Genomic DNA, 72,089 nt, shown 5'->3' on the forward strand with positions numbered 1-72,089 from the left:
TAGCCATTCTTTTTAGTTCTTAGTGTTTTATTTGAACAGCTTAACGGTTATCACAAGCATATCTCAACCTGATCTTTCCTTGGACTTTACAGCAAGTATTGGGAAATTAACACTGCTATTCCATCACTTAACTTAACAAGTAACACAGCTTTCCACCTGTCAGTGAACTTCCAGCTCTTATCAGAGAAGTCAGTATTGTTACCAAGCCTGCACAAAGATCCAAAACTGTGCATAGGAATAGTGATGTGTTGCCTTAGTTACTCCAAACTTATGAATGCACCAAAGGACATGCTAATAGCAAACCAGTCGAAAGGGCTTAGACAGAGACAGTTAACATAATTCAGAGAGCTCCAGGGGTGTAAATATGAAAAAGTGTCTACAACAATGCTATGAATTTCATGAGGAACTAATATGGAGAGCCAATTATCCCACTTTTGAAAATAAAATTAAACTGCTTCACAATAAATTATCCAAGTATCACAAACTGCAATTGGAAAATGCATATTTTTATGAATATATAAGGGCAGGAAGAGTTTCCAAGGGTATGGGAACATGGACATTTCCCAATGGACTACATTCAGGTACTGAATATTATAAACAATCTCATATTTGACAAACCAGGGTGTGAATTGATGGAATTCATGATGAAATTCAATCTTCAGGAAATGGAGACTTTGTTACAGGACATTGATGAGCTTGATAATAGACGAAGAAGTGAGATGTTGTTTGAGGTATGCATGCATAAATATGATAAAGTGTTTTCAGATATTAATAAAATGGTGAACACAATTAAGACCAGGAAAGAAAAAAGTTAATAAGGGATAACATTGATTATGACATTGGTAAGGCTTACCCTGTGCCCCATTTTGGTAATGGTATTGAAGTACTACTCTGATACTAAAGATGGTGAGTTTTTTAGAAATTATGTTGATTATGGACATAATGATTTCCCCCATGAGAACACCCCTTTAGGATAACCGAATATGGAGATCGGAACAAATAAGGAAACAGAATCAGTATGTGGTGAATATTCAAAGCAACTATCTGAATTACGTACAACAGAAGCAGGGTAACGGGATGGGGAATCATGTTTGGCATCTGTACAAGAGATAAGTGGCCCTACTATTGTGTACAATGAAAGTAATGATTTTTTTCTTTATTTGTAATTATAGCATTGCTACTTTTGAGAAAAAGCATGCTAATTTATTTGAAAAAGGACTAGAAGGAAAGCTATGTGGCTAATCACCTCATAGATCTAAAATTATATATGAGGAAATTAAACTTGAACTCTTGGTTTAGAAATAACAAGCCCCAAGATGAACAATATTTCCACCAGTCTAGTGTATTTAACCCCCATGAGTCTGCAGATTTCACTGTTTGAGAAAATGTGTAGAATTGAGATTATAAAGGTGATGACCAACAAAAATACAACAATGAGTTATAATTTAAATGGGGAAGTGCTAAATTTATTACATCAAATTTGTAATAACAAGAGTATCAGAGTAATGCAACATGATAAAGGTGAGGGTCTAGTGGTGTGGAATACCATTGATTATACAAATAATATGGGGAATTTGCATAGTGATGAGGAGTACCAGGAAGTATCCATTAATGAAGTAAATGTATAATATGCTAACATTCATCACCATTTGTTTGGATTATTGATGCATGGGATAATAGATGGGGATTTCTATAAGGTCTGTTAAATACACAACACAAGATTCCTGGAATTTTTGGAATACCTTAAGTCCATAAGGTTCTTAATGATGCATTTTTAAGACACATAGACAATGCCAGCATTTCTAAAATGTACCTCCTGGCTAAATATATCAATCTTTTGTTGAAAGATGTTTTAAAAAATGTCTGCATGTGGTAAATGATTCCTGATGCAAATTACACCATCCTTTTACATGGATAATCTTATTTCTGTAACAGTGTATGTCAAAGATTTGCTTACTGTGATTCCCCATAATTTAGGTACCCAATAGTTAGGAGAATATTTGAACAAGCATTCCAAATGTGATAATCAAGTGATTTACAAAATAGTAGTTCCATTAGAGATGGTGTTATACAATAATTTTATATATTTTGAAGGTTTATTTTATCAGCAGAAGACTGGTGTGGCAATGGGTGCTGCATACACCCCAGCCTGTACCAATATAGTAATGCCATATTGTGAAGTACATTTTGTACTACAGTCGGATTTTAAAACAAAACTGAACTTGTATTGCAGGTTCCTTGATGATATATATATATATATATATATATATATATATATATATATATATATATATATATATATATATATATATTCAAAAGGAAGTACTGAAGACCTACAAGGCTACAAGATTTTGTAATTTTTCTGGATAACATTATTGAATTGTTAAAATTTACATCCACTCCATCATTATAGAAGATCCATTACTTGGATGTTTAATTGGTCAAAGATAGAATTAGAAAAGAAGTTTGTGTCTAGCATTTTTAGGCAAGGCCACATATTCAAATACTACATTATATATTTCTAGCTACCACCTGTACCATCAGAAAAAAGCTATAGTGAACGGACAGATGGTGAGAACAGCTAGGATGGCTTCTGATTTGGAGATTTTTTAGATGAAATACAAAAGTTGAAAAGTATGTTTTTGTCCAGAGGTTATCCATGTGAGTTGATAGCTTCTATAATGATGGAAGTTGTGAGAAAAAGAAAAGAGGGTCAATATAGGCCACTTCTTGGGTGTATGCAAAATGTTCAGAGTTTTGGTAGTGGAAAAGATTTAAGGAAATATTTTATTACTACTTACAGTGCTAATGGGAATAGACTAGCAACACTTTGTTTCAGAAATGGAATGTTTTTAGAATGGATTAAGAGTGGTACAAACTATTGAGAATTATCTAAAAATTGTATATAAAAGGGATAGGAAATGAAAAGACATGTTGGAATCCAATTGCTTAAAGAAATTGGGTAATAATAGGGGTTTGAATAAAGATATCTGGAAATATGGTGCATGTGTAGCAGGCAGACACATTTTAGAAGGAGACAACACTTTCCTGAATGAAACAGAATTTGTCAATAAGAATTTGTATTATAATTGCACTTCCAAAAAATTGATTTATGTTGCTAAGTGTCAGGTCTTCCAAAAGGGTGATTTATGTTGCTAAGTGTCAACTATGTGCAGGTTATTATATAGGAAAACATGAGATGAAAATTAAAGAATGGATCTATGAGCACATATATGACATTAATTAAAGAAATGGAAAAAAGTGCATTGAGAAGGCATGTTAGTGAAAGCTCTGAACATTTGTTTTCAAATTCTGGGTGGTTGATTCATTACAATTGGATTTGGGGGGCAGAAATTGAAACTAGTCATTCTTAAACTCAAATGGCAGTTGACAATGGCTGGTGATAGGGCTCAATGAAATTATTAGTATAGACAGTGTATTAAAACTGAAACAATTTTAATTGTAGACACCATTTAGGTAGTTGTATATTATATTATTGGCAATTCTTTTTTTAAGATTTTTGTATAAGTGAATGTATGTATGTCTGTTTAATATCGCTTTAAAAGATGGCTAATTAACTAATTGTTGTGAGGATGTCACAGTGTACTTGTTATTTAAACCATTGGTAATGCAGTTGGTTTTGTTCTGAAGAAGTCCATGAATGTCTTGGATGAAAGCACTTAACCTTTTTTTTTATTAAAGTATACTATTTTTAATCTGACAATGCTGTGGCGTATTGTGTTTTTTTAGTTTCATTTTCAAGGGAATCATTTATGTGCCTTGTGGTCCATTAGTAAGAGGTGGTCTGTGGTTTATAGTTTTTATTTTATAGTTCCTGTATCTATTATTTTTGGTTCTTTATACTTTTTTCTTTTGTAGAAAAAGTTTTTATTGCATTTTAACTAATTTATCATTACAATAATTGCATTTAGACATTTGTGAGCACAAAAAAGAACAATATGAACAAGAACAAAGAAGAACAACTATTTATGAGTGTCTGCTAACAATGAAGAATCTCAGAAAATTTGTATACATTACAATTGATATGAGTATAGCTAATTTTATCAGGCAGTTCCTTGAAATTTATCAGCATATTTTAGTAGGAAGTGATTCTAGTAGATCTTGATTTATGGTGATAATTTACAGATGACATACTTCAACTGCAATATTTGTAAATTCTTTGAAAGAGGGTGTAGCTTCATTCTTCCAATTCTTGGTTATAACCTTCCTCGCAATTGATAAAATGGATCATATAAAGGGTACCTCATACTTTTAACACAAACAGGAATAAGGATATTAAAAAGAATACATGATTTAATTAAACAAAATTGTTCCCAAATAAAGCCTGTAAAAAAGATTGTTATTCCAATAAGGTGTAAGTAAAACACAATCAAAGAACGTGTGTTGCCAATCTGCTTTAAGATCCTGCTCACATCTCCAAAAACATGCTACTTTTTAAACATTAATTTAATTTTATGAGGTGTGAAGAAATATGTATGCAAGAATTTCCAAGTAGAAAGTTTCCATCTAAAAGAAGATGTTGTCTGTTTAGAAGATAATAAAAATGATTTTTATCCTCTTCATCTGGAGGTCTTTTATTAATGTGATAAAACAGTTCCCATAATTTGTCATTTCAACTGTTTCTTTCTTTCCTCACCACTCTATATAATTTGGATAAGGGACCCTCTCTCAGTGTGTTTTGTTGTGTTAATAATATTAAAAATTAAATTCATTTTAGGATAAGATCTCCTACTGTCGGTTGCATTAACTTAATTTTACCTTCAACATATTGTCTGCAAGATGGTACATCCAATGACATATCTTTGCTTAAATCATATTTACCTATGATGCAATCAACAAAATGCAGTTTTTCACTATTCATTAATTGAAAACAATATATCAGATTTTTCTTTAAATGTAATCACTGTGTTGATCTTTGAAGTGAAAATATTATTTTGCGTGTATGATATAGGGAAAATCAGAAAAATCAATGCCTTATATGTTGGATTTTTATAAATTAAGTTTCTAATGGTATTTAATATAGTAGAAACTAAATAAAATTCAGTTGTCTGGTGACTCCATTCTGAAAAGTAATCTTTCAACAACCAATGTAAATGATTGTGTAATATAAGATTATCATTAGAATTTATGTTATATTTAAAGTTTATGAAATGTTATCATAGAGACTCTTCACCACTTGGCTGTGTAAATATTAATTATCCAAACAGCTAATGTTTTATAATTTACGATAAAGAATATAATTCTAGATCTGGTAGTCCAATACCTCATGCCGCCCAGTCCCTTATATGATGATGTAAGGCAATTCTTGGTTTGTTGGGGAACCAAATAAATTTTAAAATTAATGTAATAAACTCTTTAATACTTGTTTTAGATGGAGGTAAAGATAATGACTGAGTATCATATAAGATTTTTGGTAAAATAATTTTTTGATTATAGATAGTCTCTCTTCCATTGTGAAAAAAAATATGTTCCATTTATTTATTAGATTCTTTATACTGCTTATGCTCTTAGTATAATTGTAATGTATTATATTATTACTTTTATCTGTTATAATTATTCCTAAATAGTTCATTTTTCTCTCTCTTTAATGTATTTCATAAATTTAGCATTTATCCTATCAATATTGGCATTTATATGTAGTATTTTTGTTTTATTATGATTAAAGGAGATACCAGATGTTTTGGAGCACATCAAGTGTCTTAAATACAGCAGAAAGGGATTTTCACTGTCACTGAATATCAGAAGAAAACCATCAGCAAATAATTGGATATTAGAACCCAAATTCAAATTTATGTTAATGACTTTTGTCTAAATTTGACCTAAAAATTTAGAAAAAGGTTCTGTAGTTAGAATGAAAAGCAGGGGTGAAAGAGTACATCATTATTTAGTTCCCTTCAAAATTTGTATTGAATCAGAAGCAAACGTACCTATTTTAACATATGCAAAACAATTGTCATAAAGAAGATTATAAAATGTGTAAAATTACTTGAAAAATTGCATTCCTCTAAGACTAACAAAATATATTTCCAGTTCACGGAGTCAAAAGTGCTATTAATATCTTGACTCATTAATTTTAGATACTCTTTTGTTTTGTTTACATAGTAAATTACTGTGGTTATTCTTTTGCTATTGCAATAAGTATTTCTATTTAAAATAACACCAGTTTGATCCTCATTAATCATGGAAGGTAGAATACATTTTACTCTATTAGCATGAATTGCCATGAATAATTTTTAGTCTACATTTAACAGTGAAATCGGTCTGTACAAACAGCATTCAGCTGGATCTTTGTTACATTTTAAAAATGGGGAGATAAGAGTATATTTCCAGGAGGGAGGAACTTTTGTTAAGCCTTTAACTTTGCATAATATGTTTAAGACTTCTTTAGGTAGTAACTTGTAGAGTTCTGGTATAATTCCATCATTATCTGGTGATTTCTTAGGTTTAAATTTCTTAATATGAGTTATAATTTCAGTCATTGAGACAGATTTCTCTGTTAATTTCACATGGTAATCAGATAATTTTTTTATAAAAGTTTTGATTATCCCTTCTGAGTCTATTGTTACATTACATTGATTAATTTTATTGTAATAATTTTTTAAATTCCTTCAGAATATATTCTAATTCCATCATTTTTCCTTTTCTCTAATGTGAATAAATCTCCTTTGTATGGTTAGACTCAGTAAGTAGTTTTGTTCGGTTAGCTAAATTATGCATAGCATTTTGGTTAATAAAGAAATTCTTTGTCTTAAACTTTTTCTAGAGTAATCCTAGTGTTATGATTTAAAAATTTCAAATACTCTTTATTAGATTATTAATCTCTTCTGTGTTATGTTTGTTACTTCTCTGTTTTTTCAGTTTTAATTTGTCAAGTTTTTCTTGTATATCATACAGTTCTTTATTCCATTGTTTTTTCTTTATTGATAGTCAATTGGTGACTTTACCAAAAAGATATGCTTTTAGTGCATCCCATAGATAGAGATTTGAAATATCTCCTGTATTGTTAATTTCTATAAAGGAAATAATTTATTTAATAAAAAAAATCCTTAAAATCCTTTAAGCAAGTTGTATATGTTGGTATCCTCCTGATCTTAATGTTATTGTTAGATTTTAAAAACAGCTGAAACATGATTGCATTATGATCTGAATGTGGACAAGATATCACTTTAACTTCACTTAGTTTATTTATCAACTCATTGGAGACATATACTCTATATATTCTGGAATATGTTCTATGTCTATGTGAGCAATGAGTAAAGACAAGTGATTCTGGATCTAATAAATCATTTCTGTCCCTATGGTGAAATTGTTTGGTTTACTTTAACAGTGCCTTAGCTGATGCCTGTATTTTCCATTTACCTGTTGTATTAGTATCCTCTGGTGACAATATACAATTAAAATCACCTGTTAGTATGATGCTGCCTTTTGAAAATGTAATTACTTGCTCTAGAAGTTGTTCATTGGTTTTAATTCCTATTCCAGGAATCCAGAATAAGTTAATAGGGGTTAATATTCTCTTATTATATTCTAGCATAATAGAACAAAGCATATGTTTATCATCGGTATATGTGTCAATGAGTTTAGACATAGGCAAAGAATTTTTCGGAATATTGCAACTCCTTTATTTTATTATATTGTGAACTAGATAATATAGAGTAATACTTAATATTAAGTCTGTCTTTATCTTCTGTCAATAGGAGTGTTTCTTGTAAAAACAAACTTGAGAGTTAAATAACTTAAAATATTTGATTAGACTACTCCTCATTCAACCATTATTCAATCAATTAACGTGCTCTACTCTTGCCACAAATATTTTACTGTTACAGAACCTTTCTATTTTGTATTTCTATAACTACAACTTAATTGTTTTCTCTACAGGGTATGTATGTAGAATTCTGTAATTTAGTCTTGAATCATGTTTAACCTGCTACTTATTTTTTCTTTTTATGTATAACGTAACTGTGTTTTGTCTCTATGTGGAGCTTTTCTCCCCGGGCCTCTGCTGAAAATGGAAATATATCCAGTCAGACCAGCCCGGTAAACAAATGTAAAATAAAAAAATAAAATAAAAATTAACATTTATGGAAATACAATTAATAAATTTAATTTGTCATACAGGTCAACAGTACAGATGTAACTCTCTTAAAATTAACTATATTGACCTGGCATAATATGTCTTCCTTGTTAAAGAACTACTTATTAATACTCATGCTGGCATTAATACTTAAACCTTTAATTAGATACATGATAACTGTCATTGTAGATACCCACAAAAACAAACTTTTAATTTAACTAAACAATTACTTTTAAAATCCTTGAAACCTCTCATGGAGTCTAATACTCTCTGCTTGAATAGTTTAAACATACAAGCAAACTCACCCAGCTACTATTCTAAAAAGCCCAAAACCCTCTGCTTCAATTAAACAAAATTGTCATTAACAGCAAAGTGAACACAAGTCTGCACCCTTTGAAACTGGCATATATGTGTGAAAAATAAGAGAAGTATTATATGTCCCAAAGTTGATGTTTAACATACATATTCCTTATTTTATATATTCATTAAAACTCTAAGAGATAAATACAATTCATAGGTTCATAGGTTCATAGGTTCATACTAGGCTATCTGCCCTAGGGCATTTATAAGCCTAGCCAGAATGTGTTTGGCTATCGCCACCCATTTTAAATTTATTTTGCTATGCCCTTTTTCGAGGTTAGTAAACTGTGCCTCTGTCTAACAGTGACACAGAAGTGATACCCGGGGTAAACCTACGATCTCCCATCCACTCATCAAGATTCCTCTTGAAGAGAGTCAATGAGGGACTCTGCCTAACCTGGACTGGGATTTTATTCCAGAGTGAAGGGAGCCTCTAGGTTATGAATCTGTCCCTCCAGCATGTCCTATTTATTTCAGCGCTGAGGTTCAAGTCTCTCGAGCGCGTAGCTCGATGGGATTTAGATTTTCTGAGGTGCAGCATGTCCATTAATTCCGGGTTGGACATGGCTTTATACGTCAGGCACAGATCGCCTCTGAACTGGCGGTATGCCACTGAGTAGAGCTGGAGTTTCTTTAACCGGGCAGCATATGGCATCTGTTTGAGCCCTTTGATCCTCTTGGTGAGGTACTTTTGGGGTCTTTCCAGTTGCTGCAGGTGTCTGGTAAGGTACATCCCAAAAGGGGCATTGTACTCAATTATGGGCCTGATGAGGGATGAGTAAAGAGGCACGATGACATCCCCTGATCTAGATGTGAATCCCTTCATGATTAGGTGGGCTATAGAAAATGTTTTTCTAAACATTTTGGCCACGTGGTTGTCAAATGAGAGATTGCTATCAACTTGGGTCCCCAGGTCCCTAATTACTTCTTCTGTACTTAATGGATTACCACCTATGTGGTAATTTGTGGGCACTTTGTTTTTGCCAAAGGGGATGACTATACACTTTTTGGCATTTAGCTTGAGGCCATGGCTCTGGCACCAGTTGTCTGTTTCTATGAGGCCCTTTTGGAGGATGCTCGTGTCAGCTGGAGAGTCGATTATGGCGCCCAGTTTGCAGTCATCTGCGAACTTGGTCAGCCACAGTCCTTCCGCGTTGGCCTGTACCTCCGAGAAATATATACCGAACAAGAGAGGTCCCAGGATTGAGCCTTGTGGGACACCACCTGTAACTGGTTTGGAGTCTGACATGGCTCCAGCAATTCTAACCATGTGGGTTCTGTCCTTGAGCCAGTTTGCAATCCATCTAGTGACATAGGGGTTTATATTTAAGCTGGTGAGCTTATCTATAATGCCCGAGTGGGGTATTGTATCGAAGGCTTTTGCGAGGTCCAGGTAGGCTGTGTGGACCACCTTCCCCTCGTCAATGGCCTTGGTGACTGTTTCAAAGAAATCAACCAGGTTTAAGAGGCAGGATCTGCCCTTAACAAAGCCAAACTGGGTAGGATCCAGTGTCTGTAGGTCCCCAATATCTTTATTTATGAGGTCCATGATGATCCTTTCCATAGCTTTGCAGACCAAGCTAGTCAGGCTTATGGGCGATGGTTTCCAGGATCCGTTGAGGCACCACCTTTATGGAGAGGGACCACTGTTGCTGTACGCCACTCTTTGGGCACATATCCTGTAGTAAGGCTGAGATTGAACAGTAGTTTTATGTTTGGGTTTAGCTCTTCTTGGAGTTCATGTAGGATGCAGCCCGGGACACTGTCTGGTCCCATTGATGCTGTGTTTTTTGCTTTGGAGAGGGCGGCTCTTACCTGAGCATCTGAGATGTCAGGGGGGCAGCACTCTGCTGGTATAGATATTTGCCCTTTTGGTGGGGAGGGGGGGGGAGTTTGCACTGAACCTGTCAGCTAGGATCCTGGCAATGTCTGTGCGTTCAGTGTATTTTTTGTCATTTTGGACTAATTCTGAGCATATCTGGGAATTACCACCCAGGTTCCTAACATAACTAAAGAAAGCCTTGTGATTATCCTTAGTGCCCTGTGCAATTTTTCTCTCGAAGCTGGCCTTAGACAATTTTATGAGTGCCCGTAGTTTTTTGCTAATACTGATCAGTGATGCCTTCCCTTTTTGGGATTTTGCTCTATCATTTAGTAGCTTCCTCCTTCTATTGTATAGTTTGTTTATGGCTGGGGTCCACCAGACAGGACGTCTGCCTTTGGAGGATTGGGTCTTGGTTTTATTTGGGATCGCATGATCCATGCATTCGTGAAGTTGTTCATAGAATGTGTTTATAAAGGATTCTGCGGTCTGGGCCGTATTTTCCACAGGCTCGGGGGCTTTGAAGGATTCCACCTCGATTTTGAGGAGTGTGAAATTTGCTTTAGAGAAGTTTTTCACTGTGGTTTTCTGGGCAGGGGGTGGGGTCGGGATGTGAATATCCAGTGAGATTAGTTTATGGTCTGATCTTACCAGTGAGGGATACATTTCTGGTCTGTAGCATAGAGTCCCCATGTTGACTCCACACAGAAGGCACACCAACCAAGATAGAAACCAGACAACCTGTAGCTGTCAGGCAACAATGCTACCACTGCACCACTGCACTGCTGTGTTAAGTAACAAAAATACAGAAACCACAGATTTTATGAGGAACAGAACAACTATGAGGCAAAAATCTGCAAATGTTTTACAAATGGTGGTAGGTAGGGAATTCAGGCTCTTGTCACTTGGGCCCAAGGTACAGAGTTCAAGCCTTATTCTCTACCCACCACCATGTAGCAACTGGGGCATTACACACACACACACACACACACACACACACACACACACACACACACACACACACACACACACACACCCTACCTGTCTCTGTCCGCCATAAATACCCTACCTGTCTCTGTCCTCCATAAACACCCTACCTGTCTCTGTCCTCCATAAACACCCTACCTGTCTCTGTCCTCCATAAACACCCTACCTGTCTCTATCCTCCATAAACACCCTACCTATCCCTGTCCTCCATAAACACCCTACCTGTCCCTGTCCTCCATAAACACCCCTACCTGTCCCTGTCCTCCATGCAATCCTATACTCTGCAGCAGGTAAGTTCTCCATAGCGATCCTGCTGCTCGATCACCTGTCTCTCCATAAACACCCTACCTGTCTCTGTCCTCCATGTGATCCTGTACTTCTGTACTGTATTTCTTATTATTGTCCGATAACTATATACGATCTTGAATCTCATTTACTGTCATCTTGAAAAGGTGAGAAATTGCTGTACTGCAGTTAAACATTCCTATTATGTGCCTCGCAAAACAATAAATTTCCTTCCCAAATCATCGATTTTCATTCAGTGAAAATGTAATAATAATAGAGAAATAGATGTCATGAAACATTTGTATAATAATGTATTGCTATTTGTGCTCATTGGTTACTATAATAAACTAACACATCTTATGTCATCCCTATTAAACATAAAGGTTGTTTCTTTGTTTTGTATATGATAACTTCAAGTGTAGTGATAGCATACTGATGACATTAACATCAAGCATCTAAGAAAAATGTTGCCAATGTCATATATATGTTCACATCACTATTATTATAATGCTTCTATGAAACATCTTAATATTTACATTCAAATATTGCCTTCAAGAAATGTACTCAAGAATATGTAACAGTACATACAGCATTATTTTGTTTCCTTATTAAATTTTAAAGAGCAACACTTCTAACAGATCGTAATGTCAATATAACATTCATCAAATCTTTGGTTTACATGCTTTCCATCACTTTCTTATTGTTTGTTTTATGTAACAAACTATACTGCTTTATATAACAGACATGATACGTCCATATGCTTATTTTTCATCCAAAAAAGATATCAAAACTAATGATCTAGAATTAGGAAAAAATAAACTTTTAGTAACCTATTATAGCATAGTGAATTATATTATTAAGTTACAATGTCTTACTAGTACAATATAAGTTATATTTTAATTTAAGTTAACCAGCAATCAAAGTTTAAGTGCCCTATTGTATTCTCTGTTGAATCTTATAGTTTCATTGACTTTGTTCAACTGAAAATATAGTGGCATTTGAGCTAATGCATTATTCATAGCTTCTACCTATTATTTAACTTAACCTTCTAAAGCTGCCCACCAATCAAAAAATAAGTTAACAACCCTGATTCTTTGGATGGGTGGGAAACTTTACAACATTAAAGCTGTTTACCAGAGAACGCTTCAGGTGTTTAAGTAAGATGAGAAAGCTCAAACAAGAGAGAGAGAGAGAAAAAAAAAAACTTTACTTCTAATCTCTAACCAGACAACAATTTCCTCTAATTCCCTGACAGTGTTTCATCTCATTATCAAAACTAAGGAGCACATTTAACAAATTTACAAGAAGAGATTATTTAAAATTTATTATGAGCATCACAGCTCCTTTATTTGCAAACTATAACATGAAATATATCCACAGAGAATGGAATTATCCCCCTCCCCCCAAAACAAGCACATCACAATTAATCTAGTAAGGCACAACAGCTACATAGTATCAAACCCCTTGCACTAATAAAGTAAATACTTTTCAAGTTATACTATTAGTAATAGTAAAACAACTCCTTAAATGTTATACTGAATTACAGTCAGGCAGGGCCATATATATGTTTATAAATTATGTTTGTCTATTTATCCCCCTGTAAAGCATTTTTCACATTTATGAGAATAAGACAATTTAGAGACTTAGATATGCAAACTAAGGCAATCAAACTCAGTGCAACTGCAACTGGCACACAGAGACAAAGCAAGCATTAGCTTAAAGGTAACCAACTGTGAATGCAATACCATGTTGTAAATTTTGGTATAGGGGCTATATGTTTTTTTAAATAAAGATTGAGTCTAAAAAAAATAAAACTAATAATAATGTGTTATAACATATCAAGAATGTATCGGTTGTTAATAAATGGGCAATTATAACACCAAAAGATTAGGTTACCTTGTAATAGCCAATTTCTTGTTGATTTTCTAACTCCTGTTTATGTTATGGATGAGTATGAGTTATTTTCCAGTATTGTTTTAAAAAATATATGAAGGTAAAGAATAGACATATTTATATTAGGAGAAAAAGAATATTTAGCATTTTTTTAATTTTCTTTATATATATATATATATATATATATATATATATATATATATATATATATATATATCTAAAGTCAGAAACCAGTCATTTGTCTCTTAATTTCTTCTTTTCATTTACCTCCCATCCATTTTTCTCTGCTTTTCTCTTCAAGTACATACTGGACCAATCCATATCTTCTGTTTGTTTTAATATTTTATTAGTTTTTAGATTGACAATGCAGGGTCCAAATCTTTAAAGAGTTTAGTTTTGTCTGAAAGGAAAATATTTAATCTGACAGGAAACAGTAGATGTACTTTTCCTTGTTTTTTCTTAAGTTCTCTATTGAGAGGATGAAATATTTTTTTCTTGGATATTACTGCTGCAGAATAGTGATTGTCAAAATGAATATTACATCCTGCCATTCTGAGAGGTGATTTAGCCCAGGCAATCTTAAGAACAAGTTCTTTATCTTGAGAGGAAGAAAATTAACAATATTAAACCTTGGAGAAGTGTTGTTTTTATATGCAGTAGTAACTAAGGGTGTGTGTGCTCTGTCTATTCCGAATGAGAGTATTTCTGGTAAGTCTAACATTTTAGGGAGCCAGGAAGATAAAACATTAATCATATTGTTGCCTTCAGTTCTTTCAGTTAATCCAAATATATGGATGTGATTCCTGAGAAATCTCTTTTCAAGGTCATCAATTTTGGCTAGGAGAAGAGTATTTTGTTTTAACAGGAAGTCTATATTGTTTTCATCTTCATTCAGCTTTCCTTCTATGTCATTTAATTAATCTTCAATGCCTGATATCTGCACCTGCAGATCTTCGTTGATTTGTTCCATTTGTTTGGAACCATTCTGTTTAAAATCCTCAATTTTGGTGTCCAACTTATCTATCTTAATTGATAATTCTTGAATGTTAGTACTGAATGAATCACTTTTCTAAGTACAAAATCTTGTGAAGTTATCTTTGCATGACTCATTATAAAGTTGGATACAATGATGACTATTTCCCATGAAGAACTTGACAGAAAAATAATGGAATATGTAAAAACAATTCTTTGATACAATCCTCAAGCACTGCATGATTATCAAAATACGCTCAATTAAGTTGTTTAGAATTGTTTAGAAATATAATTTCCTGTCATAAATATATGTAGAAGCAGAGCAGGAGAAAAGTGTTGCTACCCTAGTCACATCCTGGCCATAGCCCCCGGGTTTTTTATGCTTTTGAGTTCCATGACATTACTTATTTGCATTAGGCTACTTTTTTCAAACAGTACTACAGTTATAGCAATATCTTTTCCCCTTAGGCTATAGGCAGTGCCATACTTCTGGAGTGTTTTGTCATGTGTAACATCTCTTAAGTCACTGTTATGTAATGCCATCACTTTTTAGTCTAGGGCTGTTTTTTCCAGTTACCTGCAAACTGTTGTGCAGTTGGTGACACCTAATGCTAACAGCATGAAACTGATGTCAGTGTGACATGTGGCTATTTCTTCATTTATTTTTAGAATTTATTACTGTTTGTGTGAATTTCTGTGTGGCTGCAATATTTGTGGTTTATACGTTTTACACTGTTTAATTATTATGAGAACAAGGGAGTTCAGTTCAAGACCTTTTCTTATATTTCTGCTTCCCTGCTGTGCAGTGTCATCTACATGTGTTAGATGTTTTGCTATCTCCACCGATGGGTCTATGTCACGTAATCAAACTTTCAAAAGTTCGAACACTAGAAGTTTGAACTTGGAAGTTCGAAAGTTGAAAATGTCAAAGCCGCAGAAATCCGAATTCTTTACCAGGGAAAGAATTTGGTTGGCCATTTCTGCAGCTTCGACATTTTCTCCACTGTGGTGCGAAAGTTATGGAACGAGTTAAGGTAAGGGTGTGATTGTGACGGACATTGGGGTTAGGGTGCAGGTAAGGTAAGTGTGAGATAGTGACGGACTTTAAGGTTAGGGTGCAGGTAAGGTATGTGTGCGATAGTGACGGACTTTAGGGTTAGGGTGCGGGTAAGGTAAGTGTGTGATAGTGATGGACCTCAGCGTTAGGGTTTGGGTTAAGGTTAGTGCATAGATAGTTGTGTATTTAAGGTGTAGTGCAGGTTACAAGGTTTTTGGTGTGCTTGTGTTGTGTGTGTGTTTTTCAGAACAGCAAATATTTTCCCTGGGAAAAAATTTGTTGTTTTGAAGTATCAATGTTATCACATTTCGATCTTCCAAGTTTGAACTTATGGTCTTCGAAATTTTGGAAGTTCAGTTTTGTGACATAGACTGTCCACTGACATGTCTAATTAGTGCATCCATTGACGAGAATCCATTCATGAAGTACATGCTTTTACTCAATGCACTTTATGGACTGTTGTGTATGAAACTATTTAATCTTCAATAGGGTATCCTAACTTATGCATGATTCCTCTTGCATAACACTCGATTCACATCTGTGTCATGCACAAACTGACATGGTGTGTAAGGGATATAGTTACCACTGGAGGCAAACTTCTCACATGAACTCACTTCAAAGGGTGCGGGAATGAAATAGGTGCAATTCTGCCTCTATTAGGATCTTCTTTAATAGCAGAATGGCACCAGAATTTATTGAAAACCACAAAAGGAATGGCCTCTCCTGGTTCCATGAAAAGGTGGATTGCCTCTGTCAAAAGATGTGAAATCTATACAAGAGCCAAGTGAAACCTTAGTGTTAAAAGCCATCAAACATTCAGTTTGAATGCATCCAGATCTTTAGTACCACAAAAAGGATGTCTTGTCTGGTCTATCATAACTCTGAGCTATTTAAAACCATGAGTTTCATCCTACCTAAGGTGTTTGTTTGTTTTCAGTTTCCTAAATTGCTGATCGTACATTAACCAGGAAGCCCCCCCCCCTTCTTAAGCAATAGGCCTCCCTAATGATTAAAACAATACTTGAGCAAGGCTGTTTCTCTATATTAATAACCATAAAATGTATGAAGCCCACCACTCAGTTATCCCATAATTTTGCCTTGAAGTTATGAGGCTCATGCATAACAAGTGCTGACAATATTATCAAGAGGTCCTTGGATCCTGGACCATCCAAATCCACTATATACATCAAAAACCTCTACAAGATCCTCTACCCAAATCTTTTCCTTAACAAAAAGAGGAACTTGGACATTAATGGATAAACCTAAATAGAAAGTAGAGACAAGCTTTGCATAACAACCTAGCTCAATCAAAGAAAAACACAACAGAGAGGTGGGATACCATGTTTGGTCATTCCTTATGTATGTCCGTTGAGTAAAAGCCATACCAATCCCTTCAGCTCTAGTAAGACCATCAGCATATGGCTGCCCACTAGCCCTTCCTTAAAAGAGATCCCCCTTGATGACTACCAGGTCAAGCAAACTAGACCATCCTGCATTACTGAGTCCTTCCAAAAAGCCCTCCGAGTACACATTAATTTAATGATTACCCCCTTCCTCAAGCAGTAATGCTGAAATTAGGCCTCTTTACCTGAGGAGGCTGGAATTCAAGTGCTGTTTTCAATAAGTAGTCTATTAATTCCCTTATACAGAACACTCACTTTTTCCAATCATCTGAAACAGACCAGGTAATGACAGACCTGCAAGACAGTGAGACAAAACAGTTTGCCACACAAACCTCAAGAACTTTTTGCCATAGTGTACAACATTAAGATTTCATCTCACACCAGCTCTACACCTTGAAATTTTCAATTTTAGAATTATAGCTCTGAGCTTCTTTGTTCAAGGATCACAGACAAAGCTGAAATAATGATGGAAATGGCCCCAAATCACTTACAGTTTTTAAATATTACTTTAATTTGTGTAAAATGGTAATACAACAGCAGGCTTTGCATCAGCAGGCATTTTCTGAACCAAAGGAAATATGAAAATCTAATGCCTGCATATTTACTGATTAAAATCCTCAGTAATTTACTAGAAAATAAAAACTTTTAAGAGGGACAAGATAAAATATGACACAAAAAATGGGGAACATTCTGCAAAATAATCGATAGATGAGAGATATGGTGGGAATGTCTGGTCTTAGAAATTATAGGTGTTTTGGAATGAAAGATGTCAGACATTGATGATTCACTAAGTAAAAGGGGTGTTTATTTATAGTATATGTATGTGCATACACTTATGTACAACAAACCCATACATGTAGAAACAAACACATACACAAACACACACACACACACACACACACACACACACACACACACACACACACACACACGCACACACACACACACATACACACACACGCACACACAAACATACGTTACAGCTAGCCAAATATGAAAACCTCAGCAATATTTGAAGTAACTTCCACTACTATGTAGTACAATGTCCTGTGTTAGCATTTTTTTATTCATTCACAGCCATGAATTCTTCCTTTGAGATGAGACCATTTAGTCCACACATGTATTTATTCATTGCACTTCAATGAATAATACTGACAAGATCTTCACTGAGTAATAGTGTGGAACTTGTACATATAAGTCCTTAATGTTAGCATACTTTCATCAATTGCAAGCTACTATGCTTTTGGTGTAGCTTCTGATGTTACAACCAAGAAATAGCAAGGTTTGATAGCAAGTGACCTAATGCACTGTGATTATATCTATTTAATCTGGAATTCAACATTTTGAAGATCATCTTAAATCTCAGGTAAACTAATCAATAATAATATTGACATAATTTGGCTTCTGTATACTGTCTAATGATATGTTGCTTTCAGGCTGGAAGTATAAATGCAATGAAGGCTCTGAAGTACTCAGTCATGGCAAGATTAAAATCACTTGTCAGCTTTATATTTAGTATGAGCATCCATTAATCCTGTAATAATTTAAATTTAAGGACCTTCTGTAGTATTTGTTCATCATTGTTACTTTATCATAGAACTACACTCAGAGGACATGTTTCTCATGCTGAAATTAATAGCACTAGTTTAAAAATCTCACTATAACTTGACTAGATATCAATTACATCGAGTATATTACTTCTGAAAGCCTTTGCTAACCAGCACCCTTTGTCTTAATGGTGTGGATGCACCACATTTACATTTAAGTAACTAATATTAATGGACAATAAACTGACAGTTTTGGACATTTCATAGTTTGTGTCCATTAGCTATTTGTTTGTTCTGATACAAATGTCAACATGTGATATGAGCTGCAGTTATTATATTGTCATTATTGTTTACATACTGTATATTGTATGATTCTAAAAGTGTTTTGGTTTTGTACTATTTTCCATCAAGCTGTTGTTTGCATTCCTCAGGTTCATTTATTATTTTCATTAGTCTTTCCTGTGATTTCTGTGAGAATCTATTTTACAATTTTCATATCATCTCTGCTACAGTATAGCAGAATAATAGATTTACATTATTTTACATTTTAATATTACAGCAATTTTCCCAAGTACACTTAAATTGGGTTAGGGAGGAACTCTGCTTCACATGGATGGGGAGCCTGTTCCATAGACTGAGTAGTCTCCGGGATACACACCTGTCTCTCCAGCAGGTCCTATTTATATCTCAGAAAATAATTTCTTCAAATGCTTCTTTCATTTCTTATGACATTTTAACAACTTGTAAGTAAAGGGAATATAAAAGTACATGATATTTTCAGTTAGTATGCATTTGCTGTTTGTCTGTAAAACTAATAGGTTCATAGGTTCATAGCTGTTTACTAGGCTAACAACCACAAGGGCCTTTTTAAGCCTAGCCATGTATCCCAAATCTCTTACAAGTTCTGATACCCTTGGTAAGTGTAAGCATGAGCCTGAGAAATTAACCATTTACATGTTACCTCTGTCCATTAGAGACATAGGTGTCAAACCAGGGATGAATTTCCGGTTTCTCATCCAACGGTCCAAGTTGCACTTAAATTGGGTTAGGGAAGAACTCGGCTTCACATGGATGGGGAGCCTGCTCCATAGATGGAGTAGTCTCTGGGATACACAACTATCTCTCCAGCAGGTACTATTTATATCACAGGCAAGGTTTAAGTCTTTAGAATGGGTAATTCTGGTGCTGCTTGTTTTGTGGATATGCAGGAGGTCCATCAGAGTGGGGTTTGACAACCCCTATATGCTATGCATAGATCTCCCCTCAAAAGCCTCAAGGAGACAGAATACAGGGGCAGGGCCTTGAGGCGGTCTGCATAGGTCATATTACTTACCCCCTGTATTCTTTTAGTGAGGAGCCTCTGTTGGATATGCCTGTTTAGGTACATACCAAAGGGGACATTGTACTCAATGTTAGGTCTGATGAATGCCGAATACAATGGAACAATGACTTCTTTGGAAATAGATGCCATATCTTTGATTATAAGTTGCGCAACATAGAATGATTTTCTCACTACTGTAGACACGTAATGGTCAAAGGCTAGATAACTATCTATGTGTGTCCCTAAGTCCTTGACTATGAGGTGAACTCTAAGGGGTATGTTGTCAATGTTCAAAGCTCCAGTTATGCTCTGATAATGCAATACTGGATTAAATAAATCCCAGAGAAAAAGGTTAATTTTATAGTGGATTAATTTGTAAAACAACCGTACTGGCACTGATTATTAAAAAAGAATAAATGTAAATAATAGCTGAGAATTGCTAAGAATAGTACATTGTTTCACTTATATCCTATCCAAAACGGAAGGAGAGAAAAAAGATTGTGTTTTGCTATCAATAACTCATTTGACAGTCTTGTTAAGTGCGTCAGTAATGGTGAAGGAGTTTTCAGTTTATTTCATCAGTTCAGACTGTTTTGTAAGCTGAACATGCTAACATCATGCAAAGGTGCAAAGGTGCAAAGTATATTTGAAACAAATTATACAACAGAATCTCATTAGTACTCAAATATCCACATACTGATTGGACAGAGCAGCCTACATTACCCACAGTGGCTAAAATAAACTAGGGTGTCAGGAATTGACAAGTATGCTCATGTATATAGTTAGATACATGTACACTCCATATTCCCACATTAAAGTAAAGAAGTCAAACAAAAGAAAGGGAAGTCCTGTAAGGACTAAAAAACAGTATTAACTAAGAAAATAAGAATGGTTTCCTAAATCTCAGTCAATGCAGTAATCTTGTATTCAAGTGGCAGAAACTGCATTCTTCACAATGTACTGTGCAAGTATTGGCGTGTACATGTTGAATACATACTGAGTACAAATCTAAGAGGACCACACTTCTTAGAAAAAGCCATTGCAAAACATGAAAGCTGATCTACACAATGTCATTATTTAGAAAAGATATGAATCTTTTTTCCTTAAACACGTTATTGTATAATGTGAATAACACCCTCCCAATACCCCCTCCATTGCTTTGTGTGGTAATACTGGATTTAACCTTGGCTAGCTTTTATCGATTCCTTCGACTTGACCTTCTTGTTCAGTCATTGCCAGTCATGGGTAAATCCAGCATTACTCACACCCATAAATGGCTTATTGCTAAATTCCAAGTCATTAAAATGTCAAAACACAGATAAGGAGCTTGGATCTTATTTTTTTGTACTTAAAGTTAGTACCACTAGGTGTATAACTTTAGAAGGTTTTCAAACCACTCAGTGAACAAACAAACAAGTAACTTTTTAGGCAGAAACTACATAAATTTGGTATGATAATCTGGAATAAGAGTTGGTGTGTACAGACTTAAGAAAAGCCTTGGTCTTTTGTACTAGTATGATGATTTTGATTTAAGCTCAGCATTATCAGGGTTTCTTCATTAGATTTTCTCTTGAGGATGTAAATAAAATCCACTGAAACTGATTTGTTGTACTCTGAGTACACCTCTAATTTGACTGGTCTTTCCATATAATCTAGATGATGAATAAACCCAAATATAAAGATAAATTCTTCACTAAAAGACGTTTCACATAATCCCTAGAAACGCAGAACTCTACCATCTTCAGAGAGAATCATAAAACTCTGTTGCATATTGTTCACTAGCTGACACCATTGTTACACTTACCCAGATTTCTTAAACACCTTATAATTAAAAATATATGGTATCTTAGATGAATTTTTCCACTCTGCAAATACACTGTTCATTCTCATCCGACTTTCTGCTCACAATTATTTGTTATGGTTTTCTCTTGTAATTCATTGATACTGCTTACTTTCTAAGATCTGCTATGAAACATTAACTTCCTGAAAGCCAATGAGCCAAAAGGACAAAAAACAAATGCACAAAACACAGAAGGGTGAAAAAAAGTTAATTTTTAATTGCTTTTTACAGGAGGACAAGCCTTCCCACACTTCCATACTTATATATGCTTTACACCACTACTCACCAAAGTAGCACTTTCACCTTTTTTCACTATTGTGTCACTGTGGGGTTAGACTAGATAAATAAGGGTGTGTGGGGTATAATGTTTCCTACATGAGGGGCACTGGCACATGAGATGTACATGAAAATGTATATTTTTGACCAACATGGATGGTGTGTATGTTAAGTAATTTCTTGATTAGGTATGACAGAAGTCTAATATGTAGATATCAAGTGTTGGTTATTTAACAGATAAACATTTTTAATCTTAATTCATAGTTACTGAGTTATTTAGGGCTTTCTTAAAGTATTTTCTTCTTTAAGGATAGCTATGATTTGCTTTGAACTCTTTGTTTAAATAGTTGCCTGACTTAAAAACTATAAAAAAACTATTATTAAAACAGAGGTTAGAGATGTATTAAAGATGATCAGATCATTTTTTCTTTTTTATTTCATAATCCTGATGATCAGATCATTTTTTCTTTTTTATTTCATAATCCTTAGATATCTTCACATGTGCTATGTGTGTAAAAAGCCCTGTAACTGGTTTAAATATTTTGTGCCAGTTACACTTTGTGATCTGTTTTACTTTTCCTAACTGATCTTTTGAGGGATTAAGAACTGTCATCTGCCTGGTGATTTGGAAAGAACCCCTGTGCTAGTGGTAAGAGAAAAAGGGACAGTTGCTACAATGGGAAAAATGCAATTTAGGAAAACATTAACTGCAATGAGGAAATAATATGCATGTCTCGGAAAAGCTATTAACGATTGCCAGTACTAATTATCACTCTCCTGCCCTAATTAACAATGGAGGCCATGCATTGTTTTGGCAGAAGCACTACTCCCTTTCTTTCTCACATACACACTCACTCGAGCACATACACACACACACACACACACACACACACACACACACACACACACACACACACACACACACACACACACACACACACACGGAGTTGTTAGAAACTCTCTATTGTTACTTGTTATTTATTTGCCCCTGCCCTCATAAATGTTGGATCCTTACAGTAAGTCAGTGATGGCAGACATTAGATTTTCATTCTTCTTGGTATACATAGACTGCATATTTATGTGAGAGCTGTTCCTAAGTATATATTAGCCTAATGACTACCAGGGTCTTTATAAGTCTAGCTGAGTAACCCAACCCAATCATGTCCCTGTGTATCATGGACATTTATTAGGAAGAGGCATGCTAGTTAGGGATTCTCTAGAAGTTATCTGGGGGTGTGGTATGTTTGTTTGACCATTACTTTCAGTCTCTGTCTATCAGAGACATGGCGGCTAGGCCCAGAGTGAATTGCCAATGTCCCATCCATTGATCAAGGTTAAAGACACCATGTCTTATTTAAAGAAAATACAAAATTTAAATTCTTGGATCTAGTGGATGTGATGCTGTTTGTCTTGTAGATATGTTGCAGGTGTGTTTTCTCTATTAGCTTTTTAAGTGAGTTCCAGTTATAGTTTAAATAATCTTCCTGGTGTCATCTAGAGTTCCTCCCAGTATCATGCAGAAGTTTCTCCCCACTGTCCCTTGAGATTCACAAGCTGTTGCAAGCATTGGATCATGCCAGTCATTATTACTTCATGCTTATTAAGACAAAAATTATCCCAATTGCACTAACAAGGTAGTTAGTATAGTGGGTTAATGTTCCTGCTTTCTGTGTAAAGATCATAGTGCTTAAAATCCTTTCCCAATATTTCATTCCACATATTTTTTAAACACACAAGTAATATTTTAAGGTATCCTTTGTGTCTAGTAGTGGAGCATCTGTCTGAGGCTTGAAACCTCTTAATGCCTTTACAGCACACTATGAAGAAAATTCCTCATGTCTAGTGGTCCCCCTGAACTATGGTGTCTTTGTTTATCTTTTTATTAACAAAAAACAAAAACTAAATGGCTGTGAACTGCAGTGTGCACTAAGAACTACACCAAAAAAAAAACAATCATCCCTTGTAATACAACCAGACAAAATAAAACAACTGAAAAAATCATCACTTGCAATACAACCAGACACAATAAAACAAAGTAAAAAATTCACAAAAACAAACAAAAAAAGCACCATAGTTTTCAGGTTCAGCACTTTTGTCTTTAACTCAACTTACTGATTATGGTGTTTTTTTTTTCATTTTCCACTTTATTTTATTGAATCCTGCTGTATTTGAAGTGCCATTTTTGTTTTAGGGTACTTTTTATTGAGTGCCTTCAAGACATGCTGAAAATAGTATCCCTTGTATCTAGCTGACCCCATAACCCTTGTTGTCTTTCATTTTTTTTCTCTTCAGTGCTTTTAAGGCATGTTCTCTGGAATATCCCTGGTTTCTAGTGCTCCCACAAACCATGCTGTCTTTCTTTGTGTTTGTTTTGTTTTTGTTTTTTTTTTTTAAAGTAATGAGTATCATTGATATCTAGTTACTCCCCCCCAACTCAGCATGTTATCATTTTTTTTTATTAAGTATTTTTAAGACATGCCATGAAGAGTATTGCTCGTGTCTAGTGGCCCAAACCCACAGAATTGCTGGATTTGCTTTTTAGTTTGTTGGTATGTGGAGGTGTGTGGGCCACCCCTCCCACCCCCCCCCATACACACAGTGCTCTCCACCCACCTGATCACAGTCACACACGGACGGATTCATTCATTCACCCACATACGCATACCTACCTAACCCCTAACTAAACTTGTACTATAAAAGCCATGGCAGGTACACATACTCATGCAGTCACACATGCAGACTCTCAAATACACACAAGCATATACACACCACCACTACCTGCCTGCTAAACTCCCTGGTACTTGCCTCTACAACAATGTGTGAAAATGAGCTTTCAGAAGTGCTCATTAACTCAAGTGTTTGTAAGCAGTTGTGTTAATTTATGCAGCCAAGTAATACTCTGCTAATTAGCATGTACCTCTCCCCCCAGGAATGCTTCACTTGCATTTAGCACAGCCACAGACAGCCCACCATGGTGCTGCACATCTCTGTGCAAAAGCACCAGGGAAGCACTGTGTCTGAACAGGAAATGGTTCTCGCAAGGTGTACATTTCATGGTAACCTTTTTGACTCAGGCTCTAAGTCTAGCTTTACTGAGATTTTTATAGTAATGTTTAAACACATTTAAATATTTTTATTTCTGTAATGCTCATTTGATTTTCTTATTCCGTCACTAAGGTAAAAATCTTTTTTTATTTCCTGGATGTTTCTACAACAGTTATTAACCTATTAGGCTATGCAGTCTATTATACAGCATTTCCCAACAACACATATAAGCATTACATCTCTGTCATGCTGCCTGCCCCATTCTTTAAGATCACACCTAGTAAGATTGCATTTCCATTTATAGAACGTTTTGCTTACTTTATGAATCATTGTTTTGAACAATCATAATGAACAAGAAGCGCTCCTGAGATGAAAGTACTACAGCATTAAAAGGATCAACTCATCTATTATAAACAGAATGACAGAGTAGGGCAATATCAAAGATATTTGATTTCATAGTGGTGATTCCACTAAGTTTATACATGCCTCTTTTAATATGATGTCAAGTATCTCAATGTCAGATTTCCTAACTAATGTTACATTGTTTCATGAAATACTAGGCTATTTTATATCACCCTTTACTATAGATAGTTGTTCCTTAATGCAGTCTTTAAATTTTGGCACAAGGCAGATATTAAAGCTTTTTGTATAGTAACATCAATTAAAGTTAATACATTTTAGCCACTTTGAGTGTTAATGGTCAAAATTTTCCAAATTGGAGCTAGTAAAATAGAGAGATGATGGAATGTTATAACTGGCAAGTTTGGAAACCCCTTTCCCCGATTTTATTGACTAATTTTATGATAACCCAAAAACTGGGGAAAAGAAATCTGAGCAGACTCTGCTTTAAACCAGGATTCTGTGATGATACCAGCTTTTATTCTATACTTAGCACAGTTATTAACTCAGCCAGCCCATTTATTGCTTATAGTCCTAGCATTTGTTAGCAGAAATTTGTATTATAACTATGACTCTGGACATGAATGAAAGAGACCCGGTTTGGCCCTAAACAGATTTTACTGTTTCTGTTATTCTGACTGCAAGCAGTTTGTTACACTGGTGGGTTACAGGGTATCTGTTGGATACATCATTGCCATCCAAAAGTTTCAATACTGGAATAATTTCACCACCTTTCACATAGCACATTCATCTTAACTACTGGAGATGGATGGGTATGGATAATAATTAATGCAAAGCAATTTTCTATGGACAGAATCTGTATGCCTGAAAAAATAGTTTGTCTAACATTCAGATGTCATCTTTAAATATCCTTTAGTCCAACCAGGGTTAATATCAATGCATATAGATATGTCTTAATAAATTATCAAGTTTTGCTGCCATTATGTTTTATTATTTATTTATTTGATATGTGTTTACCGGGAAACTCCAACTGGGTATGAGTCCATTTTCAGCAGATGCCCAGGGAGAAAAAGCTCCACAGCACACATTAAACAGAGTTTAAAAAAAAAATCAAACAATAGTTACAAATATTGCACTTCTAAGTCAAGAAACTGTGATCTCACCTCACTGTGCTGTTGGAACAAAGCCATTTTATAACGAGAAGTATGGATTATCAAAAGATCAAAACATATTTTTATCTCTGACTTTCAAAAACTTTGGGTACATTCAATGAGGATAGAACCTCAAATAAGACGTTTTTTTTTTTTATGTATGGTATTGCCTAAGATATTCTGTCAAAAAGTGAGATGACATTTCTTCTTTCCCATTGTGTTTCTTTTTTCCTTGCTTTGCTCACAAAATGGACAATAATAGTTTGGTTCTATCTACATTATGTTTTTAACACTGTATTTCTGTATCTTAAAACTAGAACTTTTAGGTAGTATGAGAGAATCGGGAAGTGGAAATAAATCTAACATGTTTGTTCATTTTTCATTTTCTGTGACAATGTTACTTAAACTGAGCCCTGGATTCTCTATGCCTTGCATGGTGTGCAAGATCATTGCAGGAGCTCTAGCAGGCAATATGTCTGCCGTGTGATCCAGGAACAGCCTGCAAGGGGCGTGCACAAGTGCTCCTGCACTAGTCCTACACGGACTAAGCCCCTGTATGCAAATCACTTGATTTTCAGGAGAAATCCATGCAAATGAGGTAATTTTGTGATCCAAGAAGCTTGCAAACGGCTGTGAAGGACTAGTGCAATTTGCAGAAATGTATACAGTTAGTAACTGAGTACATTTCTGAAAACTCCAAAATGGAGCTGTGACAGCTCCAGATAAAGGCTGCATATCATGTAGTAAGCATGCCAATGGCCAAGTATAAGGCCACTGGCATTGCAAACATGCTAATAAATAAAAAAATCAATTTTTATTTTTTTTTAGCCAATCTCAGCTGTTTAAGCGTAGGGCAGCGGCGTGCAAATGGGATCGGGGGGAAATAACAAAATTAACCTAAATCAAGCATTCTAACTAAAGTCAAGTCAATGGCAGGCAGAAGACAACATGGTCATTGAGTAGTGGTTGCTAAGGGGGGAGGCTCAGTGTGCAACATGTAACTATGCATTAGCAGGCAATCCTATGCAAATCAGGGCAATGATAATGAATCCCAGTTTTCCGCCGCATGCTAGTCAGGTCTCAACAGTGTAAGAGTAGGAATAGATTGGTGCAAGCCTAGGAGTTAGCTGACATCATTGGGGGAGATGTCAGGCATACTGTAAGTGGATTGGAGCCCTGTGGCTCGGGTTTGCTCCTAGCCTAGCACTCTTTACATTGCCTAAGCGGGTGTGCATGCCACACACCAGGTTTTAAAGGAAGAAAAAGAAAGAAAGTTAAACCAGGAAATAGCAGCACTGTGCACATTTGAGCACTCTGTTTGCACGGTGCACCCCTGGGCTTAAACAGGAAGGCAATGGGAAGAGAAAACAGCAGTAGGAAGGTAATCAAGGAGAACTAGCATAGCTGGCAGGTGAAATGTATCAGAATCAGCCAATTACACAGGCAGCAGATCAGCCCAGCTCCGAGCACTACTATAAATGATGCAAACACCTTCCTCTCTGTTTTTTCCCACACTTTACACCACCTGTATATACAAGTGGGGAAATTTTAACAAACAAACCTACAAAATGAGAGGGGCTGCAGCAGGCAACATAAAACAACATGTGCAAGAGGCTGAGGGTCTTGAGGATGTGAATGCTGCTGATCAACCCACAGTGAGGAGACAGTGAAGAGTGTACAGACCCAGGGAAACATACCAGGGACTACATGAGCTGGAGATAGTGGGGCACTATAGGGTGGACAGAGACCTCCTACAGCAAATTGTTGATCTTTGCCGGCCACACCTGACACACCAAACTGACCAAGGGGAACCCATCCCAGTGGATACCAAGGTATGTGTAGGCCTAGGAATACTAGCCACAGGTACATCCCATAGCTCAATTGGGGATATCATGGGGATCTCACAGGCATCAGCATCCAGAGTATTCCACCAGTTCCTGGATGCCATATCAGAACATGCCAGTGAGCAGGTATATTTGAGGTGTTGGTTAGCAATATTTGTCTCTTCCACCAAATAGCAACATACCTTCAGGTAGTGGGTGCTATAGACTGCACACACATATGCATCAAAGCACCACCCAGTGATCAGGGTAGGGCCTACATCAACCGCAGGGGCATCCCTTCCATCAACTGCCAGGTCATCTGTGATGCCCAAGGCATTATAATGAATGTGTGTGCTTGCTGCCCTGGAAGGTATCACGATTCCCACATATGGCATCTGACGCATCTGTACCAGAGATTTGCCATTGGAGACATCCCTACGGTCACCTAGTGGGGGATGCTGATTCCACACTGGAGCCATGGCTGATACCCATCAGAAATGCACACACACCTGAACAAGAATGCCATAATGAGGCACACGCATAGACCAGACTTATAACAGAGCGTATGTTGGGGATGCTCATGGTTCCGGTGTCTGGACACATCCGGTGGAGCCTTGCAGTACTCACCAGCTACATGTACCCAAATTGTTATGTTATGTGCCATGCTACACAATATGATACTGCAGAAACAGCTGCAGCAGGAACAGGATGGGGCAGGGCCACACAGCCCCCCACTAATGCCAAGGCCTGCACAGGCACAGAGTGACTCGGAAGAGGAACATCCTGAGCCTGCCCCAGTAGGCAGATAGAGGCATGCCCAGTATGCCAAGGCAGCAGCAAAGAGGCAACCCATAGCACATACACTGACACAGTAGGGACCCAGGGAACGGCACCTCTCTCTGACTCACACATACAGTAAAAGGGATGCCAAACATGACACTACCTGTGCTCAACCATGTTTAGGGAGTGTACTATGTGCATCTGACATAGGTAGCCCTCCAGCACCATTCACAATTCTGTCAACCCCCCAAGGTAAGTCAATCAACCTACCAATTGCCAAATGTTGTTGTTACCTGTATCTATAGTATGGATGTGAGCAGGCAAGGGAACCGGGTGGCTGAATGTGATGGCAACAGAAAGTAGACACCAGTAGTGGCACCATGACATCTGTAACACATACTGGAGTCACCATAGTAGCCAGTACTACACAGGGTGACAAAACTCACTGCAGGAAATGTGCTGGGTGACATGTGTGTCCATATGACTCACACATGCCAGTCAGGGCAGTTCACATACCCAACAACAGTCTCATCTCAACTAGCAGGACAGGTATAGACAAACCCAAACAGAGCCTGTGCTATGGCCCCTGAATGATGGCTATGGTTAACTTCCCCCCAAGGCTTACACAGACACACTACAGCAGGTCAGGCAGTGGGATGTTAGTTCTGAAGGGCAGGAAGTCAGACACTAATATGTAGGGCAACCAAAGATCTGTAGTACACTGTTATGCCTCTAGTCTGCATGATAGCTAAGAATACAGAATGAAATGGTTACCTGACATACCAGTACAGTCATAGCAAATGTGTACAAGTGTCAGGTGTGCCTCCCCATCCTACGTAGTAATGTAATAACAGTCAGGTGTGCCCACCCCAATCCTGTGTAGAAATGTAGAAATAGACAGATGTGACCCCCATCCTATATAGTAATGTAATAACAGTCAGGTGTGCCTCCCCAATCCTGTGTAGAAATGTAGAAATAGACAGGTGTGCCCCCCACACTACGTAGTAATTTAATAACAGTCAGGTGTGCCCCCCCAATCCTGTGTAAAAATGTAGAAATAGACAGGTGTGCCCGCCCATCCTACGTAGTAATGTAATAATAGTCAGGTGTGCCCCCCCAAGACTGTGTAGAAACATAGAAATTGTCAGGTGTGCCCCCCATCCTACATAGTAATGAAATAACAGTCAGATGTGCCCCCTCAATCCAGTGTAGAAATGTAGAAATAGTCAGGTGTGCACCCCCACATCCTATGTAGTAATGTAATAACTGTCAGGTGTGCCCCCAATCCAGTGTAGAAATGTAGAAATTGTCAGGTGTGCCCCCACAAACTACATAGTAATGTAATGACATTCAGGTGTGCCCCCCCAATCCAGTGTAGAAATGTAGAAATAGTCAGGTGAGCCCCCTCCATCCTATGCAGAAATGTAGTAACAGTCAATGCTAAATGCTTGATGGATGCCCTGCAGAAACAGCATGCTAGCTGTTGGTGTACAGCACAAAGGTCAGCACTGCAGTACAAACTACCTGGACTCGATCTACACATTAAATACAGGTGGGCATACTGGGCATGCTAATACACTTCAGGTACCTGTGAAATATGAACCTGTGTGTGCCTGCATGTGGCGTGTCAACCTCTAGATGAATGGGTTGTGGTCCATGCACACACACTGCCCTCCCCATAGCCCTACTATGACAAGCCTGCTGAGGTCTTCCACTGTGAAATACACCTTTGGGAGAGATGTAGCTTAGTAATCTCCGTAGCACTTCCCATAACTGCATACTGCTGTAGTGTGATAAACTAGTCAGATAGGAGTTCAAATCCCAAACATAGCAACTGTGTGTTTGTGTGTCTGTCTGTCTGTGCAGAAAACAATGCTTTTTAGGGTAGTTACACTCCCTACAATTGAAATGCTCTACCTTGGTAAGGCTGCTGATGTCATCCACCTAGAAATACATCTCTGGGAAGGTTGTAGCCCAGTAATCACCGTAGCACATGCCATAACTGCTTACTGCTGTAGTGTGATAAAATAGTTAGGTAGAAGTTCTAATCCCAGACTTAGCAACTGTGTGTGTGTGTGTGTGTGTGTGTGTGTGTGTGTGTGTGTGTGTGTGTGTGTGTGTGTGTGTGTGTAGAGAGCAGCACTGTTTAGGGTAGTCACACTCCCTAAAATTTAAATGCTCTACTTTGGTAAGGCTGCTGATGTCATCCGCCTAGAAATACATCTCTGGGAAAGTTGTAGCCCAGTAATCTCCATAGTGTGTGCTGTAACTGCATACTGCTGTAGTGTGATAAATTAGTTAGGTAGGAGTTCTAATCCCAGCCATGGCAAGTGTGTGTCTGTTTGTGTGTCTGTCTATGTAGAGAGCAATGCTTTTTAGGGTAGTAACACTCCATACAATTCAAATGCTCTACTTTGGCAAGGCTACTGATGTAATCCACCTAGAAATACACCTCTGGGAAGGTTGTAGCCCAGTAATCTTAGTAGTGCATCCTACAACTGCATACTGCTGTAGTATAATAAATTTGTTAGGTAGGAGTTCTAATCCAAGACATGGCAAGTGTGTGTGTGTGTGTGTGTGTGTGTGTGTGTGTGTGTGTGTGTGTGTGTGTGTGTGTGTGTGTGTGTGTGTGTGCGTGTGTGTGTGTGTATATGTGTGTGTGTGTGTGTGTGTGTGTGTGTGTGTGTGTGTGTGTGTGTGAAGAGAAATGTTTTTTAGGGTAGTCACACTGCATACAATTCTAATGCTGTACTTTGGCAAGGCTGCTGATGTCATCCACCTAGAAATACACCTCTGGGAAGATTGTAGTCCAGTAATCTCTGTAGCACATCCCATAACTGTGCACTGCTGTAGTATGATAAATTAGTTAAGTAGGGGTTCTAATCCCAGACATGGCAAGTGTGTGTGTGCCTGTGTAGAGAGTGATGCTTTTTAGGGTAGTCACACTACATACTATTCAAATGCTCTACTTTGGTAAGGCTGCTGATGTCATCCACCTAGAAATACACCTCTGAGAAGGATGTTGCCCAGTAATCTCCGTAGCGCATGCCATAACTGCATACTGCTGTAGTATGATATAGAAATCTGGTAGGGTTCTATTTCCACCCATGGCAGTTCTGGATGTTATGTGTGTGTTTCAATGTCTGTGTAGGGAGCAATGCATTTTAGCCTAGCCACACTCACTACAATTCGAATGCCCTACTTTGGCAATCCTGCTGATGTCATCCAATTTGAAATACACCTTTGGGGAAGGAGCTCTCCAGTAATCCCCATGGTACATCCTATAACAGCTTCATGCTGTAGTGTGATATAGACCTCTGTAAGGGGTTCTACACACACACATGTTTGTTGTGGATGTTTTGTGTGTGTTTCAATGTTTGTGTAGGGAGCAGTGCATTTTAGCCTAGCCACACTCACTACAATTTGAATGCCCTACTTTGGCAATCCTGCTGATGTCATCCAATGTGAAATACACCTTTGGGGAAGGAGTACTCCAATAATCTCCATGTCGTGTACTATAACTGCGTACTACTGTAGTGTAATAAACTAGTTAGGTAGGAGTTCTAATCCCAGACATGACGTGTGTGTGTGTTTCTGTTTGTAACTCGTATCCTGTGTGGAGGTCGTTGTGAGTGTGTAACAACTGGGCCCAATGTGGAACAGGTTTTGCAAATTTCTTATATGTTGGCCCTAGTATATATGACAATGTCCACCGTACAGGGATAACAGATGTGAAATAGTCGAGAGGCTGGGGTGCAGATCCATACCCATACATGTGACATCACGGCCAGGCAAACAACCCTAATATTAGCCAGAGAACACTCTCAACCCATGTCTCATACACACACACACACACACACACACACACACACACACACACACACACACACACACACACACACTTGCCTAGGCAACAGCCGCTATGTTGGTAGTACATTGCATATTTCCCACTGATAGTAACTATGGAGTGATTGCAGTGGCCTGCAAAGGGCATGGAACCCTGTCCATCTGTCCAATAGGCACGTACATGCAGACAGTGCATCTTCCCCATGTTCCCCACAGGACACCTGCAACATCTGTGATGCCATTAAATGTGACCCACAAAGGACATACCGTGCCTGAAAACATGACCTGTATAGGCAGATGCCACTGACACCAGGGAATGCCATTAGCATGCTATCAATGTAGGTGCAGGGTAAACCTGCTGTCCATTACCAGTTCCCACCACATAAAGCCAGGACTGGCACATCTGATGATAATCTGTGTACACAACATGGGCAAGACACCCCAGGTAAAGTTCCACATGTCACTGTACATGCATGTGGGAGGTGTGCACATCACAGACACCATCCATATCATGGACTAAGGAACACATACATGACAAGCAATGCGCAGCACTGGCCACATGCAATAGTCACCCAGGTGACTGGATGGTGAATACAATACCCACCTGTGCGGTAAAATCCAGAAACTACACCCCTAAGCCACAAATGAAAAGCTAAACAAGTAGACAAACGGCAAGGCAGACTGTACAACAATTTAATGACAAATCCAAAAGAACAGTAAAACTTCCTTTAAGCGCTTTTCGTTTGTTCAAGGTTGACAAACTTCTTCAGAAGTAATTAATTAACACAGCTACTAACAATTACTGACAATTTATATCCGTAAAAAGTGCGGGAAAAACCTAATCAAGTTGATGTCCATGACAATTAGAAACAATGAAAATTAAAAGTGCCACATACTTGATTTTGTTTCAGTGAGTTATGAAAAAATAATATATGTAAAATTTAACTAAAATGTCTACCAGGGACATACACTACCATCAAAAATCAGTACTTAAATTATGCACAATGTAGACCATTGTCATGTGGGCTGATGCCAAGGTATGCCCATCCTCTAGCCTTGCATAGCTGTCTGGCACAGTTGACCACTACAAACCCGTGAATTAATGCACCCATGCATGTCAGTACTGTCACCTTGTGTGTTTGCGTGTGTGTGTGTGTGTGTGTGTGTGTGTGTGTGTGTGTGTGTGTGTGTGTGTGTGTGTGTGTGTGTGTGTGTGCGCTGTATGATGCGTATATTCACATTCACACTCACTACAACCCCCATTGGCATACTGAAGCATGCTGTCTGATGTCAGACACCTCCCCATACCCTTTGCCCATATAACCTCCATATGACCCCTGTGGTGCATGTAATACCTGGACAGTAATGTGTTGTGGCAATCTCACTAGTGATGGGTTGTATTCCTGGCCCTGGCGAGTGTGTCAGTGTGTGTGTGTCCCTGTGAGAATGTGGTTGTGTTGACGCTGGCATCTGTTCATATGGACAGGCACGTGTACTTCACCTACCGTATAGTTACCATATCCCTGTTGCAGATGCCACTCACCATCACATATACATTCTTAGGGCTCCACAACATGTAAACTATGCGGCACATCCAATAACTGCATAGAAATGTGATAGCACTACATAGCCGTCAGGGGTTTGATACCCTGTGCTGGTAGGTGTGTGACACAAACATGCTTAAGTTTTACTCTTCCAGCCCTCCCTGACTTGTCTTTGCCTCTGTCTGCCTCTCTCACTCCCTCTTTGGTGGATGTGGAGATGTACACCTGCTTTGCTTAGGCAGCAATATGTATATTTTAAGTGATGCTCATGATCAGCTGATGGCCTCTGCACGAATTGCAGCCCTCCCCTAGCTGATTGCATGTGGAACAGCTGTGGTAACATTCCCATAGCCAATTGCATGGAAACACACGCTGATATCTAGGAACATCATGTTGGTGTTGGCCCTTTGCATTCACGGTGAGCAGGAACTCGATCTGTTGTTTGGCAAACAGCATCTCAGATGGATTGGGGATTTACCTCTAACAATATACACAATGGAAACAGGGCAACACACAGGAGGGGGAATGTGCCTGACCTGACTACAGACTATAAGTGCTGCTATACTGCATTTGGAGTAATGTTGGTTTAACAGTGTGTGTGTGGATATGTCTGTCCTACATGTTTTAATACCTGACATGTCAGTTCTATGTTTATGAAGAATCCACATCTGTAGGGTCATCTGCAGACTGGCCAGTGTTTGGTGCCTTTGGTTTCATGTGTTTCCCACAGAACAACTATCTGTGAACTGCAGAAGGTAGTGTGAGGATTGCAGTCTGTAGATGGTGAAAGCCGTGACAGTTACTGACTTCATATCCCTCATAAGACATATGGTGCAACAAACCCTGTTACAACAGTAAACGTATGAGGTTAACACAGCAACATGTCAATATTGGCCATGTGTATGTGCTTCCAGCCACAACTCTGTCAAGCTTTGTACATATGTCATGCATTAAAAGGTGCATATGTGCTGTACACCATAATTAGTGCCATTATATCTGATAACAAGCCAGTGAGATATCAGACTGCTACACATGTTATGTACAGTAAGGGTTATATTTGATGACATAACCTGGACATTCTGTGGTTGTTTGTACAGTACTGAGATCTGTGTACTTATGGTGAATGTTGACAGTGTGTGTACTGTTAATATGTACTTTGGCCTGTGTACAGACTGTGGTAGATGTCATTGTTCTTGGACCCGTCCCATTTGATTTTACATGCTGCTCCACTGTATGTTACCGCATTGGCTTACATGTTTGTAGGGCCATACACATACATGTGCCATACCACAGACAGGCATCAGACCACACTGTGTAGTGGCCCAGTATATGTAGGGTTAGTGTGAGTGGCACATTTGAGGATGGTGTTGAACAGATAGCCCATATTCTGTAATATTATGCTAGCTTACCATATGTGGCTGTGTTCACATTGGTTGTGGTTATACACCTTCACACAGGTGTATCTTACCCTGTGCTGTGACATGCTTGTAGACCCTGCTATATATACACAGGTACATGTGCATTCCCCCATAGGAGATGTAGGCCAGTGTTGAGCCAGTCTGCCTGTAGCCTGAACAGTGCTTTGGTACATGCCTAGTAGCTTAGTGTAGTTACCCAGTGAGATATCATGTCCAGATACTTGCCAGATGTACAGCTGATGGGCCTCACTTAACAGTCTTATATGTCAGACAGTGCAGTGGGATACTGTACAGATGTATGTCAGTATCTAGTGGGTAGTATGTGGCTGTGGCACCCCTGTACCAGCAGTAATTATGTGTCAGGACATACAGGGGTGTGTGAATGCATAACCTATGGGGGCAAATGTATACCAGTCATTATGTGTTATACCCATCTACATAGCTGTTAACATCCATATTGTCAGGCTTGGTCCACATGTTTTGCACTAAGGGGTTCTGTGTATACCTCTGGACTGTACAGAGTATGTCAGAATGTCCACATATATTGGCCAATATCTCTGCTGTAGTCCACAGGAGGATTATGTGCGAGCAACAGTACTGTACTATGATGTCCTTAGGATGTCTGTTAGTAGCCAATGGCGCACATGTGAGAAACAGTCGTGACCTCCCACACACACCATGTCTGTGAAGACAATCCCTATTACAGTAGAAATAGTCTACTAATATACCTGCTATACATACCTGACATCTCCTTGCACTACGAAGTTGAGACTATAGGGGCTGAGGTAGGGCTACACTCCATGTTCAGGACATATGGTGAAAATATAGTACATATAATTATCCAGATGTCTATATATATATAATTACATATATACATATTGACATATATAAATGGGTATGTATATGTACATAAATATACATATACACACCCAGATATATACCTATACAGAGCAATATATGTCTACACATATACAGATAGTGATACATATGCACATATATGTATGGATATCTACAGATATAGTGACAGTAGGTATATCAGAATAGAGATGTATGCACATATAGTTATAGATGTCTACATATATACCATCATGACTAGGCATATCTGTACACATAGGATGTGCATACATATATAGCTGTATACACATAGATCTATATATACATATATGTATACCTATATATATATATATATATATATATATATATATATATATATATATATATATATATACACATATGTATATATACATATATATATATATATATATATATACATATATATATATATATATATATATATACAAAGAAATGTACACATGGCCATATATATATATGTAGCACTATACAGATGTGTATACAGACATATGTATGAGTATACATGAGTATGTACACATATACATATATAGACCTATTATATGTATACAACCATATTCCTGTCATGAGTAAACGTCACAGTTGTGTATACCCTCTCACATGTGTCTCACTGTATGCACCTGCTATGTGCACATTATGAAAAAAAAACATATGTGATGCAACAGTCATAGTAATAACAAGGACTACACAAGTTAGGAACTACAGGCAAATGTTCAGTACTACTCAATATGTGTACTGACAGCTATATTTGTAAAACAGCAGCTGTTTTCACAGTGGTCATGACGTAGTGGTTAAGCGTTGTGACTTCAGTGTAAAGGTACCTGGGTTCAAGGGCTGTTCATTTTGTTGCTGGGCAGGACAAGGGCTGTTGGATACAGAGTGGTTAAGGCAGTTTTGAGCAGCTTTAAGTGAGTTTGCGAGGGTTTGCGTGAAGCTAGGCGGTGCTAAGCTATGGGTAAACGTACAAGCACTTACACAGTGTAGGCAGCACTTACCAATGCGCAAATCAGCTTAGCTGTTATATTGCAGCAATGTTGATACTTGCTAAGCATAGTTTAGCCCTGGTAACCAGGACACACAATCCAGTCTGATAACCTGCAATAAGTGTATGTAATGCCATGTACAACACATGCATCTATGTGCTGTCATTACAGTAGAAAGGGGTGTGAGTGTCATGTGTGGGACACAGACATATATGAGGTCTGTACAGCACTGTTATCCATGTGAATGTGTAGTAGCCCAGGGTACATGCTGTCACACTGGCATGTAGTGTATCATGGCAGTACTACTGTTAACAGTGTTAACCCAGGCAAGAGCAGACTGCTTAATGTAGTACTGACAACAGGCACACCTGCGAGCATGGCTGGACACAGAGGCATCCCTGTTATATCCCTAGTGTGTGAGCTGTGTCACAGTATATACCCCTTACTGGTCTGTCAATGCACTCATGTTACTGCATAGCTACCTGCCAAGGTGATGACTGTCAGTCCCTGTACAGATGTGCAGATGGCAGGTATCCAGCTGGAATATGTACATACTATGGGTTGTATCACAGTCATGGCCAATGTGTGATGGTGGGTATGGCAGAGTGTCATCATGGGTTTCATGGAGTACAATATCCAGTGGGGAATGTGGGAGCTGTGTTCACTGTTGTTATACCAAGGTACACCAGGTATATGTCCCATGTACCATGTTATGGTTACCACTGTCACCATCAATCATACAGGTAACTGTTACCACAATCCAAGCCAGTTATGTATGTGATGTGTGCAGCCTACCTGTAACACATTGGAGACACAGTCAAGTTAGTTAGCAGCAATAGGCTATGGTATCTCAGATGTGTGTCTGGCTGTTATGTGTCTGTAAATGTGTATATGACGGTATGTCACACTATGTATCATCCATATACACCCATTACATCCACCATTAGCATACTGTAGATGTCGGGGGATATTCTGCATGTACAATGTAACCTGGGACACACCTCACCCTAAGCACTGTGCAGTGTGTGCAATGTAAGCCACATACATCAGTATCATGACATAGCTAGATAGGGGTCTAGTCCCAGTGTTGGCAAGTAACAGCGTGTGTGTATGTGGATGGGTCTACATCAGGTTGCAGGGTATACATGCCTCAGCAGGCCACCTGTCCATGTGGCACAGGCAATAACCGGTTTAGTAACCTGTGAAATGTGTTTGACTGTACCCCAGATATGTCAAAGCCATGGTGTCAGCACAGTGACATACCCCATTGTGGAATATGACTACAGACCATCCTCGTGCTGACAGATGTACACCTACAACACAAATGGATAACTTTATAGGGACTGCAATCAACCAGTGTTACTAACAGCGATAATGCATAATTGCTGGGCATCTGCACTATCTGCCAAATATACCTCACACTACCTACAACATGTTACACTGCAGTACTGTGGTAGACTGTTGTACAGTCACTGTGTGCATCAGAACCATATCAGCCTGTCCCTGCATTGGTGGTATGGATGACAGCGATGGGCACAAGGTATCATCATATGCACAGGGCATCCTAGTGCTGACACATGTACACCTACAACACAATTGAATAGCATTATAGAGACCACAACCAACCAGTGTTATTAACAGCTATAAGGCATCATTGCTGAATGGCTACACTACCTGTCAAATATGCCTCACACTCTACTCCCTACAATATGTTACACTTCAGTACTGTGGTATACAGTTGTACAGTCACCATGTGGATCAGAATCATATCAGCCTGTCCCTGCCTCGATGGTATGGATGACAGGGCTGGGGCACAGGTATCATCATATGCACAGGGTGTGGTGTTGGTTTGCCATAGGCCGAGGGTGGGCCATACATTTGACACCAATGTGTGTGGGTGAGGGGTGTACTCTGGGGATCTGGCTGAGGTGACGTGGTGTGTGTAGGTATGGGATTGCCCTAGGTGTGTTTGCATAGTGTGTGGGTATGCATGCACACAGTTCTGCCATGTGGCTGCCCTACACATGTGTTTATGGACAGCTGCAGACCATACCTGGCAGGGTGTGCAGTTCACTGCCTCTGGCCACAGACATGTAGACTGTGCCTGCCAGGGATTATGCGGGACATCCAGGTACAGGCCTCAATGTGCTAATCTCACCTGCTGATGACATTTGTCCACTGGAACTAGGTCCCTCCTGGGACTGGCCAGGACCACATCCACATGGCCTGCTGTGGTGTGGTGTGGACAGCACACCCCCCTCACACTGCTGAGGCTGCTACTGCCAATACAGGAGCCCCTTGATGTCCTGGCACATCCACGTTGACTACCAGCTGTAGGTGTTGCTGGCCTACGTCCACATGGACGTTGCTGCACTCCCACCACATGTTCAAGCATAGACAGACCATGGTTCATGAGGGCCATCATCTCACCAGACCGTCTATCCATGAACTCAGTCAATCCATGGATTCCCCAGCCAGTTCGCGGGTGTTGTCATTTGAAGATGTGAGAGCAGCCCTCTGCAGCCTCAGGCCCTCTCTGTGGTAATGTTCTATAAGTGCGTGCACCACCATGACAGCCTGAAACATGCTTCTGCTGGTAGCAGCTATGTTGCCTCTGCCAGAGGCATGATGTCCAGTGGCCCTACCACAAGCACCTTGGGACATCTGCCTATGTGGTGGCCTGCTGGACATCTGGCTATGCCTGCTGTGACTAGACACAGTAGGCATGGTTACCACACTTTTCAGTGCACTGTCACTGAATGCCAGCTGTCAATCCTCTATGGCCACTGATGATGGGGTGAGTATAGGCACTGAAATTGTGTGTGGGGGTGGGGTGGCTAAAAGGGAGATGTCAAATGTTGGTTCAGTGTCGGACCCTGACAACCCCACCTGTGCCTCAACATTATTATCATCATCATCATCGGTGTCTGTATGGACACCTACATCAGATTGCATGCAGGAAGGACCTTGACCCACCTCGTCACCTGTGGGGGAAAACAGTAAATGCACTTTAAAACCTTTACAGCATTGCCTAACAGTATACACACACACACACACACACACACACACACACACACACACACACACACACACACACACACCTCCGTAATACCTACCTGTCCATGGCTTTACAGACAGTCCCATGTATATGTCCATGTGTTACCCCAGCCTGCATCACACTTGTTAACATACACACATTGATACCACTCATTAACATCACAGTCCTCTAAATGCCCACACAAGCTGCCACAACACAAGGCCTGTTGCTACTTTACCTGTCTGACCTGTGTGTAGTGGATTTACGTGGCCTCACTGCAGTCATTCGGTATGCACCATCTGTATGCCTGGAAATAATGTGCATGGCCCCTATATGTGTGGGCTACTATGTTGAATCCATAATATCTCCCACTGGTGCGTCATGTGTATGTAATGCTCAGTACATGCCAGATATGCTGCTCTGTCAGCCCATCATGTGACAACTGTAATATTTGGATACACTCCCTGGTGTTGACTAGTACTTCCCCAATGAATCTGTAGAGCTGCATATGTGGGTTGTAGTGACCTCTCTGCTGACTGCGATATTAAGTGTGTACCTGAAGTCTACCTTCCCTGTGGATGCCTGTCCCATGCTACAGACGATATTATACTATTTGCTGTCCTGTGATTATACACATGACAGGCATTCCTGTGTTTAACTTGGCAGTCCATGTCCATGTACTGCATGGTACCAAAGGGAGGTACAGCCGTATGAACACCCCGCAATCACACATGTGCATACATGGCCACACATGCAAACACACACACATGCACATACGCATCCTGCATGCATCTACCTCCCTCCATTTCACCAGAGTGACCCTGCAGGCAAACTAACTAACCAAAAGGATGCACACACACACACACACACACACACACACACACATACAGGTGAGGTTGAACAATGATAATACACACAGTCCTCCTATTACCCATCTGCCAACATGCAGAACATATGGTACAGAACAGCATGCAGTTTAGCTATAGTCAATCCATGCTAGCAACAGTATACATGTGTGTGATGCATGTGCTGTGTCACTAGGTGATACCCCTTCCCCTGGATTCCACTGCACCCCTGTACACAGTATTGCTGTGCACCTGTTCTGCACCCTGCCATGTACTGTGCACCACAACTCCCAGCTGTACAACCCATTGTGGCATGTGTAGTACTGTGTCAGTTATGTCAGCTTTACTTCTCACAGCCCCTATGTTTTTCAGCAACACATACCTGGGATGATATGTAGACAGTTGTCATTGATGAATGCCTGATGACTAATTTACAGCTATCAACTTCAACAGACCATGTATGACCACTGCAATACTCTTACACTGACAACCATCAGAGCATACTGTGGCTATGGGAGGTGTACACACCTTTATTGATTTTATACACACATCCTTAATCTGCCATGGGACCACATCACCGCATATCTTAGCAGTACACGAGCTTGATATGTGACATATGTCCTGTACTTTCACATGCAGTGTCTACAGATTGTGTTAGGTGAGCGGCTGCTGACCGCAATGCATACACACCATGTGGGCATATTTGTGCACACCCTTATCATGATGGTTTATCACACCTCTTGTTGTGTGTACTACTGCAGTCACTGCTCCTGGCAGGAGTATACCAGCATGGGCCATCTGCATTTGCCAGTGTATGTTCAGTCTGCCTTACACATGTCCCCCTATTCTGCATGATTGCAAGGTCTACTCATGTGCACATCCCATGGTGTTCACACACTGCTGTCACTATTGCTGCATGGGTAGAGTTATGGCTGCCACAGGTCCTGAACCTGACTATGTGCAGATAGAGCCATTCCTACCATCCTTAGGATCCCCACTGCAGTGCACTGGTGTGTCATGCTGAGACCCCTCCTTCAGTTTTTATGCAGATGCATAACAAGTAAGCCCTACACATGTGTGTCACTTTGCAGTGTACCATACACTGAACACCACATGTTGCAGCCTAGACCCAGCTGATAATGTGGACTGCTGTAATGCCTTATGCCATAGTGTATCTCTGCACAGTTGCCATTGTCCAACAGGTATATAAATTGGTATTGCACTGTATATGGGTGTTGTTCAGAACATGTCACTACTGTAGGCCATGTCTACCACCAATATGTTACTCCCTGTGGACACATTCTGCAATGACAGGATGTTAGTTATCATGCATGTGTCTGACATACCCTTCCAGTATCCCATCAAGGTCACCCCTGTGAGACCGTGCGTTTCACAGCAACAATACATAGACATGTACAGCATGCATTCGGGGTAGGTGTGCTAGATGTGTGCATGGAATATACCATCACCATTACATGCCCGATGTATTGGCAAGCATCTACATAAAACATACTCACCAGCTATAGGCTGCTGCCTTGTTGCTATCTCAGAGGGACCTACATAAGATGGTGAGAGATGCCATGTCAGTGGCCACAACTGTGGCAGTGCTACAGGCTGGGTGCAGTATTACCATACATCAATGGGACATTCCCACGATACTACCACATATGGACATCTGTTTATCACTACAATGCAGCAACACAATATATCTATGACACGTCAGATATGCATGATCTACCTGTATCAATACAGATGTTTACACAACCATGGTCTACTGATGTGTCCTGTGTCCTTACCTGCATGCTCTTGGCCAGTGTGTGGGTGACACCCACCTCCATGAAGGAGTCCAGTGGTTGTTGGCTGTCCAGACGGGCAAGTGCCACAAGGCTTGCCAGGAGCTTCACCATACATCAGGGGAGATGGCTGGCATGTCCCCCCCCCTGTGGTGAGGTGATCCCCCGGACTTCAGCAGCACGCCGACGGGCATTGCGAAGCAGGTCAGTACAATTATGCCGGACCTGCTCATAACTGTGGTTGTGCAATCCGACATCATTGACCCTGTGGACTAGGTCATTCCACAGGGTGGTCCACTCCTGCTGCTCATGTGAGTGCCTGCCAAACAGCAGTTGATAGTGCTGGATCATGTGTGCTATCAACACTTCATTCTCAGCATTGGAATAGGTGGGCAACCGTGCATGTGCCTACTTTGCTGAAAGATATAAAGATGAAAGCAGGTCTGAGCAGCTCATACGGCAAGGTTACCACAGCTCGTAATACACATCTCTGTTACCCCCCCCACCATATCAGTTTCAACAGACTGTACACACAACTCATTTGGTATGGCTACAGCTTAACTACCAGTTGGACAGATATTGTATTGTACCACACCTTATTCTATGTGATTGTAGCCATGTCCCCTGTGTGGACACTATCATTGCTGGCCTTTTACAGACTATTCACCTGCATGCCATTGTCAGGGCCACTATGGTTACATATATGCCAGTGGTACGGCTGCTCTGAGATTGCTGCATATCTGACAGTCTGTGTCATTGGGGATATCTATGCATGCTGTTGGACATGTACTGGGATTGTGTAGACTATTACTACCAACATATGTTCTATAACAGTGACACAATAACATGTATATGTTCTATTGGCCAGCAGATCCACCTCTCCACACCCATCTGCCCATGATACCTGGCCACATCACATGTGTGTGCCAACCTGGGGCCTCCTCATGTACTGTTACAGCAATACCATCAGATGGAACCACCCAGGGGGATGCTGTCCCCCCCTCAGGGCACACACTCACATGTTCCTGTCCCCTGAGCTCAGGTCTAGGGTCTGTTCCATACCAGGCTGCACAGACACAAGAGGGTTGTGCTACAGCAGTCTGAGGCACACAGTACACATTCACAGGGCCAACATGCTCCTCCTGCTCAGCCTCCAGACCAGGCACCTTGAGGACGTGGACTGCTGTTGTGAGTAGCAGTGGGTGGGAGGCTTGTTCCCATTGGGCTCATATTGGGGCCCATGGGACATCCACATCACAGACCACACACACCATCCATGGTGTTTACCCACCACATGTGTCACATACCACCCCTGTAGACTGTCATCTATATCTACCAATCCTGACCACCTTCACATGTGTACCTGCCATACTTCCCCATATTGCCATTGCATACTTCACAGATGGGGGCAATGTGGTGCCAACAAGGGACTAACATGTGACATACCCATCCATGGTGCACACACTGCCAGCTGTAGATATCTGTGTGTATTGCTTTGTGTGCTGCTGCCTCACACATGGCATGCATCACTATGGTAGTAATATAGGGGACATGTTTTTACATACATATATGTTTGTGTGTGTGTGTTTGTATATATGTAGACATGTACATATAGGTATATATTTATATATGTGTAGATATATGTGATGTATATATATATATATATATATATATATATATATGTCTACACATGGGTATATGTATATTTCTGGACATACTTGCTGATATACATGTATATCTTTATTTATTATAAATGTGACATATGCACACATATGCATACCTATATGTGGGGTACATTCAGACATCAGCTCCACAATCTCACAACACCTTCCTGCACAGCTGCACTGTTCTGCCTTGCTGCAACACAGACAGGTGCCACATATGGACACGGCCTGACATTAGAGGGGTATATGTAAGACCCAATTGCAGATAACCCTATTACACACCTATGGCATTCTGGCATGCTACATTACAGATTCACCTGTGTATCCTGCCAGTGGTGGGCTGTGGCTCCCACATGTCCATCATAATGGCATTACTTCCACCACCAGCTATTGGCCACATAATATACATACTTCACATGACACAATACACACACTATGATGGCTTACATCTTGTCTGTCAGTGTTGACCTGCACAGTTAATGGCTATGGCCCACTACCCAAAGGGACAGACACTATTGTCCATAGCATTTGTTCAGTTGAATATCATCACAACAACACATGATGGCACATATAACTTATTCCACATCATCTATCCCACTATGATGGACCAGGTACTACATTCTGTTACATGTATATATTCTTCACATACCTGTTGTGGGAATGATGTCTTGTTGAATGGCAGCTGGCTAAATGCCTGTGACTTCAGCTTTTAGTTTGAAGAGCTTTGTCTTTTTTTTTTTTGTTATTCTCTCTCTCTCTCTCTCTCTCTATCTCTATCTCTCTCTTCAGTAAATGGATTGAGCTGCTGTGAATGGATTGAAACCTGGCTTTAGTAGGTGATGCACATGATCAGGTGATGGCATCTGCACGAATCAGTGCCCCCCACTTGCTAACTGCATGCAGCTTGCTGTGTAGTACTTCCAATTACCACTGCCATGGCAGCCACGTACTATAAATCCCTACATCATGTGGGCATGGTCCCTTTACCTTTCCTGTGTGATGGACATCTTTCCTGTGTGTGGGCATCAGTGTTACAGACAGCAGGTAGCAATACCTCTTACAGGAGAACTGGTGCACTCAGGATAGCTATATATTTGTAGGAGGTTCCAGAACTTCAGACAGAGTGTGAGTAGAGTTGTGTTATGCTTTGTATAGTACTGGTGTTACAGGGTGTGTATGTACATACTAGTTTACCTTGTAATGCAGTCTGTATTCATAGCTCTCAACTGTGGGCCTATCCTCTTGGTGGCCAGAGGTGTGCCTATCATGTTTTGTCTGTCCACCACACAGGTCCTGTATCAGATAGTTCACTGGCAGTGTGTGTGTGTTGAGTGCTATCAGTACATGGCTATCCTCAGTTCCCTGACTAAGGTATGTTGCAGACTATCCTGTAACACCAGTGACTTGCTTATTGTATGGCAACAGTTTTCCACATATGGGCCTGTCTTCCAGCCTCTGTCCTCCACCTACATACCAAGCTTTACACATATGACATGCTGTCAGGGGTTGTTCTGTAGTGGACTGTGAGTATATCACACTACCATTGCTGCCATCGGTCCACTGTCGTTGTATCCCCCACGGTGGGGCTGGGGCCATATATGTGTGGGCTTCACCTACACAATACATGTGTACTATTATGCACTCCAGAGGCCAGTGTATGTAACAGTGGTATATGGCCCTTTATTATTGAGTCTGTGGGGGGGGGATGCACCATAAATAACCTAGGCTGTTACAATATGTGGGGGTAGCAGGGGTGAGCTGCCTTAAGGTATCTGGATGTACAGTACCATACACTTCACCTATATTTACATTACTTAGATAAATTGGGTTAATGCAGGCCTCCTGCCTCCTGCCATACAGACTGTTCTGTTTGTCTAGTGTGCTTGTGATGGTGTCAGTTATGCCTTGTTATGTAACAGTTGCATCCCATTTGGTCAACTGAAGTCTTTACCACCTAGTGATTTTGTACAGAGTGTAGATAGAGGCTGCTGAATTATACACCTGCATTACTTACTGTTGGTTGTTTGGTATCCTGTGGCCCAGTCTGTCTTTACTATTGTACAATTTGAAGGGCTTTGCCTGGACAGCAACAGTTGTGAAACTTTCCAGACTGCTGTATTAGTATAACTGTTTTACAGTTGCATTACCCTCTTTATATGGATGTCAGTGTCTGAACAGCTATATGACATGGCATATAGAACTGTAATAGTACACAAATAAAGGTTTTCCATTTCTAAAAACCTGTGTGTGGTGTTTTACCTATGACCTCTCTGTGGGTATATGTTGCAGGCAACGATTGTCATTTGTATGGGTGGCCCATACAGTGTCAAGTTGAGAAGGTGTTAACTGTAGGCATAATGGCTGTTCCATATTGTGTGCACCTTCTACATATGTATCTTAGTGTACATATCTCTGCGTGTATATGTGTAGTAAAATGTATATGTATATATATATATGTATCTGCATATATGTGTCTGTGTATATATATCCTGGGGATGTTGATAGCTCCAACATTTTACATTTCCTATGGGAGCCAGACTGTACTGCATGACATGTTACCAGTACTAGCCTGACATACAGGTGGAATGTAGTACTGTTAACATCTTGTGCCCATGTCGTGTCAGGTCCTGGTTATGGAATCTGCAACACTTGGTAGTGTATTGCAGGGCAGATGTGTTTGGCTGTGGGGGGGTATACCTATTCGTACAAGACATATATTGTTTGGGACCTCTCAACCACATTAATGGTACATGTGGACATATATGTTTTAGTTAATCTACCATTGCTATCTACAGATGTATGGCCACATATACCTATATATATATATATATATATATATATATATATATATATATATATATATATACCTGCTTACATATATATAACTATGTCTATATATATATATATATATATATATATATATATATATATATATATATATATATATATATATATATACCTACATAGATAAATATCTGTGTACATATATGTAACTTGCTGTGTATATGTGGTCATATAGGTGTAGACATATGTATGTGTCGATGTAGGCATTTGCATGTATATATGTTTATATATATATATATATATATATATATATATATATATATATATATATATATATATATATATATTTACACATATAGATATGTTGTATCTGTTTAGATATTAATATATTTACACACACACATACATCTAAATGTTGGAATACTTTCTCTGTACTGTTGCATGACTGGGCTGGATGATATGTTTCTGAAAACATCAGAGTTATGTATATCTGGCATGGCTTAGTGGTAAATCATTTTGTCTATGGTGTGCAAGGTTCTGGGTTCGAGCCTTGCAGAGGCTGTTTATTTTGTTGCTGGGCAGAACATGGGCCGTTGGATACAGAGTGAAGCAGTTGTAAGTGGGTTTGCGTGGGTTTGCGTGGAGTTAAGCACTGCTAACCTCTGGTTACAGTGTTGTATACTCAGTTTCTAAATTGCTTAACCTGTGTAGGCATTGCCTACCCCTGCGCAAACAGGTTTAAACCCACTTACTGCTGCTTAAAAGTGCTTACTGCCGCTTACCCCTGCACTAATTTCTTTAAAAGAAAAGAAAAAGGGGTTGATAGGAAAGTGGTGAAAAAAGGGGCACAAAGAGGGAAAGACATTAGGGAAAATAGCCAGGGATGTGCAGGAAGGTGTGTAGGGAAGGCCCATAGCTGCCTATTTCTTCTACAGGAACAACTGTGCAAATACACTGAATTTGGAAGTAGATTTGGACACTCAAACCCCTGGGAGAGGTGTGAGGACAGCAATAATAAGTTGTGATGCCAGTTAGACCAGATTACATGTGTCCAGTGGACACGTGTGTGAAATGGACAGCTATGTATGGGGCGAGATGTTTTTGTGGGAACAGATTGCCTTTTTTTTTTTCAGGTGAGAGTGGGATGTTGGGGAGAGGTAGTAGGTATATTTGGGGAGGTAGGTTGGGTAGGTTAACAGACAAGACAAACTAGATGCATACAGGGGTGGTATTTGACACATGTGGGGGGTAAACGCCTTGATGGGGAGGAGTGTTGGGATATCAGAAGCCCACAAGCCCCCTAGTGGTAGCAGTGTGACTGAGGTCCCCACCCATGGGCAGTCATCACTGCACCTTCACAGAACCAAAGGTGGCTGTGCTGGGGGCTGAGTCACAGAGCCAGGCTGACTCTCTAATCATGACACGCGGCCCTCGAGCTGGCATAGAACATCACCAAACTGCTAGTTGATCGCTCTACGCACTATGACTCCGACCTGGTGATGGGTGACAGGTTCCTGTCCGCACCTAATCCCGGGGGGGGACGAGCCACATCCACTGAGGCGGTTCCACCCAAAGGTGGTGCAGGACCAATGGACAGGTCCTGGGTTGGGCCCCAGACATGCTGGTTCCCTGTGCCATGGCCAGCTGAGGTGGGACTGGTGGGTCCACTGCGACTGGTCTTCTCAAGCATGCTATAGTGTGTAGATTTCATCATCATTTGTGGGTTACTAATAGTCAACCAAACATGATGCTATGCAGGTAGGTTGATGCACGGCCAGAACCATTCAAATGTATACCACAAGGCCAGCAGTATATGATCCAAAAGTCACAAAATAAGATGAAAATACTAAATTAATAGCATATAGTGTACACTGAAGAAGGCATTGGTTGCCGAAACTGGTCTGTCTCACTAATAAAGGGCTGTTTTCAGCCAGTTATATGCTATTAATTTAGTATTTTCATCTTATTTTGTGACTTCTGGATCATATACTGCTGGCCTTGTGGTATACATTACTAATAGTCAACACATTCCAGGGTTGGGTATAACAGCATGCATAGATATTCCCATTAACCCAGATACCAGATACGGAACAGTTGCATAGCAAACAGAACGCATGCATATATGGGACCACAGTGGTAATAAGGACAGCATGCAGGTTCATTGATGGCACCATGCCACCAATGTTGGAATAATTCAATATAGCACATGCATGGGAACCATGAAAATATTTATCAAACAATTGGACATTATCAGTCATTACATACCAGCTGGGGTGGGTATGTTTATTATTGTTGGAGATATGGTGGGGTGGAGAGAAAGATGTCAATTAACAACAAGTATATTCCTGTAGTCCACATTACTTTCCTAGTCAGTGCTGTTTTCTGTACCTTACAGGTCATACTACACTACCCTATAGCCTTACTTTGGACAGTGATATGGCTGTTGTCATCATTACACATGAACCAGATGTACCTGCAGTATACACCTCTTACTTGCTATACCTGTGGAGGGAATGTTTGTTAACACTAACTAACTGCTTCTGCACATACTCCCAGATTCTGGGTTGTTGTTTTGCACATAGCTGTCAATCTCTTTCTGCACAGACTCTGGCCATGTGTTGATGACATTATGGTGTGCTGGGACATATCTAGAATATTGCCCTCCTCCACTTTTAGTGACCTGACACACACATATACATGCTTTCCTACAGTTATATTATGTAGCACAGTGCGGGTGACAGTGACCAGTGATACTTTATTATTCATAGAAACTGCAACAATCACAATTCCCTACAATACCAGAGTGAACAGTACCAGTACAGGATATAATGGTCTGTATTTCTCAGCACAGTGTATGTATGCAACATACCTGTGGGAGTAATGTTTGTTAGCACTACCTGACTGCTGCCACACAAAGTTCCAGATTACACATTAGTATTATGCACATACATCTCACTCTTTTACTGTACACACTCTGGTCACAGCTTGACAACATGGGAGTGTAGATATGACATACTTGAAATATTATTCTCCTAACAGTTTGTGGGGTTGCTACATTTACAGGTGTGTTCTCATGATGTTTGACAATCACTTGTATTCCCTGTTTGCTGGTTAAACATCTGGGATCATCCCACAAACTTACCAGGGGGACAGGGGGGCAGGCAGCAGATATGGGCACATATACTGGACATTTTGGCCTCATCTGTATAGTTGTGAGGTATGAATCTGTATGCAGTCTAATTCCATTCCCAGGATTCAGACCATGGCTGTGTCTGCTACAACTTAAACACTGTCCATCACAGTTGTGTCTGCTATATAGATATTGCTGTATATCTCCAATCTGCTTTCTGTCTTATTAATCCCCTGTGCTTTGGCATTCTGACCTTGTATTACAATTCTCATGTACAGATTTCCTAGGCCATTATATGTTGTAGAACAGTGTGGACAACAGTGATGTGTAATACCTCATTATTCAGAGCAACTGCATATCATTCTTGTATTTCTGGCCACAGTGTTGGTATCTGACAGACCTGTGGGAGGAATGTTTATTAGCACTACCTGAATGTTCCCACACATGGTACCAGATCCCACAATACTAATATGCACATACATCTGTTTCTGCACACACTCTGACCACAGCTTGACAAGTTGGGGTGTAAATGGGACATATGTGGCTTATTAGTCACATAAGGTATTGGGGAGTTGCTTGTGTGCCAGCTTTGTTCTCATAGCTGTGTGTCAGTCAGTTGTATTTCCTATTTGCTGCCTATACATCTGGGATCATCCCACTGATTTCCCAGGGGGACAGGTTGATAGGCAACAAATATGGGCCTTTTTAATTGACATTCTGGATATATCTGTACAGTTGTCGGGTATGATTCTGTATGCAGACTACTACCACTGGCAGGATTCGAACCGTGGCTGTGTGTGCTAAAAAAACTGCAACTTGCATCTCATTTGCATGTGCTATTCATTTTTCGTTGTCTGAATTTCCCCTGTTTACTGTCTATGTGTCTCTCAGTTGTACTAAATGACCTCTGGGGATTACATCTGTCATATACAGGCATTCCTACACATTCAATATATGGTGCACGGTGTGGGCAACAGTGCTTAATACTTCAGTATTATTACATGTTTGCATATCTACAGTACCGTATGATACCAAGATATACACATGCAGTCCAGCAGTTAAACCTGTTTTGTCAGGCTATTACACTTTTATTGACTTACAAACAATATGAGACTCTTCCTGCCATATTCTCTAGTGTTTGCAGTACTTGCCTTGAACAATTCAGGTTTTATACAAGCAATTAATTTACTAGTACTTTTATTTTAATTTCCTATAACAGCAAATGCATGAGTATTACTGACCTGCCTCACATCGCAACCTTGCCAGGCGACTGATGTGGGGCTCCTGGTTCATGGCCTGCTCCATTGCAGCTGTGGGGGACATAAGAGGAATATTTAGCAATACCTATCCATTATATACCTGAGATGGCAATTATTACACACATACTGGGGTGATATTTACACACAGCTGGAACTTCCCCTAATGCTCTAGCCTCTTGGATACACTCCTCCAAGAGGTCCCCCTTATGCTGCTTCAGGTCGGCATAGTGGTGCATGACCTGCTCAGCAGTTTGGGTATGCCAGTGGCACTGGTGAGGTCATGGGCGAGATTATGTCATTAAGCTTCAGAGAACTACTTTGAAGAGGGAAGGAGAAGGGAAAAAGTTAACATCCATTTGGAGATAGAATTAAATATATTATGAGAGAAATCCGAAACTACTGTGAACAGAATCCCATATCAGAACCTGGAACTCAACGGTTTGAGCAGTGGGTTGTCCAAAAGGAAAAGACAGCCTGGTTAGATGTGATCATATCCTTCTTCACCCCAGTGCTGGTTCCCATGGTAGTGCTGCTTGTTTCGCCTCCCGGTAGGTTTTGAACAAAGGGTTAGCATGATATAACTAAGTTTCCTCACTCTAGAAGCTCACTTCAGAAGCTCCCTCCCTGCCTCAAAAACAAAAAGAATACCTCCTGCAATACCTCAGACATTTCCCTGGAGCTTTTCCAGCTAGATTGAGCCAATACAACTACTGTGAAGACCCCCCCCAAAAGTAAAATTTGTGAATTTCCTCACTCCAGAAGCTCACTCCAGAAGCTCCCTCCCTGCCTTAGAAACAAAATGAATACATCCTGCAATACCTCTGATGTTTCCCTGGAGCTTTGGCAGCTAGATTGAGCCAATAGAACTACTGTGAAGACTCCCCAAAAGTAAACTTTGTGAATTTCCTCACTCCAGAAGCTCCCTCCCTGCCTCAAAAACAAAAGGAATACCTCCTGCAATACCTTTGACATTTCCCTGGTGCTTTGCTGGCTAGATTCAGCCAATAGAACTACTACTACTGTGAAGACTCCCCAAAAGTAAACTTTGTGAATGTAGGTAGCCTTAAACCAACTACTGTAACTGTAGCTGCCTACTTATAACTTATATATACTTGTCTGACTTCCCATGTAAGTGATTAAGCAGCCTACCGCAGACCAAAAGAAAATACCCTCCCCTCCAGGTCAACTTTGTCCTAGATATTTTCACAGTGAACATTTAAGTGACCTGCTCACCTTTCCTGCCTGCTTTCTTCATATTAACACTAGGTGGCAGCACCTACCAACCAAAAGACAGTACAACATTAATCTTACTTTGGCTTCATTTCTATGAAACTGACTAAATAGCTCAAGACCCAGTTTTACACTGTCAAAAAGCTGGTAATAACCCCCCCCCCCGTAAAACACACAATAATTGAATGAAAGCATCATTTAACTTCCTGTAAATTATTTCTCCCTTATAGGGTTTTACATCTAATTACCTGCTTACCTTACTATTTAATCAGCAGTGGCTGATACTTTTCTGCTGATTTTCTTTTCTCCTTACTCTTCCCCGCTTCGTTCACCCTGTGGGCTCACTCCGCTCCCCTACCCTACCCCCAAATCTCACCCACCCCCACTACCTCTAGGTTTATACCCACCTAATCACTCCTACTTCCTCTCCATTTACTGAACTCCACCCCTTTAAACCCTTCCTCTTCCTATTCCCTTCCCCCTCACACCATCCATTCACCACGTATTTCCCTTCCACCTTACTCAACATCATATATTGCTTCATCCAAGCCTCAACATGCTTACAAAATATACATCCTTCTCAATTCAACTACTACTTTTTCTGAAACTCACTTACATCCACTACCTTACCCAGCCCAAACCCATAACCCACACACCACTCCTACATACAACCAGCTCACTCCACACATCAAACTCACACTCATTTATCTCAATATCTCCTGCCCTATATCCCATCAACAACAATCTATGTTTTCAATACAAACTAATCACTCCTTATAAAACCTCAATTCCCACTCTATCCTCCAAATCCCTCACAAATCTTACAACACACATCACACAAACAAAACAATCCAAACACCTCTACTACATAATCCAACTTCTAACAACCATACTTCTATCTGGAGATATACACCCTAACCCTGGCCCAAACCTCTCTTCCTCTACATCTAAATCCATCCTACTAGCATCTCTTAATGCCCAAAGCGTAGCTAACAAAATTCCCAACCAGCATGCCTGGCTACTCCACAACAAACCCGACATCATAGCCATATCTGAAACCTGGTTAAAACCTCATATAAAAGATGCAGAAATAGTACCACCTAATTACTCCATCATCAGAAAAGACAGAACCCACAAAAAGGGCGGTGGAGTAACTCTACTCTACTCATCCTCCCTATGCATTACTCCCTATAATAAACCCATTCCCCAGTTCACCAACACAGAATTAATACTAGCTCTATTTCAGTTAAGTAAACACAAACACATATGCATAGCCTCCCTTTACATTCCCCTGGAGATAATATCTCAGTACTTGAAGATATCCTCTCCTGGCTTTCTACCAATATCATTAATGAAGCTATTATCATGGGAGACACAAACATTAATTGGTCCTCTATTCAGTCCCCTGCACACTCCCTAAACATCAATCTATATAACTACTCTCAACTCATCAACTCCACTACCAGGCCCTCTAAAGACTTTGCCAGTGGCAGCATCCTAGACTGGATCTTAGTCTCTCACCCCACTACTACCCTGATAGTGAAACTCTTCCTGACTCCTTCAACGACCACCTTCCCATCTTTGCTAGGCGTCTTCCTTCTCCCTTACAAGTAACTCATAATTACATCAGTACTCGATGTCAAAGAAACGTCAACCCAAAAGCCTTCTCTGACTCCCTAAAATCACTTAACTGGTACCCTCTAAAAACTCTACCCCTGGAAAATGCAATCGCACACTTTAATGCAACTTTCCTAAAACTACTAGATAGTCATACTCCCATAAAAAACAAAATAATAAGAAACAAAACCACCCCCTGGCTAAAAAAAACCACACTAACTGCCATGTGACTTAGAGACAAAGTCTGGGCACATTACCAAAGGAACAAAACTCCCTCTACCCTCTATGATTACAAAACTCTTCGCAACTCAGTTAAAAAGCTTATCACAGCAGACCGTCAAAGCTACTTCTCCTTACTTCAAAGCAATCATAAAACCAATCCACAAAAGTTCTGGAAAGGTATCACTACCCTCCTAAAACCTGGCACAACTAAAAACCCAAGCCCAGGCACAAATGTACAAGACATAGATCTAGCCACCCAATTCAACTCTTTTTTCATAAACTCTATTTCCAAACTAAACTCTTCCTTCTCTAATAACACTCCACCTCCTACTTCCACATCTCCTCTCCCATCACCCCCTCCACCTCCAGTCTCTCATTCCCCATCCTCTCAACCCTCATCATTCACCATAAAACCCATACCTACTTCTACCATAAAAAAACTCTTGTAGAAGCTAAAACCATGTACCAATGCCCCCGATAACATTCCCTCATACTTCCTCAGCATAGCTGCCAAAGCCATTGCCTTCCCTATCAGCATCCTAATCAACCACTCTATCCAAGAAGGTCTTGTTCCCCAACTCTAGAAAAAAAGGCTTTCATCATTCCCCTGCACAAAGGAGGCAACAATACTAATATCACCAACTTCCGGCCCATTGCCATCCTCTCTCCCATCTCAAAACTCCTAGAGAAATGTATTCATCTTCAACTCCTTCCCTATCTCTTAGACAACAACTTATTAACTCCCTCCCAACATGGATTCAGACCCAATCACAGCACTATGACTGCCCTCCTATCTTTCCTAGAAACTGTGAATAAAGCTAGAGATTCTGGCTTTACTGTATCTACCATCCTACTTGACCTCTGTAAGGCCTTTGACACTATCTCTCATAACCTACTCCTTACTAAACTATCTAACCTAAACCTATCACCTTCATCTCTCAAATGGTTCACCAGCTACCTCTCCAACAGGCAACAAGCTGTCAAGTGGAAAAAAGCTACCTCCTCTTTCCTTAACACCCCCGCAGGTGTCCCACAGGGTTCCATATTGGGTCCCCTCCTCTTCAATATATTCATAAATGATTTTTTCTGCTCAATCCCTTATGCTAACATTATTCAATATGCTGACAATTCTGCAATCATCTGTGCTGCCTCATCCATCCCAACTCTCTTAAAGCTGACTCAAGATGCCTTCTCTACCACAGAACAGTGGATGAAAGACAATCATCTAGCACTCAATGTGGCAAAAAACAAACTTATGATATTTACCCCCTCTAAAACCAACACCATTGATAGAAAATTATTCTCCATCACCAGCCAAAATAACACACCTCTTGAACCGGTATCCGAAACCAAATTACTAGGAGTCCAGATTGATGACAAGCTTAATTCAATTCCCATCTACAACTAAACATAAAAAACCCACCAAAAACTTGGCATGCTCTACTGACACAATCGATACCTCACTACAGCTACTAAGCTCACTCTCTCCACTACATTTCTCATACTTTTCCTCCATTATGGTGTCCCTCTCCTAACAAACCTACAATCATCTCTCAAAACAAAACTGTCCTCTTGTTATAATAAAATTGCCAGATTTGCCACTAGCAACAAATCATCAACCCATCACTGTGCACTTCTCCACAAACTAAACTGGCTAGAGCTTCCCAACTACCTCTCCTATACTCAACTCACCTATGCACACAAACTCATTTTCCACCCCTCCCTCTGTCCTTCCCTCTCCTCTACCTTTAAAATGCACCACCCACAAAGACTCCTAAGATCTAGCAATCAAAACATAATAGAAGTGTATAAACCCCTTCGCCCCCCAGGACAAAACCTCCTGTCCTTTTCCCTAGCACACCTATGGAACTCCCTCCCACTCTCCATTCATACCATCACTAGCCTCCCATCCTTTAAAAAATCACTTCACTCACATCTAACATCCACATGGGAGTGTTCCTGCTCCCACCCCTTATAGCCTATTCTCCACTTCCTACAGCCATCTATCTCATATATTCCAGACAACAACTTCATATTTGCATCTAGCAAATTCTAAGCCTACTGCAATTAACTTCTTCTTATCCTCTAATCCTACTATTTCATCTTAAGAAACCATATATTTACTAGAGCAATGTTCTCCTTCTACTAAATGCAACAAAAAAAAATGTTGTAACCTCAGTAATTTTTGTTTTGTCTTAGAACCAGAAATAGTTAACTTGTAAATTGCTGTAATCTTTGTGTAATCTTTGTGTTGGAGCTTTTCTCCCCAGGATTCCATTGAAAACAGGTTTTTTTGGCCCAATGGACTGTCCTGTTTAACCAACTGCAAATAAATAACTAAACTAAAATAAAATAAATAAAATGGTCCCAGGCCTCTGCTTATATTGGGAGCCCTGGTACTGGCTCTGCAGCAGTCTCTGAGCATGGTCTTTAACTAGGAGTCCTGCCATGACCTTGGACTCGTGGATGCACCAGCACTGTGCCCGGAAGCGCACAACTTCTCCCCTTACTGCCGTAGTGCCTGCAAGGGGAAGATACAACCAGTTATGAGATGTATTCCCACCTCTTGGGTTTAAGTAGGGCTGATTTCCCGCACTTTTCTGTGATTGGCCGGTTTTGAAAAGACTAAGCTATGGGCAAACCTGCTTACCTAGGGTTGGCATTGTTTAAAGGGATATACCACTGGGCACAATGAGTTAGCTAGTCTACACAGTGCTCACACCCCCTAAGCTGGCGTGTGCAATGCTTAGTGTTGCTTACATTAGACTTTACATTATAATGCTTTTTTTGGCATTGTGTCATTAATCATTACACCTTATATGTATGCCTGATATCCATGATTAATGTGTACGTACACTCTGTGAGGTCCTTGTGTTTTATTGGGGACTTCAAAACTCTATTACAATTGCACTTCACTTCTGGGCTTACTGCTGTACTCCAGTTCAAATATGTATGTTATGTAGTGGGTTATGGAACATATGACTATACTGATTCCTTTCACAGGTTCAGTTGTTTGATGCTACCTCATTCTTCTGTACTTCTGTGATGCCTTGGTGGTTAACTATTGTGAGTATGGTGTATAGGGTCTTAGGTTTGAGACCTGCTTGTCTATTTTGTTGATTGTCAGACCAAGGGCCATTGCATACAGAGTGATTAAGGCACTTTTGAGGAGTCGTAAGTGGGTTTGCTTGATGATAAGCACTGCTAACCTGCCGTTACATCTGCTTACAGAGAGTTAGCTTCAGAATTACTTAGCCAGTATTGGCATTGCTTACCGCCATGCAAACGGGCTTAAGCCTGCTTACTAGTGCTTAAATATGCTTACTACTGCTTATTTGTGCTTAAACCTGCTTACTAGTGCCTTATTCATTGTGACACTGACACCTCACATGTGCATTTACTGCAGTACTGCAGTTTATAAATATATGTTATTTAGTGGGTTATGCAACATAAATATTGCTCATAATGTGCTTTGCAATGGAATATGAAATGTGCTGTTGGGGAACTCGAACCGGGAATGCGTGCTCATATGGTGAATGCTCTGCCCACTACACTATTGCAATGCTGTTTCATTTGCATATGTCTTCCTTGTTATCCTCTTCAGCCATTTAACCTGCATTAACTGTAGCTAAGCAGTGGGCACACCCGTGCACCTACAGTTAGCTTTAATCGGATTTAAACAAAAAAAAAGTGTTTCTTCATTTTATTCATATATACTGCTGCTGTTGTACACAAGGGGGACTGTTGGTGGGAATATGCGGTCACCTGTGAGTGGTATCGCTCATTCCATACCCCTTTCTACTGTTCTGTATTGTGGGGGCATGTATATTCTGAGACCTCTACTCTCAGACATGCCCCCTGCACTCTTACACACTCAGTGTAAGATTAATAGCTCAGGCAGCGTGCCTCATTAATATGCATGTCACAATGCCATCCTACTCCTAACCAGTCGCTTCCATGTAGGACTAAGCTAGTCCTGCATGGAAGATTAGTAAATCCGGGGGTGAGTCGTTGACAATACTAGAGCTATGAACAATGGCTCCTCTGGAATTTGAAACCCTGCCCAATAGTTGAACAAAAGCTATCAGGGTAAAACACAGTAGCCATGTGTCCCAAATTTTCAGAAAGTAAATGAGAAAAGCATAGAACCCTGAAGGGATTTTTATCACTGGCATTGTGTTAAGCACTTCACTTTCAGGCTGAGTTACTGCATTGGTCAGTCAAAAAGCCTTTAGGTAAACACACAGCAGTTGTATGACACACAGTTGCAGAATAAAAGAAGAAAAGAGACAAAGCATGATAAATTGAAGAGACTTAAACCCATAACTTTCATCATTGGTATTCTACAAAGCACTTCATTTACAGGCTGAGCTATAGCTGCTCCTCAACAAAAGCCTTCTCAAAAACATACAGTAGCTGCATGTATCATGCCTTGCAGAATGAAAGAATAAGAGTTTCAGCAGTGATGTCTCAGGTCTCCACCTTTGGAATCTAATTCAATATCTGTAGGCATAGTTGGCAGTGAAATACTTTTCAAAGGAAAGTTCAGAAAACCTGGTGGTCATGCCCACTTTTGTTTCTGCCAACTGCACAGCAATGATGTTCTCTTGTGCAATGCTACTGGTGAGCAAGCCCCATAGAAGTAGTGCACACTAGTGGTTATACATAGTTGAAGGTGCGAAACAGCAGGCTTTCTCCTTGCAATACGATGAGCTGTAGTTGGTATCAATGGTGCTCATCACAACCCACTGAGCAGAGTAAAATCGCATGAAGTCCTAGACCAGATTAAAGCATGGAAATGGAAGTATAGAATAGAAATAAAAGGGGAAGTGAGCAGAGGGTAGAGCAGAAGATGATCAGTTTAGAAATGAGCAGGATGGAATAGGGAAGGAGGTATTTTTTTTTTTTTTGTGGAACAAAGAGCCATTTTACATGCATAAAAATAAGGTCAGTTTGGGAAAGTAGCAATGACAATAAGAGGAAGAGGAAGGTAAGAGGGTTAGAGTAGGTTAGTGGTGAACACTGACAAGACTGACATGGTGTGTGATAACACAATGGAAGTGGGGGAACAGAATGGCAAAGGACAAACCAGACAAAGGGACGACAATAGTGAAGGGAGCATTACACAACCAGAAGGGATGGGTAGTGACAAAAAAGGGAAGGGAACACCAGGATGAGGGTAAGATGGGGGTTCTGCAGCCTAGGCACCATCACCATTGGACCCTGTTCCTGATTATGCAGATAGTTCTGAACAGATCTGTGACTCAGTATGTTACTGGAGGAGGTTCTCCATCTGGCCCATGTTGGCATCTAATTGCTCGACAATTACTTCTACCACAATTTCTGACAGGTGCCAATGGGTGACATAAGTGTCACCTCCACTTTTACTACTTATGGCAGATACAGCAGTCTCGGCATCCAGTGCAGGGTTACCTGTTGTAGGTGGTACAGGTAGGGCAGGAAGTGTGGATGTGACCATGGTAGGCTGAGACCCAGCTGTGCTGTGTAGTTCTGATGGTGGTGGTGGTGGTGCTGCTGCCATATGTGGGGGGCTGACAGTACTTGTCTGAGGGATGGGTGCTCATCATCATGCTTCTGCATATAAAAATAAAATGAATAACAGCATCAAAATAATAAAAAATGTAAATGTATGTAATAAAAGAACAGCAAAAAAGAGGGTGGGAGAGAGAAAAAGAGAGAGAAACACGTACAGTAAAAAAGTAAATTCAACATATAATTGCATGATTAACTTGCACCTACTATATTTGACTGAATAACAAACACAATTCCAAATTTAACAAGGCTGTTTGCATAAATAAGAAAGGGTGGTGGGGCTTGAACCCCTAGACATCAGAACCTTCAGACTTACAGAGAAAAGATTACCATGATGACCTACCTCGGCAAACCAAGAGAAACTACTAGTTCAAGGCACAGTAATGAGCTGCCCGAGACAAATGTACATATACAAATTGAAACGCTGCTGATACACAGATAAGTCTTACAGATTAATTATACGGACAATGATTGTCCATGAAACAGATGCTCATCAACATAAAAAATGAAGGTCACATATGTGTCCCATGTCTAATGCTGCATTTAGTGTTTAGTGTAGTGAGGCAGACCCTGCAATGGGAAACTTACAAGAATGGACATGAGGGAAATTAAACACACAAGCATTATCATAATACAGGAGCGTGCGCACACACACACACACACACACACACACACACACACACACACACACACACACACACGCATATTGCTACCTTTGAATCATGGAAGTTATCACAGAAGTGGCAGAGATATATGAAAGGTATACTGTATAGAACTGAATCTATACACGCATTTACACAACCACACACACACTAATAACATTCAACAGCCATACTGCTACCTTTGAATTACGGAGTTATCACAGAAATTTGAATGATGTATGAAAGGCATACTGTATGGAATAAATTTATGCAACTTATATTATTAAAAGCTGAGCATTCTGAAGCAAGCATATCGTACCTCTCAACTGTCCAGATTTTTGCAGAATTTTCAGATTTTTGATTGGTATTTTTGATCTGTTCCTCATAAAATTTGTAGTTTTCTGGAAAATCATTAAGGATTGATGTCACTAAATAAAGAAAAATATATGAGTTTCATACTTCATGTCCTACAGAAAATGCATGCCAATGCAGAACCTAGTAATCTAACAGCTTTCTACATTTATGACTGCAATATTTAAAATCTATCCCTATTTTTGGGGCTCTGTCCTCTTGTCATTTTTGCCTCTGTTCAGACTTTGTGTGCTATGAGGTTGAGAGGTATGAAGTGTACTCATCCAACACTCTCTGAGGTGATTCAGTCTCCTCTTGTGCATCTGCCTATTCGCTGCAATCTCTTCAGAGGCTATGAGGAGAAAGAAAAAGGACATGTAAGATCTATGGATGGCAAGCACTGACAGGTTATATGTGTGGCTAAGATAACTTCAACTTAGAGTACATAGGTGGAGACTGCTGTTTAGCTTCATCCTCCCATCAGCCTAGGAGGTCAGGATTGCTATGCCTCATATCACTATAATGGTGGCAACACTGCTCCCTTGTCCATGGGATGCCAGTGGCATGGGTGATAGCATGAGATAAACTATTCCAGTCATCAGTCTTATACTGTGATTTTTTTGTTAGTTCTCAGACAATAGATTCTGGCTGTAGTCATTATAGAGGAGGTAAAGAAAAAAAATGCTTCCACCACACACCATCTCTATGCTCTTAAAGGAGAAATACCCTTTCTGTCTGAATATCTTCAAGAATCACAGGGAAAATGGCAGCCAGAGTAGTTCTAACATATAACATGAGGTGCACACCAATGAGTATTGCCTGGAACTTCATTTTCTCAACAGATGGAAGGCAAGAAAATAAAGATACAGCATTATTATGGTACACAATGGCACTTTATTGTGTCAAACAATGCAGTTCTCTATCCCTGTGCATGCTGTCGAGACATCAGGCTCTACAGCAACTGCAGCTAAAAAAGGCTGCATGTGGAAATACATTTCCTGCCCCCACACAAAGGCATGGCCTGAACCATGCATGTTTAGTACTGCCGACAGTGACTCAGGCATGTTCACAGCATTGCGTAGACTTCAGCCCCATAGTTAGCAGGTGTTATTGTCACACAAATTGAGATATTAAGATACTGCATTGAGCAGAGTCCTAGTTCAGCATAATTACTGAACCCTACCAAGTGACTCTGCATAATATAAGTCTGATGGCAGTCATAGACCCTCATCATTCCATAGAACTGTAGAGCAGACAGTTTAAGCATAAGGGGAGTCATGCCCCTTAGCTCATACTCTGATCACAGTTCAAAACATTCTGCTTGGCTTCTGATAAAATTTTCAGAAAACAATGTTATTAGCTGTATACATTCCACATATATCAGTTGCAAAACTATTCTTAACCCTCAGAAAAACAATTGTGCCCCTCAGTCAGACACAATGATATAGGTTATGTTTTTCTGGAGGGGTTGGGGTGGTCCTTTGTTCAGTAAAGTTATGTGGATGTTCCAGTTGTTGCATGTGCCTGATCAGGTTGCTACTGAAGGAGGTATGTTACTCAGTGATGGGTCTGATGAGAGCAGAATACAATGAAAAAATGACTTGCTTGGACCTGAATGCCATAGCTTTGTTTAAAAATCGAGCAACATAGAATGATTTCCTTACTACCTTAGAATATGTTGGCTAAAAGCCAGGTTACTTTGTGCATGCATTCCCAAGGCTCTGATTATTGTGTCTAGTCTTAGAGATGTGTTGTCAAAGAAGTCATTTCCTGGATTTACATATTTTCCAAAGGTTACTAGTATGAATTTCTTGGTATTGAGATTTAAGTTGTGGTGCTGGCACCAGCTATTTATGTGTTAGTTGTTCCTGTAGGATGTTCATTTCTTTGCAGGATTGTATGGCTGCTACTAGTTAGCAATCATTAGCAAACCTGGTCAGCCAGAGGCCATTAACATCAGCCTTGAATTCAGAAAAGTAGTGACCAAAAAAGCAGGGGACCCTGCAAAGAACCCTGTGGGACTCCACTAGTGACTAGTCTCATTGTGGAGGTGGACTCACCTATCCCAACTTCTTGGGTCCTATCTGAGAGCTAGCTGGATATCCACCATGTAACACAGTGGCTTATGTCTAATTGGTGAGTTTGTTTACAATGCCTAAGTGGGGTGTTGCATGGAATACCTTGGCCAGATCAAGTAAACAGTATGCACTATTTTGACATCATCCATTGCCTTGGTGACCTTGCTTTGCATATATGAGACTAGTCAGACTTACAAGTTTGTAGGTCCCAGGGTCTGTAGATGGCACACCATTGTGTAGAAGGATGACTGTTGCAGTTTTCCATTTATGTGGCATGAAGCCTGACTGGAGGCTATGGTTGAAAAGTCACTCCAGTAATCCAGATAGCTCATGTCTCATACTATTTAGGAGGCATCTTGGGATAGTATTGGGTTCAAACAGTGCAATGTTCTTGGGCTTGGACAGTGCATTTAGGACCTCTATCTATTGATTGCTGGGGTGGGTATGTTTGATGGTATTAACTGAGGAATGGGGTGGAAAATTGGAGCTGATTCTGACCGTTAGCATATCTGTTATATATTTTGGCTCCTTGGAGGTGGGACAATTTTTTATTAGTTCTGAATGTTGCTGGCACTGGTTTGGAGGTTGTGGGCATAGCTAAAGAAAGCCTTATGATTTTCCTTGGCCTGGGAGGCTATTCTTTCCTAAAATTTGGCTTCTGCAGACTTCATTTCCCCTTGGTGTTGCTTATTTAGCTTTATGAAGGAATTTGTATCCTGCTTGGCATAAAATCTTCCAACTTTTGCCGTGATTTTCTTCCTTATGTTGTTAAACCTATTTATTTTAGGATTTCACCAGGGTGGCTTGTTTTTTGAGTTTGTTTTGAGCTGATTTCTGGTGGGCACAATTGACTAATGATTGTATTGACATGGCATGGGAGTGCACAGACTCAGTGACAAACTGGAATGTGTCATGTCTTCTCTAGCTCATCTGCTAGCAGTGAGAGGCCATCCACAAAGCCAGTCCACAGCTACATCCACATATGGTAGCCTTCAAGACCAAGGATGACCAAGATCCTGCTCTTACAGCACTAGCAGTTCCAATCTGTTGTGGAGGAGTCTATATCCAGGAAAGAGTATTACTGTGGTTGTGGCACTGGCACATCTCATAGCAGATGTGGCATATGGTCATACCACACATCGGCATCTAGTCAGGGTCATAGTACATCTGGAATAACTCCTGGTAGAACCAGCTGTCATAGATGCTGGCATTCAGGGGATACTGTGACATCTGCAATTCATGCCTTGGACCTATCCAGAGTATCATGCCACAGTGCTACAACTGCTGTTGTGGCTGGGAACCAGCAGACCCACAGTCACATCTCCACAGCCAAGTAGATTTCCTGCACACACAGATGTATGTGATGCTCGTGCACTGGCCCAGCAATCAGAGAGCCCCAATCCTCACCAGTAACACCAGTAAGGGGCATCCATATAGGGAAAAGATAACAAATATACACAGAGTAAAGTACTATTTCCCTTAAGAGCACACAGAGATCACAGTCAGTCTGGGGCTGATTTTCCCTTTCTCTCCAGGTCCCCAATAAGACTCCCCACTGGCACAGCTATAGGGTCCAGATCTCAGCCTAGTGGGTAAGCTAAAACCTCCAGCACCCTCTCTGTCCAACCAGTGCTTCGTGTCCCTGCCCAAGTAGCTGACACACACACACTTTGAGATAAGAGTTATATACAACCACACAGACACTCCTGGGGAAGGCTGGCACAGGTTTTCCAGCTGTGCCCCTTTTACCCAGACTATACAGCAGTGCCACTTGCCATCACCCACTAATATTTATCAGCTACCAAAAGGCCCTTAACAAAGGGAGTCCAGTTATTACTGTGCAGTATTATTATCCAAATAAGTGCAACTGAACAGTCAAGGCTTATTGGAATGGCTTGGCCAGTAACACTATATACATGCAATGTACTCTAGAGTTTAAATTATTTCGACAGAAGACAAACACAGTTGAAAGGTTTAAAAATATTTAATAATAAATAATAAAAACACAAGACAATACATCTTACTACACAGTGCTAGTCTGGAGTTCAGAGATCACAGAGAAATAATACAGTAGAAAAGTTCTGACATCAATACAGAAAAAAGACTACTCTAATCTTCCTAGTTCCTAGCTATATCTAAGAGAAAACACAGTTCTAAAATAAACTTAGATATAGACCAAGACTGTGCTGGTGATGTTGGATGTTCTGAAGACAAATGCTCAATGACCTCATTCTTTCTGTCCTTAAATTGATAACACAGTACCACTGATTCATTTCATATTATATCATTTCTTTCTGGTTCCCAGGCTATGGTCTTGCAGCTGATCAGGAAGTCAGAGCAATAAAATAAATTATACATGTAAATTCTAGTCATTAACTCTGGCTTCAAAGCAATAGGCAGAATGGCTCCCTCTAGACATCTGTTCTCCGAGATTTAGATCAAAGAATTTCACAATGCTTGACTTATCAGCTTTCTTACAGCAGAGTGCACTGTTGTTATATTTTTTTCAGTTCAACATCCAATACAGTCTTTTCACATTTAAGAGACCAAGCCCGTGGCTTACATTAATATTTACAATTGACAAAATTATGTACAAAATTCTATCTAGCTAGGCTTGCAGCTTTCACTATCTTCACACATCTTCCCCCCTGGAGAACTCAAGCTAGTTTTTCAAGGGACCCTTGAGAAATGTTGCTTGAGAGGGTTAGAGCTATCTGAGCATACCTTATCCCATTCCCTGTCTTGAGATCCCATTTGCACTGGCATTGCTAATCCCACTGTGGTGCTGCACTGACATATCGTATGCTTGCAACCCTAGGCTCCATCTTAGCAATGTGTCATTTTGCTGCCTGAATCTGTTTAACAATGTTAGGGGATTATGATCTGTCACTACAGGGAATTTCCTTCCATACAGATAAGACTGAAGTTTCTGCAGTGCCCACACTATGGCTAGACATTCCTTTTCTACAGCTGCATAGCATTCATCCCTGGGTTGAAGCCTATGACTGAGATAAACCACTGGGTGCTCTTCTCCCTCTTAAGAAATATGGCTAAGTACAGCCCCCAACCTATGGTTTGAAGCATCCACCTGCACAACAAATTATTTGCTGTAATCTGGACTGGATAACACAGGTGGTCCTCCCAAAGCTTCCTTGAGCTCCTGGAATGCCTGCTCACATGCTGGGGTCCACACTACCTTATCTGACCTGTTTTTCCTTGTCAGGTCTGTGAGGGGAGCAGCTATGGTACTAATACTGGGGCCAAACTTTCTGTAGTACCCTGCTGTCCTTAAGAATGCCCTCACCTGCTTTTTAGTAACAGGTGCAGGCCATGCCTGGATGGCTTCTACTTTGGCAGGTTCTAGCCTGATCTTACCATGCCCCACTCTATGTCCCAAGTAGGACACCTCTACCATACCCACCTGACATTTGCTGGGTTAATGGTCAACCCTGCACGCTGTAGTCTGCCCAGCACCTTCCTGACATGTTGAAATGGCTCTTGCCACAAATGGTCGTAAATGGCAATATCATCTAGGTAAGCAAAGGTAACCTCCCTGTTCCTGCAAGGATATGATCTACTAGCCTCTGGAAAATTGCTAGGACATTTTTCATCCCAAAGGGCATCTTTGTGATCTCATATGAGCCAAAAGGAGTCACAAAGGCTGACTTCTCTCTAGGACTGGGAGACAAGGGCACCTGCCAGTAACCCTTTGTAAGATGAATGGTTGTAAGATACTTAGTCCCACCCAGCTGCTCTAGGACCTCATCTGTCCTAGGCATGGGGTACATATCTGACTCTGTGTGACTATTTAATTTACTGTAGTCCACACAGAACCTGGTGCTGCAATCCTTCTTTGGCACCAGCACCACTGGGGAGGCCCAGAGATATAGACCAAGACTGTGCTGGTGATGTTGGATGTTCTGAAGACAAATGCTCAATGACCTCATTCTTTCTGTCCTTAAATTGATAACACAGTACCACTGATTCATTTCATATTATATCATTTCTTTCTGGTTCCCAGGCTATGGTCTTGCAGCTGATCAGGAAGTCAGAGCAATAAAATAAATTATACATGTAAATTCTAGTCATTAACTCTGGCTTCAAAGCAATAGGCAGAATGGCTCCCTCTAGACATCTGTTCTCCGAGATTTAGATCAAAGAATTTCACAATGCTTGACTTATCAGCTTTCTTACAGCAGAGTGCACTGTTGTTATATTTTTTTCAGTTCAACATCCAATACAGTCTTTTCACATTTAAGAGACCAAGCCTGTGGCTTACATTAATATTTACAATTGACAAAATTATGTACAAAATTCTATCTAGCTAGGCTTGCAGCTTTCACTATCTTCACACATCTTCCCCCCTGGAGAACTCAAGCTAGTTTTTCAAGGGACCCTTGAGAAATGTTGCTTGAGAGGGTTAGAGCTATCTGAGCATACCTTATCCCATTCCCTGTCTTGAGATCCCATTTGCACTGGCATTGCTAATCCCACTGTGGTGCCGCACTGACATATCGTATGCTTGCAACCCTAGGCTCCATCTTAGCAATGTGTCATTTTGCTGCCTGAATCTGTTTAACAATGTTAGGGGATTATGATCTGTCACTACAGGGAATTTCCTTCCATACAGATAAGACTGAAGTTTCTGCAGTGCCCACACTATGGCTAGACATTCCTTTTCTACAGCTGCATAGCATTCATCCCTGGGTTGAAGCCTATGACTGAGATAAACCACTGGGTGCTCTTCTCCCTCTTAAGAAATATGGCTAAGTACAGCCCCAAACTATGGTTTGAAGCATCCACCTGCACAACAAATTATTTGCTGTAATCTGGACTGGATAACACAGGTGGTCCTCCCAAAGCTTCCTTGAGCTCCTGGAATGCCTGCTCACATGCTGGGGTCCACACTACCTTATCTGACCTGTTTTTCCTTGTCAGGTCTGTGAGGGGAGCAGCTATGGTACTAATACTGGGGCCAAACTTTCTGTAGTACCCTGCTGTCCTTAATAATGCCCTCACCTGCTTTTTAGTAACAGGTGCAGGCCATGCCTGGATGGCTTCTACTTTGGCAGGTTCTAGCCTGATCTTACCATGCCCCACTCTATGTCCCAAGTAGGACACCTCTACCATACCCACCTGACATTTGCTGGGTTAATGGTCAACCCTGCACTCTGTAGTCTGCCCAGCACCTTCCTGACATGTTGAAATGGCTCTTGCCACAAATGGTCGTAAATGGCAATATCATCTAGGTAAGCAAAGGTAACCTCCCTGTTCCTGCAAGGATATGATCTACTAGCCTCTGGAAAATTGCTAGGACATTTTTCATCCCAAAGGGCATCTTTGTGATCTCATATGAGCCAAAAGGAGTCACAAAGGCTGACTTCTCTCTAGGACTGGGAGACAAGGGCACCTGCCAGTAACCCTTTGTAAGATGAATGGTTGTAAGATACTTAGTCCCACCCAGCTGCTCTAGGACCTCATCTGTCCTAGGCATGGGGTACATATCTGACTCTGTGTGACTATTTAATTTACTGTAGTCCACACAGAACCTGGTGCTGCTATCCTTCTTTGGCACCAGCACCACTGGGGAGGCCCAGAGACTGTTGGACTCTCAAGTTACCCCTAGTTCCAACATCTCCTGTATCTCCTCCCTCAAAGTCAGTTTGGTATTCTCAGGCACCTTATTAGGGGGCTGCCTAATAGGCCTTTGGGGTCCTGCATCCACCTGGTGCTGCACCAGATGGGTGCACCCTGGTTTCCCAGTGAACATGTCCCCAAACTCCTGTAACACTGCTTGGATTTCTCAAACCTGGTTAGGAGATAGCTGCTGGGACATTGCTACTCCTTCCACTTAGTGTCAGTTCGAGCCTCACTGAGGAGATCAGTCACCAGATCTCACTCCTCCTGCAATCCACTGCAGATGCAATCCACTGCAGATGCTCAGCACAAGGGCCTCACTATCATGGCAAGGTTTTATCATGTTAACATGAGACAATTTATGCCCTTGCCTCCTGCCTAGCAGTTCTACCATGTAGTTAACATCACTTACCTTTTGTACCATCTTGTAGGGTCCCTCCCAGGCTGCTTGCAGCTTGTTGTGTCTGACAGGAATGAGAACCATTACCTGCTGCCACACAGCATACTCTCTAGCTCGAGCATTCCTGTCATACCATACCTTTTGCTGTTGTTGGACTTTTGCCAGGTTCTCCTGAGCCAAGCCCATGAGTTCCCTGAGCCTTGTCCTGAGGTTTAGGATATATTGCATAACAGACTCCTTGTGAGATTCACACTCACCTTCCCACTCATTATGAATTAAATCTAGAGGTCCCCTCAGTCTATGCCCATACAGCAACTCAAAGGGTGAAAAACCTGTGGATTCCTGGAGAACCTCTCTGTAAGAAAACAATGTATGGGGCAAATATTTGTCATACTCCCTCTTAAACTGGTCTGCAAATGCCCGTAGCATGGACTTGGGTGTAGAGTTTAATTTCTCAACAAAGCCATTAGTCTGGGATGGTGGGGGGTGATCTTCAGTTGCCTCACCCCACAGTACATCCACAGACAAGCCAGCAGGTCTGACATGAAACTGACACCACTCAGTCAGTATTTCTTTTGGGAAACCTACCCTGCTGAAAATCTCTAACAAAGCATTTGCCACCTTTTCTGCCTCAATGGAGGAAAGCCACTGCCTCAGGGTATTGTGTAGCATAATCCACTACCATTAGGATATACTTTTTCCCTGTGGAACGTGGGGTACTCAGAGGCCACACAATATCCATAGCTACCCTCTGAAATGGCTCCTCAATCACAGGCAAAATGATCAAAGGAGCTGTCACCTTGTCTCCTGCCTTGCCTACCTTTTGGCACTGCTCGCAGGTCCTGCAGTACCCTGTTATATCTCTGAAAAATACAACAAAGATGTGGTAATTAAAGAAGCGTATAAAGGTGGCAGTATTGTTTTGATGAATATAAGTGACTATCTTGAGGCAATGCATGATTTAATTTAGGATGCACAGACTTTTAAGGTAATTCATGATAGGGAGGTTAATAACATTATTAACAGGATTAATATGTCTGTTTCTGATTTGCAGTTAATGAATTATATAGACATAAATACTTTCAATTTTTTCACTGTACCATGTCCAACAATTCCGGCCCTATATGGTCTACCGAAAATACATAAATCTTGGATTAAACCCCCGATGAGACCTATTGTATCTGGAAGGGGGTGGGCCACAGAGCCTGTATCAGTTTGTCTACAAAACGTGTTAAAAATGTTTCTAAGATTTGTACCTAGCTACATTAAGGATACTGGAGACTTTTTAACTCAGTTGTATAGTTGGTATAATAATACCACTCAAAAAACTTTTTATTGGTGACTTTAGATATAAAATCACGTTTTACTGTCAGCCCTAATAATTATGGGATTGAACGAATAAGGGAGATTCTTCAGGAACATGGTCAATACTCAGCTAGATAAATTGAGACATTTTGTGAACTGTTAGAGTTGGTACTAGAAAACAATATTTTTATTTTTAATAAACAAATATACCAACAAATATCAGGTATAGCTATGGATACTACAATAGCAAACACGTATGCCAACTAACCTTGAGTAAATGGGAAGAAGTTAATGTGTTTGGACAAAATAATATATATGCTTCCAAAATTATTTTTTATAAGCGTTTTGTGGATGATATTTTTCTGGCCTGGCATGGTACTAGTGAAAATCTTGATGACTCTTTTGTATATCTGAATGATGTAGTTGATTTTTTTAAAATCTGAAGTTAAATATTCAGAGACTGAAATACATTTTTAGATGTTACCTTACATAGAACTGAATATGCACTGGACACTTGTATTCAAAGAAAAGATGTACATGTAAATAAATATTTGCACAAGAATAGTATGTATGCTAGGCATACCTTTAAGGGCATTCCAAGGAGCCAATACCTATGAGCAAGTAGGTTGAATACTAAACTTGAGGTTTGCTGTAAACAGATGCAGGATATGACGGATGAGTTCCTAATGAGGGGTTATGATCCTAATGACCTAGAAGTGATTAGAAATGAGGTAATGACAGCAACAGATGTAGGGGCTAGACCCAATTTTTCTAGTCATGGTAGTATTAATTCGGATATTGCTTGTCCTGACTCAAATAATTCCTTGAGGTATTAAATGACTTATAGTAGCCCAAGTAAACCTAT

Source organism: Protopterus annectens, chromosome 2.part0 (genome assembly GCF_019279795.1).
Source record: "Protopterus annectens isolate FY-2018-M chromosome 2.part0, PAN1.0, whole genome shotgun sequence".
Lineage (NCBI taxonomy): Eukaryota > Metazoa > Chordata > Ceratodontiformes > Protopteridae > Protopterus > Protopterus annectens.